The 72,089-nt window shown below is 39.5% G+C and overlaps 4 protein-coding genes across 4 annotated transcripts; 2 read left to right on the forward strand and 2 right to left on the reverse strand.

The window, feature by feature from the left end:
• Window positions 1-13,399: 13,399 nt before the first annotated feature.
• LOC104224056 (leucine-rich repeat extensin-like protein 3) lies at window positions 13,400-14,776 on the reverse strand. Its single transcript, XM_009775614.1, has one exon. The coding sequence runs from the start codon at window positions 14,774-14,776 to the stop codon at window positions 13,400-13,402; it is 1,377 nt and encodes a 458-aa protein (XP_009773916.1).
• An 8,244-nt stretch (window positions 14,777-23,020) lies between these two features.
• Window positions 23,021-26,848, forward strand: LOC104224013 (probable receptor-like protein kinase At1g80640). The gene is made up of 10 exons (XM_009775562.2): window positions 23,021-23,475; window positions 23,959-24,129; window positions 24,256-24,506; window positions 24,593-24,725; window positions 24,831-24,894; window positions 24,997-25,093; window positions 25,198-25,300; window positions 25,943-26,061; window positions 26,158-26,247; window positions 26,331-26,848. Exons 1-10 carry the CDS (start codon window positions 23,313-23,315, stop codon window positions 26,478-26,480), a joined length of 1,341 nt encoding a protein of 446 aa, XP_009773864.1. The 5' UTR covers window positions 23,021-23,312; the 3' UTR covers window positions 26,481-26,848.
• Window positions 26,849-32,770: 5,922 nt separating this feature from the next.
• On the forward strand, window positions 32,771-35,186 carry LOC104224027 (ribonuclease 3-like protein 1). The gene is made up of 3 exons (XM_009775588.2): window positions 32,771-33,307; window positions 34,542-34,647; window positions 34,766-35,186. The coding sequence occupies exons 1-3, from the start codon at window positions 33,094-33,096 to the stop codon at window positions 34,923-34,925; spliced, it is 480 nt and encodes a 159-aa protein (XP_009773890.1). The 5' UTR covers window positions 32,771-33,093; the 3' UTR covers window positions 34,926-35,186.
• A 598-nt stretch (window positions 35,187-35,784) lies between these two features.
• LOC104224039 (plasma membrane ATPase 4-like) lies at window positions 35,785-41,677 on the reverse strand. Its single transcript, XM_009775599.2, has 15 exons — window positions 41,278-41,677; window positions 40,241-40,360; window positions 40,045-40,143; window positions 39,784-39,921; window positions 39,376-39,690; window positions 38,820-39,146; window positions 38,605-38,724; window positions 38,283-38,405; window positions 38,102-38,206; window positions 37,701-38,010; window positions 37,102-37,616; window positions 36,784-36,957; window positions 36,515-36,697; window positions 36,256-36,434; window positions 35,785-36,165 (listed from the first exon to the last, which is right to left on the reverse strand). Exons 1-15 carry the CDS (start codon window positions 41,335-41,337, stop codon window positions 36,069-36,071), a joined length of 2,865 nt encoding a protein of 954 aa, XP_009773901.1. The 5' UTR covers window positions 41,338-41,677; the 3' UTR covers window positions 35,785-36,068.
• Window positions 41,678-72,089: the final 30,412 nt, after the last annotated feature.

Genomic DNA, 72,089 nt, shown 5'->3' on the forward strand with positions numbered 1-72,089 from the left:
CTGGCGAATAATTAACGAAATTTTCCTAGTGAAACTGGGGCAGAAAATTTCGTTCGTTTGTTTTCTCCCGCAGGTCTAACCTCGAGCCACATGGATCGAAATGACCCACGAGATGAGTCCCAGTTCGAAATCAACGAAGAAAAAGAAAAAAAAAGAGAGAAGATGTCCCGAGCTATCGGAGTAAATGGAAAGCAAATTGACTCCAACATTTGGTTAAGGTCCTGAACCCTGCCAATCGCGTCTCACTCAGTATCCCAGAGGTTAAACAAGTCGCCGCAACTCGCAAGCATCAAGATTCAGATCGGAGTCTACAAGCAGAATCAGCTAAGACCCAAGATCAAGTCGTAAAAGAATCATAGATAGGAATCTTGTAACTAGCAGTTGACATGCATATAAGTAGTTAGTTCAGTTTCCAATTTTCGTTTGGTTGTAATAAGGCGGTCAGTGACGCAGTAGTGACAACAGCAACAGCAGTAGCAGCAAGCATTGCAATCCCATGGTAGTCCCAGCTACCAAAACTTCTCGAACTACATTGACCTGATTCCTGTTTAGCCCAGGATATGTAGGAAATCTTTGAAGCAAGATTCGGTCAGATCTTTCAAAAACATGCTTCATACGGAGTGGTCCATAGGCAAAAATCGCTCATACACGCTCACTTTATCTTTGCACGAAAACTCTTCGTGTTTCCGAACAAAGAGGGGCAGCTGTGAGCACGTGATTTTTGTTTTGCGCGACAGTCGCTCCAAAAGAATAAAAATTGGTCCTGCTGTACAATTTTGGATTTCTGTACGGCACTTTGTTGATTTATTTGTGACTTTTGCCCGTTTTTATTTATTTATTTATTTAAAACAAAATACAAAATGTGTGGGTCATGCATAATCTGAACCATAACATGGTTTAAATAGAAAGGCATAAACAGGCATCTTTGTCCGTGATTTTGTTTTGTTTGATTTTACCTGTTTTGAAATATCTTTAGTGTGTGTGCAAATAATTGTATTGAGTGTGTATTTAATTTTAATTTGATTTTTGCTTAGTTTTGTTTTTAAAATAAATAAGAAAAGAAATAAAAATAAAAATAAAAAAGAGAAAAAGACCCTTTCTTCTTCCGGATTGGGCCAATTTATTAAAATTGGCCCAAAACAAACAACGTCCAAACCAGGCCTGCCCGGTCCAACACCAGCTGATACCCAGGGTGTCCAAACGACGTCGTATTGATCCAGGTTGATCTGGGCCGTTGATCTCAGATTGATCAACGGCCAAGATCACATTTCCCATACCCACGAACAGAACCCGACCCGTTTCCACCCGGACCAACCCAAACCCCTATTAGTTGAAACGACACTGTTTCCCCTAAACCCTTAGATCCAAGCCATCGATTTCGGTTGATCCAACGGTTGAGATCCGCCCACCCACTAACTATATAAGTCTCTAATCATACCCTACCCCCTATCCAATACCCCAGCCTCGTCGTCTTCACCAGAACCCCCAAACCCTAGAGCCGCCCATGTACTCTTCACCATGAAAATCGGCGGCACGGACGCCGGTGACCTCCACCTGAACACCATAGAACCCCCTCACCACCCTGAACATAGACCTGTTGACCGTTTAGTTCGAATCATCCTCTAGGTCCTCGAATCTTCATTTGAAGATTCGAGTCAAAACTCGATCTACACCGTTTAACCCCAGCTTCACACCAGACACTCCCCAGACCCCCCTCGTGACCAAACCATACTTGGTTTGGTCCGAATCTGATCAGGGAAGCATGAATCCCAGATCTGAGTTTTGGAACTGGTTGATTCCTCATCACTGGTCCGTGTCCGTCCGAGCCGAAGAGATTAAGGTCTAATGGACCTTAATCGAAGTGTTTCTCATCTGAGAAACACTTCGATTAAAGTCCATTCAGCCTTAAGAAAGGTCTGTCCGAGTCCGAGTTAAGGCTTTGATCTTTTGCGGTTTAAGGTGAGTTTCTTTCTTTTCTTAGTTGTTTTGGTTCATTTGATTGTTGTAAGGGTCTGTTCATGTTCTGTTTGTGTCCTTGACTTCTATCAACTGTGCCTTAACCACTTTGCCTGAACCTCTGTTGTTTGATTAAGCCCTTCCATTTGTCCTGATAATGTGTATGTAAGTGTTGTGCAAGTAGCTGATTTTCAAGTTTGGACTGACTAGTTGACTCCTCGAGTGCATTTCTGCTTAGTCAGTATAATTTGAACCATGTATCGATACTATTTAAATGTCTGATTTTTGGCTACGATTGTGTATGTTAATGCTAATATAGTCGAGCATGTGTCGTCAATTAGTTTCAACTGTCTGAACAAAATAAATCGATTTGCTTCTGTTGAACATTGCCTGAATCAATTAAGAACTATGTTCATTTACTTATAGTTGTTAATGTGATTTCAGAAACCTAATGTTTAGTCTGTAATAGTAATCTGAACTGGAGGGCATGTGCACAACATGGGCATAAAGGCCCTTTTGAATTAAATAGTTTGACAGCATGTGTTGTCAGACTACATCCTGCTGCCCATGTTTGCTTTTAGTTAATAAAATGGGAAAGATAAGTCTGCCAGGGAATGTTGATGGGGTTTAATACTTAATTAGCTAAAGTGAAACTGAAAATGGAAGGCACATGGGATGGGTATGGTGATATTCTAAACAGGCTGTTAAAAGGGGTAGTGTTAAGGCTTATAAATGGGGGGAGGACATCAGATAGACAGGGATATACACACGGACCCTAAGATTAGAGGAAAAAACACACACACATAATAGAGGGAGGCACACTGTGAGGAATATTTTTTGAAAGAAAGAGAGGGTGATACACATTGAGGGATATATACATACACACGACACACAAAAGAAACAGAACTCAGATTGAATATTTGAGAACTGAAAATTCTGAAGAAAAAAAAACCAGAAAAACTGGAAAAGATTTCTTCTTGATAACTCAAGCATATTTTCAAAGCTGAAGATTGACATTGGATTTTGAAAAGAAAGGAGACAGGGAGAGGGATATCACAAAAATCAGAAGCTGTTTTCTTCCTGTTGTTTGTTCGATTCCCAGTTTGTTTACCCTGTTTCAAATAAGTGCTGATTTCCTCTCAAGTATCAGCTAGGATTCTGCTGTTTGGTTCTCATTGGTTGTTTTCTTTTGGAGTTAGACTGTTTGAGTTCTGAGCCCACTCCCCTGCTTGTTGTTGTCATTTTGTTACCTCTTCCCGTTGGCTATAACTGCATCTTGCATTGGGATTTTGTTACCTGCTGTTACTGCTGCTGCACTCGTTGTCATTGTTACTTTGCTGACTGCCCTCTTCTTCAATTGTCAAATATTTCCAGGTACACAACCTCTGAAACCATGTACTGTTGAAAGTTTGAAGTTGAAGCAGAAATAAGGAAATTAACATCTGTTTATGTTATAATACTGGTGGTCAAAATAGGTTAAATGCTAGTTTAGCCTGTATTTGTTTAACTGCAAACTGCAAATATTCTGTATAAACTAACATACATTCTGTTTGAAATGAACTATTAGATAGCATTGTTTAATAGTAATGACAGTATGACATAGACAGTATGTTTGATTTAGTATACGTTCAGTTTAGTATAACATTCTGTTTAATTTAGTTATGGCAGTATAACATAGAGTCATGGCAAGCACCTGTATGTATTTTGTCCAGACCACTGAATTGACAAATCTATGGTACTAGGTCCGGGATAAATGTATCCCAAACCAACTCTCATGCAGTCACATCAAGAGTCTGGCTATGAATGTCAGCTCTCCTGTCAGATTATTTGTTCCGATATAGGTTTGATATCGGATCTCGGTATAGATTCCTTGTTTCGAAATAACGCGATGACTGTTGAGGAAAACTAATAGGCGTTTTGAGTTCAATTAGTAGTAATTTTCCTAATAAACAGCCAATTTCGTTTATCAAGTTCAAATGGGTTAGAGTTTAAAAAATAAAACTTGGAGGTCGTTAAATATAACTCAGTATATGTTGTTAGTTTGCCTGCAATCTCACTTAGCAAATTAATAAGCGTATTCACTCGATGAAGACAAAGCATGAGGTAACTTTCACCTCATAAACAATCAATCAGGTAATCAAACAAATTTAGGTTCGGCAGACATAATAAAGATCCAGTCTGTATTTGTTCAAACAAGTAAGTTCGGTATCATCTTTCTTTTTTAGAGACAAACGTAGTAGAAATGTAGTCACTGTAGGATACCCTTCTAAAATAATGAGACGAGCCTCGCCAAATAGAATGCAAATTGCGGGGCCCTCAATAAATAATCATAATAAATATTTAGAATTCAGGCTAGGCCGTTTAGTGGATCTCATGGCCTTCCCAAAAAATAATAACGCGTTAGACTCTTTAGGCGCGGCTTAATTAAATCATATTCTTAAATTCGGGTGCACATTGATGTGACCCAAATCCAAATCTCAACGAAGTCAAAATGTGTTGACGATCACGGGCGCATTGATTGTGACGTGGTTCGAGATGCATTTTCACGACGTTGCAATTCTATAAAAATAAGTGATAATGATAAAAGCGGTTTTAAGTTTAATAAAAGCACGTAAGTCATAACATGTATTTAAATCAGATATTTAGCCATTATAACAATTTAAGCGACCGTGCTAGAACCACGGGATTCGAGGGTGCCTAACACCTTCCCTCGGGTCAACAGAATTCCTTACTTAGAATTTCTGGTTCGCAGACTTCATTTGGAAAAGTCGAAAATTTCCTCGATTTGGGATTCAAGATAAACCGGTGACTTGGGACACCAAAAGCCAAACCTTTCCCAAGTGGAGACTCTGAATTAAATAAATAATCCCATTTCGAATATTGTCACTTAAATTGGAAAAACTCCACCCGCGCATTTTTTATCCTTCAGGGCGGGCGCGCAAAAAGGAGGTGTGACAGTATGCATGGTGTAATAAAAATTATAAATAAATAATCCCTAAGTAAGAAACTGGGGCAAGGGTTGCGCTTGTTGTAAACAAATATGATTTCGAAGGTTGTAATTTTGAACCCCAAATTTTATTTTTTTTTTGAGCCTTTTAATACCCTTTCTTTCTAGCCCTATCCAAAACCCACATTACGGTCCAAAGAAAGACATTCTGATCAGTTTTCAAAAGATGTCAAGTCATACAAATGAGAGTCTTACCGGTGAACATAACACTCTGTTTCACAGCAGAAAGGACTCTGTTCCACAGTAGAAAAGACTCTGTTCCCCAGCAGAAAGAGTCATACTGGAAACACTCCAAATCTCCAGCTGGAAAGTGATACAAATGAGAGTCTTATCGGTGAAAATCTTTACGGACACCATAAGGCGATGAAAGCTGAGAGAAAACCAAAATGAGAGAGGCTTGATAGTGAAAACCCTTCGGGCACTACAAGTCGAATAAGATTAAAAATCAGATGGGGAATCTCCAAGTGAAGTTTGAAAGACGATTGACGGCAGAGGATAGGCCACATGTGCATGTCATGATTATTAGAGTCGGTATCGGCGTTTGATATGCTTTTATTTATAGTTTCTTTTGTTAAAGAGTCATCTTTTTCCTTTGTCTTTTATTCGGCTCCCCTTTTGTTTATCTTTCTCCTTTCATGGAAAAGTTCCCCAGTAGAGTCTATTTGGTCAGAACCAGTGGAAAATGACTTCAAAATAGGCCATCAGCTTTCCAATTATGCAAGATGAGATCTGACTAGTACATCCAAGTGGTATAGTCAGTAAGGAACAAGCACAAGGCCAATGTCAAAAAAAAGATATCCCCAGCAAAAGGGAATTGACAAAAGGATTGACGAGTGTCAAGAGGGATACCCTTGCCAAAATCAAAGGTTATAAACCTCAAGGCTAAGGCCCGTGGACAAAGCAAGGAGAGCAGTGAGCATGATTTGGGAAATTCATACTAGACTAAAAGGGCAGGGAAATTACAGTTTCCGAGCTATGCCACAAAAGAAGAGGGATATCCCCAGCGGAAAGTGATTATCCCCAGCAAATAATATCATCCCCAACAAGTTGTGGAACGCAGAGCAAGGAAGGAAAAAGGGAAAAGCCATCCCAGTAGGAGTATCACAACCAACCACCGCGTTTAAACTAACAAATTTTGTTTGATTTGAAACAGGTAAAGGAAATGGCAATGATAACGGAAATGCATGCCACAAGAAAGATCATCAAACTGGGGCAGAAAATTTTCCTTCTATTTAGAAAATTTTCTGGAAGTCAGGTACCCATCCGGGGAAGAATAAAGATAACACCAGTCTCAAGGGAAGTGGTCTTTGAATCAGTGTTGCCCCCAACATAATAAGTTTCAATGGAGGAAGTTGTTCCCCAGCAGACAGAAAAAGCAGAAGGCCAGTATCATTCCCAACAGCCTTCAGAAGAGTGAAGCACTAGTTTTGAAGGAATCAGAATCCCCCAGCAGTGTTATCCTCGACAGCGTTATCCCCAGCTGATAACATTTTATCCCCCAACAGGTAAGTAAATAATTCCCCAACAGTGTTATCCCCAGCATTTTCGAGGAGTCCAACACAAGTTTGGTGAAAATCGGTATCCTCAGCGGTTCCTTTCGGGGAAAAGCAAAACGAGTCTTAAGGGAGGTAGTCTTCGAAGGAAGAAGCTAAAAAAAAAGGGGGGGGTGGAAGTAGTTTGCAGAGGAATGAAACATCCTACTTAAAAGGAAGTAGTTTTGGAAGGAGTAAGATAACATATTTACTCAGCAGAGTTATCCTCAGCAGTGTTATCCCCAGCAGGGTTACTCAGCGGTTCACAGTGTTATCCCCAGCGGATCATCGAGATGTAGAAGCATCCTCGACAAAGTTTTGACCAAGTTTCAAGAGGGTCGGACAACCCAGAGTGGGTAAGGAAGAAAAGGAAAATTCATCCCCAGCAAAATAATCCCCAGCAAGTTTTGAGGTAAGACATTTTCAAGTTTTGAGGATATTTTGGGTTCATCCGCCATCAAATAGGATATGTTGGGTTCATCCGCCATCAAATAGGATATGTTGGGTTCATCCGCCCTCGAATAGGATATTTCGGGTTCATCCGCCCTCGAATAGGATATGTCGGGTCCATCCGCCCTCGAATAGGATATGTCGGGTCCATCCGCCCTCGAATAGGATATGTCGGGTCCATCCGCCCTCGAATAGGATATGTCGGGTCCATCCGCCCTCGAATAGGATATGTCGGGTCCATCCGCCCTCGAATAGGATATGTCGGGTCCATCCGCCCTCGAATAGGATATGTCGGGTTCATCCGCCCTCGAATAGGATTTGTCGGGTCCATCCGCCCTCGAATAGGATATGTCGGGTCCATCCGCCCTCGAATAGGATATGTCGGGTCCATCCGACCTCGAATAGGATATGTCGGGTCCATCCGCCCTCGAATAGGATATGTCGGGTCCATCTGCCCTCGAATAGGATATGTCGGGTCCATCCGCCCTCGAATAGGATATGTCGGGTCCATCCGCCCTCGAATAGGACATGTCGGGTCCATCCGCCCTCGAATAGGATATGTCGGGTCCATCCGCCCTCGAATAGGATATGTCGGGTTCATCCGCCCTCGAATAGGATATGTCGGGTCCATCCGCCCTCGAATAGGATATGTCGGGTCCATCCGCCCTCGAATAGGATATGTCGGGTCCATCCGCCCTCGAATAGGATATGTCGGGTCCATCCGCCCTCGAATAGGATATGTCGGGTCCATCCGCCCTCGAATAGGATATGTCGGGTCCATCCGCCCTCGAATAGGATATGTCGGGTCCATCCGCCCTCGAATAGGATATGTCGGGTCCATCCGCCCTCGAATAGGATATGTCGGGTCCATCCGCCCTCGAATAGGATATGTCGGGTCCATCCGCCCTCGAATAGGATATGTCGGGTCCATCCGCCCTCGAATAGGATATGTCGGGTCCATCCGCCCTCGAATAGGATATGTCGGGTCCATCCGCCCTCGAATAGGATATGTCGGGTCCATCCGCCCTCGAATAGGATATGTCGGGTCCATCCGCCCTCGAATAGGATATGTCGGGTCCATCCGCCCTCGAATAGGATATGTCGGGTCCATCCGCCCTCGAATAGGATATGTCGGGTCCATCCGCCCTCGAATAGGATATGTCAAAGTTGCTGTTGAAGACAGGCACCCACCTGTATGATAAGAGGAATACTTTTCTGTTTTACATTTCATGTTCTAGGTCGCCCACCAGTATAATGCGGGAATACATTTCTGTCTTTTTATTTCTGTTCTAGGTCGCCCACCAGTATAATGCGGGAATACATTTTTGTTCTAGGTCGCCCACCAGTATAATGCGGGAATACATTTCTTGTTCTAGGTCGCCCACCAGTATAATGCGGGAATACATTTCTGTCTTTTCATTTCTGTTCTAGGTCGCCCACCAGTATAATGCGGGAATACATTTTTGTTCTAGGTCGCCCACCAGTATAATGCGGGAATACATTTCTGTTCTAGGTCGCCCACCAGTATAATGCGGGAATACATTTCTGTCTTTTCATTTCTGTTCTAGGTCGCCCACTAGTATAATGCGGGAATACATTTTTGTTCTAGGTCACCCACCAGTATAATGCGAGAATACATTTCTGTTCTAGGTCGCCCACCAGTATAATGCGGGAATACATTTCTGTCTTTTCATTTCTGTTCTAGGTCGCCCACCAGTATAATGCGGGAATACATTTTTGTTCTAGGTCGCCCACCAGTATAATGCGGGAATACATTTCATGTTCTAGGTCGCCCACCAGTATAATGCGGGAATACATTTCTGTCTTTTCATTTCTGTTCTAGGTCGCCCACCAGTATAATGCGGGAATACATTTCATGTTCTAGGTCGCCCACCAGTATAATGCGGGAATACATTTCGGTCTTTTCATTTCTGTTCTAGGTCGCCCACCAGTATAATGCGGGAATACATTTCTGTCTTTTCATTTCATGTTCTAGGTCGCCCACCATTATAATGCTGGAATACATTTCTGTGTTTTCATTTCATGTTCTAGGTCGCCCACCAGTATAATGCGGGCATACATTTCATATTTTTGCATTCAGGCGCCCACCTTTATAACGAGAGGAATACTTTTCAGTCTTATATTGCAGATCTTGAAATCAGCAACCCACCCCAGGCAGAAGGTAACAACAGGAATCCCCAGCAGGAAACAATAAAAATCCCCAGCACCGGGAAGCAGAAGGTTGCAACAAGAGGTCCCAGCACAAACTCAAGTGCATGTGTCAAAAGGAAGAAAAGACGCATTTTGAAAGAAGTGGCATATGAACATTAAATCATGCCCAGCATAACAAATCTGATGAATAGAGTTGTATCCCAGGGGAACCGCCGAAAAGCTTAATGAAGAAAGCCATGTCCCCAGCGGACCGAACAAAATGATAAAAACTGGTATTCAGAAAAGAAAAAGGCCAGAAGTCTCGGAAGAAAAGCACCGGAAGAAATGCAAGCAGACAAGAAAGCAAGGCAACAAGAACAAGTTGCAGTCTAGCCTAGCTTCTTGTTTCCTTTTAAGCACGGTGTAACAAGGAGATCGGTAAGCAGTGGTAATAGCATGCAACAACAGTAACATTGCAGTCCCATGGTAGTCCCAGCTACCAAAACTTCCCGAACTACATTAACTTGATTCCCCTTTAGCCAGGGATATGTAGGAAACCTTTGAAGCAAAGGTTCGGTTAAATCTTTTTTCAAAAATGCTTCACACGGAGTACTCGGATGGGCAAAAATCGCTCACTTTATCTTTGCACGAAAACCCTTCGTGTCTTCGGGCAAAGAGAGGCAGCTGTAAGCACGTGATTTTTGCCCCATGAGAGAATTTCTCCCAAAAAATCCAAAATAAAATAATTTTCCTTTACGTGCAATTTTAGAATTTTTGTGACATTTTTGATAATTATTTGTATTTCTGTCTGTGCGTGTTTATTGGTTAAATTAATAAAAAAATTACAAAAATATGTCGCATTTGTATTTAGTATTTATTTAATCATAAAAATAATGTACGTTGCATTTTTAGCATTTAACGTCTAAATTGTGTGATTTTTATAGTTAATTGCTATTTAAATGTGCGATAATTGTTATTTGGACAGATTTTTGAAGTTATAACAGATTTTGAATCAGGGCAGTAACAGTAGTTTTAGGGGTAATACGGGAATTAACCAATTGCAGATTATTTAATTATGGTGGGGGACAAGATGTAATGATAAAAGCAAAAAGGAAAAGGTGGATAATGATGTCTTCTTTTCAAAAAGTGGGAACAAGGGGACCCACTTTGACTACTTTTCAAAAAGAGGGAACATGGGGGCCCACTTTGACTACTTTTCAAAAAGAGGGAACACGGAGGGCCCACGTTGACTACTTTTAGTAAAAGTGTGGGTAATAATAAAAGTTAAAGGGGAAAGAGGTAAAAGAGGGTCTTGCTTTGTATATAAGGGAGGATAAGGGGATTGAATTTGGGGAGAGATTTGGAAGAAAGAGGGGGAAAAGATTATTAGGAGGAGGATTATTTTCTAGAGAGATTTTTGGGGAGAATATTTTTGAGAGTAATACATTCTGAAAATCTGAAGAAGTGTGGTAGAGTTTTGAAAAGAGAAAGACAATTTGAACTTTCACTTAAATAATTTTCGTTTGCCTTTCCTCGAGTGTTATTCAAAATAAGTAAACTACTGCATCTTGTATCCGTCTCTCTTCTGCTTTGACTGCGATTACACTTTGGTATTGCTGATTTTTCAATCCGTTACTGGGTTATTCTACTGGTCATTACTGGTTTTGCGGTGTTGCTGAATCTGCTGTTGCTGTGGTATTATTGCTGCTGACTCCTACTTCTTTTCTTCTTGTACTGCCATTTCCAGGTACACATTTGTACACTCTCGGCTTGAAGCGAAATGAAATATTAATCAGGCTTCGTTCCTGTTGAATCCCTCCCGTTTAGATTTGTGTTTGAATATAGTTTTCCTTTCTTGGTATAAAAATGTAGTCGATTTATTAATGAGTAATGGGGTTGCATATGTATAATTTCTTAATCTAATAATGTTAGTTTAAATTAATCAAATACTAGTTAATTTGTTTTGATATTATGATGTGTCAATCTCATGTTCTAGTATTATTGAATAATAGAATATAGAATGAAAGCAGTTTTTTTTCCTTGTACAAACTCGATCGCAATTTTCCATTCGCATTAGCCGTAAACTAATAACTAATAAGTTATGTTTTTCAGCATGTAATTAATTGAGAAATTTTCTTTTATTTTTAGAGACAAACTTAATAGAAGAAATGTAGTCACTGTAGGTTTATCCTTAAAAATAAAAATGAGACGAGCCTCGCCAAATAAATCACACATCGTTGGGCCCTCAATAAATACATAACCATTGACTAGACTTTGGATTTGGCCGTTTAATGAACCTTCACGGTCTCTTCCTAAAATAACAATACGTTAGTCTCTTTAGGACGCGCCTTGATAAATCTTACCTTCTTAAACTCGGGTGCACATTTATGTGACCCAAATCCAAATCTCAATGGAGTCGAAATGTGTTTCTAATCACGGGTACATTGATTGTGACGTGGTTCGAGATGCGTGTCCATGACGTTGCAAATTCCTTTTAAAAATAAGAATGAGATGAGTCTCGCCGAATAAAAATACAAAATTGCGGGGCCCTCAGTAAATATTTACTTTAAAATTGCTTAGACTTCGGGATGGACCGTTTAGCAAAATTCACGGCCCTACCCAAAGTAAATGATACGCTAGTCTCTTTAGGCGCGCCTTTAATAATTTAATTTTCTTAAACGCGGGTGCACATTTATGTGACCCAAATCCAAATCTCAACAGAGTGGAAATATGCCAACAACCACGGGTGCATTGATGTGACGTGGTTCGAGATGTGTTTCCACGATGTTGCAATTCTTGATACAAATAACAGTAAATGATAAAAGCGGTTAAAAGATAAAATTTACACATAGGTTCATATTTGTATAAAATCAGATAATCAAGCCGAATATAACAGTTGAGCGACCGTGCTAGAACCACGGAACTCGGGAATGCCTAACACCTTCTCCCGGGTTAACAGAATTCCTTATCTGGATTTCTGGTGCGCAGACTGTAATATGGAGTCATTGTTTTCCTCGATTCGGGATTAAACTGGTGACTTGGGACACCCTAAAATCTCCCAAGTGGCGACTCTGAAATAAACAAACAAATCCCGTTTCGATTGTCCTTTAATTGGAAAAGCTCCTTGTACCCTCGCGGGGGGGCGGAAAAAGGAGGTGTGACACTCATACTACTCTTTTGTGCATTTTTTTTGTATAGATCCAGGTAATTGATCGTTAGTGGTTGTACGGATCGTTGCGGTGGAGACTCAAAGTAAACTTGTTGCAGCGTTTGCAGGCCTCAGAGTCACCTTCAATTGTACTTATTTCCATATGTTCCCTTGTTTCGGAACAGTGATGTATTTATTTTGTATAACTACTCCTAGAAAAGCTTATGACTTGTACTACCGATTTTGGGAATTGTAATTTATTCAGAGTAATTTAATTTAAAGTTAGTAAATATCCATGTTATTGCAGAAAATATTAGGCTTACCTAGTTTAGACGACTCCTTTAGAGGGATTTTGGGCCGTGACACTTAATCTCCCTAACTTGAGGAACCCCCAATTTGAGGCTTTAAAAATGTAAAAGTTAGACTCTTATATGGTTTTTATCCATATTTGACCCGTTTTTAAAAAGTCCATTATCCAACCTATTTTCTAGCAAATAATATGGGTGATTAACTGATTTCTTTTAACCATTTTGTCACCCCTAGGTGTGAGTTCAATTCTTAGTGTTTTTCTTTTTTTTTTTGTTTCCCTTTCCCGTTCCCACAAATTAATTGCAAGAATCTGCGGACATAATTTCTTTCCACTTGGATGATAATGGTCTCAAAATCAATCTCATGGAATTTCTCCTGATTTTTCTTACCTGAGCTTTGCTGTACAAATATTTTTGATTCTCTACTCTAGGGTCTAGGCCTAGGTTCGCATTAGGGGCCTTCTTATTTCTGCTCTGAATTCGGCAATTAATGCGATTAACCGTATATTTCTTAAGCTAAACTTTGTTCTTTACTTAAATTTAAACTAAATTGACCAGAATTTGTCATTTGTAAAGTGAAACGAACACGTAGATTCTTAATGGGGAAAAACAAAAAGAACATGTAGATTATTAAGATAATTGTCCAGCCGATGACTTGAAAGATCATGTTATCAATTAATGAGCAATCATAAAATAAAGCAATCCTTCACAGTAGCATAAGAGATTATAAGCAGGTAATTTACTACAATCGGTGAAGGAAATGAAACAATAACGAAAAACCATGCAGCTTCAATTATGGGGCAGCATCCATCACCTTTAACATTGAGTTCATAATTAGACTTAGCTATCAGGTGGATGGTGGCGAGTCCGGCTGAGGCGGAAGCTCAAATGGCGGAATAACCGCAACTGGCGGCGCTTCGGCTGGTTGGACTGGTGGTGCTGATATGAAGGGTTGTGGTAACATTGAACTTTCTGGTACATCAGGAACCAATGGTGGTGCCATGAAATTTTCTGGTGGTTGATCAGGAACCACCGGCGACGGCAGAAATGTTTCCGGCGGTTGATCAGGTATTACCGGTGATGGAAGAATACTGTTTGGTGGTTGATCAGGAATCACTGGTGATGGCAGAAAACTGTTTGGTGGTTGATCAGGAATCAACGGTGACGGCAGAAAATTGTCTGGTGGTTGATCAGGTATCACTGGCGGCTCGTCTGATGGCGGAAAGATGGGGACAAGTGGTGTAGCTGGAGGCAAATTTTGTTCCGGCGGCGGAAGAGTAAAGAATGGAGGTGGTGAAAATATGGGGACAAGTGGTGTAGCTGGGGGAAAATCTTGTTCTGGTGGAGAAAATATGGGGACAAGTGGAGTTTGCGGTGGAAAATCTGGTTGTTGAGGTGGTGGGAGGGGAATATTGGGTACTAAAGGTGGAGGAGAAAATAACGGAAAAGCTGGAGTGTCTGCGTTAGGAGGGGATAACCATGGGAAGACAGGTTCCTCCGGTGGAGGTGGCGAAGCAACTAGTGGTGGAGGAAATATTATGAAGGGAGGAGATTCTGGAGGAGGTGGAGATGGAACTAAAGGTGGTGGTGGAATTGGCGGCGGGGAAGAAGGTGGTGGTGGAGATGGAACTAACGGAGGAGGTGGTGAAACTGGAGGGGAGGCTGGTGGTGGTGAAGCTGGAGGAGAGGCTGATGGTGGTGATGGCGGAGGAGAAGAGACTACTGGTGGTGGTGATGGTGTTACAGCCGGTGGAGGAGAGGAGACAACTGGCGGAGGTGATGGCGTTACAAGCGGCGGAGGTGAAGGTGTTACAAGCGGCGGAGGTGATGGTGTTACTGTTGGAGGTGAAGGGACGAGTGGTGGCGGCGACGGGATAAGTGGTGGTGGTATAACTTGTGGCGGAGGACGGAGGGGCGGAGTACGGAGGCGAGGTGAAGGAGAAGGCCGGGTGGGTGGCTGAAATGGGTTGTTTGGAGAATTACGAGGGAAAGGCCATTGACCACAATTTCCAAAGAGGTATGAATATAAAGGATCGCAACCCTGTGAAGATGAAGACCCTGATCTTCTTCCGCCACTGCTTCTTCTTCTACTGCTTCCTACAGCTCTACTTCTCCTTTGGCTTCTTCTCTTCTCTTCATCATTCCTAGTTCTTGCTTCCACTAATAGAGTTGAAGTGATCAAGAGCAGGGCTAACAAAATTAGAGTGACAATGTTTATTTTCATCTGGATGTGTTCTTACTGTTCTTTGAATAGTTTAATACGTGTCCTTCATTCTCTGTACAAAGTACAAAATATCATACAGGTTTATATATAAACAGGTTTGTAGACCTTATTCAAGAAATCGAATGTGTTAGTGGCACATAGACTGATCATAGACTGCTTAAATGCGCCCCATGCAACAACTAAGCAATAGTGAGTTAATGCATGCAACCATGTCACAAGTATCGATAAGATGGTGATTTCTATCCACCAAAGGTGAATTGGCCTATTAAGGTTAAGGACATGTTATAATTAAAGATTGCGTTACACTTTAGTATCAGTTCATTGTTTAACGTACTGCAAATTGAGATTTGGAGGGAGGAATGAACATGCAGACTGTAAAAGAGTTGGCAGAAAAGGCGGCAATTGAATGTTAGAATTGTCTTGTTTTATGTGCCACCTTCCAGCAAAGAGCTGATCAAGACCATATTGGTTTTGGATGCCAATCTCAATCTTCCCGCATCACATTTACTTCTCATGCAGGCCATGGCAGAGTAGAAGGATAAAGTATACCTTACGACAGTTGAAAATAAGGATACAGCGGCATCCTTATTTTGGGTTGTTAATTTCTCTACTTTGTGCGTTGGGCAGCCTAGGCCTGTGGATCTGCCCATGTAAAGCCCAACCAATTGGATTGGCAAAAACCAGAAATTGAAACTTCAAGGTGCTAGCTATTTTTGCTCTCCAATTAGTCCTTAATGGCAGGTGGCGGAGCCAAAATTTTCATTAAGGGGCATCAAAATATAAATAATTAGATACATCGAAAACTCAAGAAAAGTCAACGTATTGTAAATATACATAAAATAACAAATTTTATCTAGCAGTATAGTGTAATTTTTCAGTGAAGGAGTGTCGCTTGACACCCCTTCGTTCAATGTGGCTCCGCCACTGTTAATGGGCTTTCTTTTGAAAACATTGTGTCTTGTTTCTCATGAAAAGGAAGTCCTTCTATTGTCATCAAGATAAGCTTCTAACTTGTGTAACTGTAATGAATGTATTCTTGTTTCTCTGGTTTGTCACAGTTGGAGCGAGTAAACACCTTAGACTTCTATTTTTCCGTTGATTTTCGTTTAGAAGGACCATATATAATCCCATATCTCCTGTAAGGATAGGGAAGTACAGGAAAAAAATAATGTAGTTGTTATTGTCTGATGGGACAAACACTAAAAGCTTAATTGAACTGGTAAAGATGAGATACTTTACCAATTGCTAAAGACAAACGTCAAATAGAGCAGATACGATGCATTTATATATAATTCAATCTTTCATTTACTGAGTTTTAACAACATTTTTTGTTTTGTTACTGTCGGATATTAATTATTGTATGAAAATGATTCATATGCACTATGTGTAAAAGTTAGAGTGTCCATAACAAACACTTCAGCGTGCATTGTCAAGAAATGACTGTATGGTTGTTAGGGCCTGACTCTTTGTCATCGGGCGTGGCACGGCTGTGGTAAGGATTTGGGCGTGATGGCCTTGTCATTTGGCTTATGTGCGGGCAAAACGATCATGCGGATGACGGACAAGACATTGTCATTGAGGGCTGTTGTAGGCAAGTATTGGCCAAGGCCTTGGGACAGGCAAGGCGCGCTTGGCAAAGGCTTGACAAAGCTGCATGGGCAATGTTAGGGCGGCATGGCACGACATGCGCGCCAAAGTCAGTGGCACGGCACTTTGGGTTGTGGCAGTTAAGTGCGGGCTAAGCTAAGACAAGACGGAAATGCAGGTTGATGGAAAAGGCTTTCAATAGCTAAGGCAAAGCTATGTGAAGGAAAATACAAGCAATGGCACGAGAGAAATGAAGGTTGACATGGGCAAGGCAGAAACTCGGCCAAGGCAGTGTGCGGGCGGCAGCAACGTCGGGCATGTGCGGCAAAATCATAGGCAGCGGATGGCGGGCAAGGCATTGGCGCAGAGCAATGTCAAAATGAGCCAAGGCTGGGCGCAATGCCAGCCTTGGGCGTGAATCAACTGGCCAAGTGAAGATGGCACATGGAATGCACATGAAAAGTAGTTGGCGGTTACCTTGTCATAACCCTTTTGTCCCATGATCTGATTATGCTTGTATCATGACCCCATTTCGTGTATATTGTGTCCTAAGTAGTTGGGGATGTCAACTACATGTTAGGAACAGATTTGTCTTAGCCCGACAAGTGGCAAACGCTGTAGACGACAAGTGTCATGTGCTGTCAAGTCTAAGGGCTGTCTATATTCTGTAAATAGGGCCTTTGTGACTTAGGCAGAGGGGTGTGGGTAATTTCGTGTGAAATTACAAGTGGGAAACAAGAGTGGTACGTGAGGGTTTCAAGTGTTTCAAAAGGGGACTAAGGCTAGGCTTGGGCAGGTCTTAGTGTTGGCCTAGAACGACTTGTGTACTTTGTCAAAAGTGGGCTGTGAACGGACTGTGTTCATAGCAAAGTGAGGGGTCCTTTGTATATTTTCCATATTAATGCAAAGGTTGGGATTTTTCCCGTATATGCTTGTGTTCTTATTGAATTGCTGCCAAAATTTCATTTAAGCCAAACTTGCTGAAAATTGGCTAAGTGTTTGGGGAAGGCTGAGTCAAGTGTGCAATTTGACTGCCACGCGGGTGTGAGTTTTGACTGACCAAAAACGCCCCCGTGACAACTGGTATCAGAGCCAGGCAAGTTCGTGGCAGTGGCAAGACGATCGGTGGCAGATTTCGTTGGGCTATTTAAGAACATGGCTGGTGGCACAAATGCAGAACTGCGTCAAAGGATAGAGCAGTTGGAAGCACTCGTTGGGCAGGCTCTCGAAGTAAATGACGATTCTTCTGTTCTTGCGAGAATGGCACGGTTAGAGGCAGATTATGCAGCGAGACATGAGACAACGCTGGCAGAAATGGCCTTGGTACGCCAAGAGAAGGAAGAACTGCGTGAGGAAGTGGTTCAGCTTCGAAGGGAATTGCAAACTGTTGTCCCTAGAAGTGATGAATGCACAAAATTGAGGATTCCGGAGCCAAAGGCATATGGGGGTGCAAGAAGTGCCAAAGAACTGGAAATTTCTTGTGGGATATGGAGCAGTATTTCCAGGCTGCCCGTATGCAGGATGATGAAAAGGTGACGATCACACCAATGTATTTAACGGATGATGCAAAAGTGTGGTGGCGTACATGAATGGCAGAGGTGGAAAGTGTTGGACTGCCCAAGATCGAAACTTGGGAGATGCTGAAGAAGGAATTAAAATCCCAATTCTTTCCAACTAACTCGTCATGGGTTGCACGAGATGGACTGTATCGCTTGAAACAAAGTGGCACGGTGGCGGAGTATGTCAAGGAATTTTCATCCTTGATGTTGAATGTAAGTAATATGGCTGAGGAAGATAAGCTGCATTACTTCATGAGTGGATTGAAGGGCTGGGCGCAATTGGAGTTGAGAAGGCAGAATGTCCAAAGCCTCTCTACTGCCATTGCTGCGGCAGATGCATTGGCCGACCTAAACATAGGTGATGACCCTGCTGAAACTTCGCATTCACAGGCTGGCGGGAAGAAAGAAAACGCTAAGGAATGGAAGAAAAGTGGGAAGGGCCAAGCTGCCGAAGATGAGGGATTTGCTAAGAATGTGAGACAAGAGATTCACAACGGCAAAGAAAGGAGCGGCAAGTTCAAAGGTTGTTTTACTTGTGGGGGACCGCACTTTAAGAAGGACTGTCTGGTGCAGGCTAGAGTGAATGTTATGCTGGCTGCAGAAAAATAGGAACAAGTGGCGGAGACGAATGCCATTGTGGCAGATGGGAATGGAGCATCAGGGGCGGTGTATGTCAACAACCCCTTGGGGCTGCTTCATTAAGATGGCTCGACGAGGACGTCGATTTCAAAGGGTGCGGGTGGTTTGTTAGGGCCTGACTCTTTGTCATCGGGCGTGGCACGGCTGTGGCAAGGATTTGGCCGTGATGGCCTTGTCATTTGGCCTATGTGCGGGCAAAACGATCATGTGGATAACGGACAAGACATTGTCATTGAGGGCTGTTGTAGGCAAGTATTGGCCAAGGCCTTGGGACAGGCAAGGCGCGCTTGGCAAAGGCTTGACAAAGCTGCGTGGGCAATGTTAGGGCGGCATGGCACGACATGCGCGCCAAAGTCAGTGGCACGACACTTTGGGTTGTGGCAGTTAAGTGCGGGCTAAGCTAAGACAAGACGGAAATGCAGGTTGATGGAAAAGGCTTTCAATAGATAAGGCAAAGCTATGTGAAGGAAAATACAAGCAATGGCACGAGAGAAATGAAGGTTGACATGGGCAAGGCAAAAACTCGGCCAAGGCAGTGTGCGGGCGGCAGTGACGTCGGGCATGTGCGGCAAAATCATAGGTCGCGGATTGCGGGCAAGGCATTGGCGCGGAACAATGTCAAGATGAGCCAAGGCTGGGCACAATGCCAGCCTTGGGCGTGAATCAACTGGCCAAGTGAAGATGGCACATGCAATGCACATGAAAAGTAGTTGGCGGTTACCTTGTCATAACCCTTTTGTCCCATGATCTGATTATGCTTGTATCATGACCCCATTTCGTGTATATTGTGTCCTAAGTAGTTGGGGATGTCAACTACATGTTAGGAACAGATTTGTCTTAGCCCGACAAGTGGCAAACGTTGTAGATGACAAGTGTCATGTGCTGTCAAGTCTAAGGGCTGCCTATATTCTATAAATAGGGCCTTTGTGACTTAGGCAGATGGGTATGGGTAATTTCGTGTGAAATTACAAGTGGGAAACAAGAGTGAAACGTGAGGGTTTCAAGTGTTTCAAAAGGGGACTAAGGCTAGGCTTGGGCAGGTCTTAGTGTTGGCCTAGAACGACTGTCTTTAGATGGCCCCAACTTGGAATCCACAAATAAAGGCCCAACATACCCAACTTCATGGGTGTGCCAGAGAAAATTTGTACCAGGTAACCAAGCAAATGGAAAAGTTGGAGTTGTATAATGTGCATGTGGTCAGAGGTTATTATAGCTACGGGTTCAATTGAACTCATAACTTTTAAAGTGGGTCAAAAATTTATGTGTAAAAAATTGCTAATATTGTAAGAAATAGCGAATATGAACCCATAACTTTGAGAATATGATGACTTCAATATTAAAAATCTTAATCTTTAATCGGCAGGAGATTAGATGTTAAAAGTTCAGAAATGCGGTGTGTGTCTGAATTCTTTTCTTTATAATTTTCTTTGAATTTTGAATTCATTTTGGAAATTATGAAATTTCTAGAATCGAAGCTTAAGAATAAAAAATGCATTGACTCATAAAGTTTTTGCAGTTCAAGCAAACCAAGGTAGTAAACTGACAAAATAACTGATACGCGCGTGGGAGCAAAACCACACACAACGAGCAATCGAGCATGCGTCCCCCCACCCCTGTTCGTTCTGTTTTATTTTATTAAGCTTTTTATTTTATTTTTTCTGATTTTCGTACCTTTTTTTCCCTTTCAACAGAAGGTGAAAGTCTCCTGTAGTCCAGCAGTTATTACTGTTACAAATTTGCCATGCGATAATTACTAGTATTTACTACTACGATTATTGGATAAACACTACATAAATGATTCGTCAATTATTGCTAAGTTAAGAGGTCTATTATTGCATGTAAACGGTTTGAAAGAAAGCGACTGAAGTGATCTTCATTACCAACAACAATAAATAAAACGAGCGATTGCTAGAGCTTAACTGATGAAAAGATTTTATATTGTTAGTCTACTTAAAATTCAATTACAAGTAATTGCTTGTACCATGCATGGATTTGTAAACCTATTACAATATGCTAAATTATATCGATAGTCAGGGGCAAAGCTAGAAACTTCTCCAAGAACGTTTAAATTTGAAAAAAATAAAAAAAGATTCTCGATAAAGAATGTTTAATATATATTATACACCTTTAAAACTTAATATTTTATTTATATATTACAGTATAAAATGAATGATGGTCAATTGACCATATGATTACCTAATTACTAGACCAGAAACTATACCTAATTATCTGTAGTTTGTTTAAGTGATACGCAGCGCATATTCAAAGTTGCCAGCAATCAGCAGCTGTTGCTATTGTGGATTATGAAGGGATTCTTGTCGTCTTTCTTCAAATTGCACTAACTAGTAGCTAGAAATTAAAATAATGCATTTTTTTTCCTCTTAGTCTTGTTGTTCGTGGAGAAATCATTCATGTGAAACATTTCCCAAAGTCCATAATGAACTTGAAAAAAATTAATAAAATAAAAATTTATTTGACTTTGGGAAAATAAGTTAATTCAGTCAATAATCATGTAGGGTGGTTGTTTGGTAAATCTTACTGTCAAACGAACGTAATCTTATATTCCCTCCGGTCCAAAATAAGTGATTTTTGTGGTTGTTTTAACACATATTAAGAAATTTACTTTTTAACATTAATTAGCAATGAAATTGATCATATTAACCTTTACTATCTCTTCACATAAACACTCCTAACACATACTCCAACATTAATTACTCTAAGGGTAATGTAGGAAAAATAATAATTAATTCATTCTTAAAATCTGGAAAAATCACTTATTTTGAACTACAAGAAAAAAGCCAAAAAATCACTTATTTTGGACCGGAGGGAGTACTATATTAACAGTAATAGTACTAATGTAGGTAGTCAACGCAAATCATATTGATAACTAGTGTTAGGGGTAGGGTTGTACATAGGTCGGGTTGGTTCGGATTTTACAATTATCAAACTAAACCAATTGTGTCAGGTTATTAAATCTAAAGACCAAACCAAACCAATAAAACTCGAATTTTTCACTCTCGGGTTTTCGGGTTATTCGGATTTTTTCAAAACTTTTTTTCCGGTAAAATCTTTGTAAAACAAAACATATAAATTGTGCTCAAAATATTTCTTTAGTCATAGTAAGATACAACTATATAAAGTATTTTTCAAGAAAATAATACAAAATATGAGATGTGTCATGGCATTATCCTAAAATATTCAACAATAAAGACAATAAAATTATGTAATATAAATATTGCTAATTAAAAAGCCATAATAAAAATAAACATAATCTAAAAGTACTAAGTCATGCTAAAATAAGTAGACTAATAAGGGAGTATTAATTACATGATTAAACGCTAAAGAAAAAATAAAAATAGGTTATGCATTTTTATCTAAATTATTGTAAAACAAAAAATAGATATTCAATACATTCTCGTTCGTAGTATTGAATTGAATGTCTTTGTTAGCATTAGTATTGGTTTGATTTTGGTTGGGACTTTTGTTAGCACTATTTAATTTACTAATGTTAAAGGCTATAAAACTTATTGAAACATTCAAAAGTTCTAAGTCCAACCTTGAAATAATATCTCAAAAGATAAAATTATGAAATCTTTTAAGAAATATTTATAAATTACATCACAATAAGTGTATTTATATTATATATATATATATATATATATATATATATATATATATATATATATATATATATATATATATATATATATATGTAATGTCGGGTTGGTTTGGTTTCGGTTTGACTTTTTTTAGTTAAAACCAAACCAAACCAATTAAGGTCGGATTTTTTTCCAACACCAAACCATAGTCGGGTTTTTAGGGATATGCACATAAGGGTAAAATAGTAAAAACAAATTGAATTTTTTCTTGATTACCTAACTGGACACATATTTTGAACCAAAATGAAAAAGGAAACTGATCACTTATTGTGAACCGGAGGGAGTATTATGAAACGGAGGGGTAATTTATTACTAGTAGTCATGATTCATGAAGGGCGAGATGGTAATTTCAAATATAGAAATATATTTAAGAAGTTAATAGAAAAATAATGTCAAATAAAATCATGAGGGCAGTAATAATTTCCTAAGGGGTCGTTTGGTTGGAAAGATATTATCTCGGATTAATTATCGCGGGATTAGTTATTGCACATTTTCATAGGGATAAAAAAAATATTACAATTCCGAAATAATTAATTTCGTGATTAATTATACCACAATTTTCTCTTAATCAAACATGAAATAAATTATTCTAAAATTTAATTTATGATTAATTATTGTTTGTCGCTCGTCCATACGAGCCCCAACATTACAACCAAATCCCAACAGCAGAGTCCCTAGTATTAAAGTGTGTCAAAGGCCACTATCACAATCTCCAATATACAGCTACGTGAATTTCTTAACTCTGTGAAAAAAGGATTTTCAACTTTTGATAACTGCCACGAGATTGTTGTGTCTCTCTTCAGTTCCCCCCACCTTCCTTTTTAGCTTTTCCAGGTTACAAAAAGAAGCTCCCTTTTCCTTTTCCTTTTCCTTTTCCTTTTCCTGACATAGTCTTTTGTCCCTTTCTTGCATTTTATTGGCAAAAAGAAGCACAATTCAGATACCCATTAAGCACATCTGCGCTTTCCACATTTCAATTTTCAAAACTCCCATGGAGGAACAAAAAGTTTGAATCTTTCCTAAATCATTGGTTAAAAATCAACAGAGTCTTCTTTATCAGTTTTGTATGACATTTTGAAGAAAGAAAAGGAGATGAAGATTTTCATCCTGCTTATACCCATTTGGGTTTTCACTACTCCATTGTTGTCAGCTCCAGTGGATGTAACTCCCCAGCCTCCAATTACAGACCCAGTTCTTCCTACTGAGAAAGGACCCATTTTTCAAGTTCCTTCTGATAAAGATGCTCCTTCTCCTGGTAAAAATTCAACAATGCCTAATCACCATCTGGTTTTTTTAGTTTGTAACTTATGAATCTTGGGAATTGGATTGCAATTATACCGCACCCCTTTATTCGTCTATAGCATAAAATTTGTAGTCTGAAACTCTGAATGTGCAATTAGTTAAATTATATTCAAATTAGATAGGAACTTGCAATTTTGATACTTAGATTTGTTACTCTGCTCTTCACTTTTTTTAAATAATTTGCAGTGTATTATTGCTTTTTATAATTTTCATTATCCTTTGATACCAGACATAATGATGCTCAAGACAAATATAATTGAAAAAACCCACATTTTCTTCTTTATAGGGGTGGGGGGGGGGGGAGGGTTTTAGGAATTCGCAATCGAATGGGGCAAATCTTCATTTGCTTCATTACAATAAGTTTCTCTTTTTGTAGTTTTAGTTTTCAATCAAAGCTCAAGCTCATTGAGTATCTCTGTCTTATTTTTCAAATCAGGAGTTGCAGAGCTGAAAGTAGTACACCACCAGGATTTAAATAAGAAAATTTTGATTTCACTTATTGTTGCATCAACCCTCCTTGCTGGAATTCTGCTGTTGTCAACTTGCTTTTGGATTTACAGACTAAAAATGCGGAAGAAATCCGCTGAAAAAGGCAGTCAGAAAGCAGGTAACTTTGTTATCAAGAAGTCACTGCTATGGAAGGATAATTTGAGTTCCTATTACTTACTTATAGTCGTGCATTTTCTGTATCCTAGCTTCCACATTGTTTTATTTGTCCAATTTTATAATGTAGAGTCTGCAAAGGGACTTTCTTGGGGTCCAATAATGGCCAAGTTCCCTTCTTTGAGATCTGTGGGAAGAAAAGGACTAGTTGCTGTGATCGAATACCAGTCATTAGTAGCTGCAACCAACAATTTCCAGGAACAGAATGCTCTAGGAGAAGGTAGATTAGGATGTGTGTATAAAGCTCAATTCAACAATGACATCCAAGCAGCTGTTAAAAAGTTTCGTGGTGGCGAACAGGATGCTGAAAAAGAATTTGAGGTAGTCTGATAGAATTTGACCCGAAATGTTGTTCCGTAATGGTTGTAATTATTTGGTGCTAAAAGTCATGTCTGATTGAATTTCAGAATGAGGTGGACTTGTTGAGTAAATTTCAGCATCAAAATATTATTTCGCTTCTTGGGTACTGCATTCATGCCGATGCACAATTTCTGGTGTATGAAATGATGCAGAATGGATCTTTGGAATTCCAGTTGCATGGTAAAAACTACTATTATTTACTTTCTGATATAAAGTACAAAAGAATATCAATATGATATCTGAATTGTTATTAGATTACCATAATTGAGTTGTCCTCTTGACCAGGACCTCCTCGTGGATCAGCTTTGAATTGGCATCTTCGCATGAAAATTGCATTGGATGTGGCTAGGTATTTAATGTTATGATTTATTAGTGCTAATTTTTTCGTTTTTGCCCTCAGTTCTGCGTTTTTGGAAGTTAATACTATAATTACGCTGTTGACATTGACCAGGGGACTAGAATACCTCCATGAGCGCTGTAACCCCCCTGTAATCCATAGAGATCTCAAATCGTCTAATGTTCTATTGGATTCCAACTTCAATGCAAAGGTAAACCACTAGCAATATAGTCACATAAATCTCAATTGCTTCTCCATTAGCAAACTTTTCATGTGGTCTGTTTTGTCTGAGTCGATCTGTTTTCACTTGATCAGCTTTCTGATTTTGGCCTAGCTATAGCTGGATGGAACTTAAACAAGAGCACCGTAAAGCTTTCGGGAACTCTGGGATATGTGGCTCCAGAGTACCTCTTAGATGGTATGTTAGTTCCCTACTTTCTCACAATTAGCTAAATGAAGATGGTACAGATGTTTATTGTTCGAATGTGCCTCATCACGTAAACAGTCCAAATCTTATGATTCTGTCTTCTTTTTGTGTCATAGAAGTGTCTCCCAAGAATTATATTCACTTCGCTCCTCTCAGATTAGAAAAGAATGCTCCCTCCTAGAATTCATATATCCACGTACAAAAGCATATCCAAAGAAGCACCATCATCATTGAGCTCTTGCCCTCAGTTTAGATTTTGAAGTATGGAACTCCTAGCAGACAGATGTAATTGCTACATCTACATATTTGATTTATCAACAATTAGATTGTGCGAAGAGATTAGGCTTCTCTTCTTTTGTTCACGAACTTCTCGTTTCTTTTCAAGTATGATGACTATTCTGCTTTGACTCCCTCTTGATGCACCATTTTGTCTTCAATGTTGTTTCTTTGTCACAAGATATATCTAAGATTGATATTTAAATGTTAATGTCCGAAAGAATTATCTTGATTAGCTTATTTCAAAAGCAGAATTCAGATCTGTGCTATTATTGCTTGTTCTTCCTGTAGGAAATAACATCCTAAACAGAAGTCTGAAAATCGAACATTCTTTCCCATTTGATTGCTGCATTTCAGGGAAATTAACTGATAAGAGTGATGTCTATGCTTTCGGCATTATACTTCTGGAGCTTTTAATGGGGAGAAGACCAGTGGAGAAACTAGCAGGAGCTCAGTGCCAATCTATCGTCACATGGGTATTTATGCAATTACTGCTCATACTTGAGTGTTTGCTCCTTATCTCTTCATGACTTCCTGGAATACTGATGTTTCAGTAATTCCATGACAAGCAGGCAATGCCACAGCTTACTGACAGGTCAAAGCTCCCAAATATTGTTGATCCTGTCATCAGAAACGGAATGGACCTCAAGCACTTGTATCAAGTCTGTGCACCTACCTCTTTTGTCAAATTATTACTTTCATTTTACTGCTTTAACTTACAGAATCAAAACGGATGATTTGATAGGTTGCTGCTGTAGCCGTGCTATGTGTACAACCAGAACCAAGTTACCGACCACTGATAACAGATGTCCTGCACTCCTTCATTCCCCTTGTACCAATTGAGCTTGGTGGGTCCTTGAGAGTTGTGGATTCTGCACTATCTATTAACGCATAACAAAATGAGTTGCTTCATTCAAAGTTTGCTTCGGCCTACTCTTGGTGTTACTTGTGTTCCTACGGAAACTGGTAACTGAATGAACAACTTGACCTTTCCTCTTCTTTTGTTCTATCCTGAGTTTGTTAATTGGCTAATGCAATTTTTGCTATGAATTTAGAGTAGGACAACTTACCAAAAGAAAATTTATGCTGTGTGTATATAATTGTAAATTTGAGGTAGCAAAATCTCTGATCTCACTTCAAGTTTCCTCAGGTTTTTGTCCTTTCATGGTTGTTTTCTGTATTAGAGGAATTGATGTGCTGCTATTGTAAAGAATGACTTATGATTCCAGTATTTGTGCATACAAAAGTTTGCTGTTCTCCTTATTTCTTGTCTGTGAATACCTGTTATGATTAGCTGGCCTTTTTCTCCTACCTCTTGCTGGCAGACGGTCAAAGCCTGCCTTTATCCCACCTAGTTGGGTTTCACGTGCTGACTTTTCTGCATATCCTGGCAGATAGGATAAAAATGTTGCCTCTCACTAAAGCAATTGACTTTTTATTTTGGCTTTATCTTACAGTTTCTTTTTGGCCATTTTCTACACCCAAAAAAAGAATTGAAGTGTCTTAAGTCATGAATGCCCACCATGTGTAGTATGGCCTACAATTTTTGTGGATCTGGGACCTCAAAAACTATTGCATGTGCCCATGCTAAAAATGATACATTGCCATCCTTTTTCAAGGAAGGATCCTTTCTCATCAGCCGGTTGTTAGATTGCATTGGATCTTAAATAACTCTTGGAGCCTAATTTATTAAGAGACTTTATCTATAGTATAAGTAATCTCTGGAAGTACAACTAGAAATTAGTTCTCATGGAGTTATTACCTAGGTTTAGTATCAGGTAGCTAGTTGGCAACTGACATACTTTGGCAACTCTTTATTTTTATTTTTGATTCTTTTTTTTGGCTTTGATAACTTTTATCGTCGTTGGCATATTCTTTTCCTTTTCTTTTTGTCTTTGTTGGGTGGGGTTGAGGGAGATCATCGTCGTGCAATATAACTACATGGATCACTACGTTAAATCCTAATATGGTGGGCCTGAGGGCTGCTGTTCTTCTTCTCTATTGTTGGTCCACATTAGTTTAGAATAGTAAGGTTTCAACCCCATGTTTGGTGAAATGGAAATTGGCATTCTGAAAGATGGGGAAAATAATATCCAGTTCATTGTCTTAGATAGTCACGTGATACAACTTTGGACGTATCTTTTAGTGAAATAGCATTCACCTTCAGAAAGACAAAAGGATATATAACGCTGTTTTTTACTAGTTGAAGATTTTCTTTCAGGAAAACTAGTGTCAATAACATGTTTTCTTGAAGTTTCCAGTCACAGCAACTGGCTTCCATCGGTATATCAGCTGTGTTTTATTCATAGCTGATATGGACTACCCAAAAAAGACGATGTAATATGATGGGCTACCCAACTGCAGTTATTTCTGTTGGATTTTGCATTTGTTACTGTTTATATTTGATTTACCAGAATAATAAGTAGTTTAGTCAAAGGAGGAGTCTTTCTTTAAATTTAAATTTAATTGGATAAGTTGGTTGAGATAGTTTAGGTTTTTGAATTTGAATATTTATTCTTCTGATTTTCTGCAGATTCTGTTCTTAAATTGGCTATTTAAAGCCTTGTTATGCTTAATAAAGTTATTGAGAGACATTTTCCAATCAATACTTTTAATCTTTTTGCTGCTCCATCTTTTAAAAAACCAACAATTTCTTTTGTCAATATCTATACTTCCGAATGAATTTTCCGTTTAAAGAACGGTTAAACTAAATTCCTAATTGCTTGACGACAGACGAAGGAATTTATTGTTTACATGCAAGATTCCTTTCTTAGTAACCAGATATCATTGTCACGGCAATATCTAAGGATGTCTACATTAAACGCAATAGTACTATAAAACTTTGTCCTGTTTCATTAACCATCCCACTTTAACCCTTAATTCTGCCGATTCTACTCTGATCTCTAGCACCCAAAAAGAGAAGGTAAAGATAACAAAAGCAACAATAAAGGAGAATTAGGGGTATATATATGCTTAGAAAATCATGGCCTTCTCGAACTGGATATGCAGTCGCAATACTAAAAATATGTTTGTGAAGATTGTACATCCAGGAGGACACGTAGAACTGCACGACAGGCCAATTCTTGCAGCTGAGATAATCAATAGAAATCCCAAGAGTTGGGTTTGCCATCCCAGCGTTTTCCAACAGCCGTGGGCTATTTTACCACCCGAAACCACCCTCATGCCTGGCCAGAAATTCTATGTTGTGCCTATAAAAACCATTAAAAGACTTCAATCCCTCGCCATGAAATCTTCTCCGGCTCTTATTCATAAACTTCAGAAACAATCAAGTCTTAAGGAAAACAAAACAGAAAAACAGGAAGGCAATTTTTCTAACTGCTGGTTATTCCAAAGAAATTCACCCAAAAATTCTGAGGTACCTTATTCTTCCCTGAGACAAGAAGAAAACAGAGAAGTGCAATCCCAGGGTGATAATTGCTTTACGTGTTTGTTAACAGGGATCAGGATTAATAAATCCGGTAGCGGGGAAAATGTGATGAGTAATACTGAAACAAGATCATCAAACAGTAGCTTGGGATCCTCTGAAACCAATTTTCTCAATAGAAATCAAAGAACTAATGTGGATTGCAATGAAACATCAACGGGAGTTTCACCCACCAGACTTTCCTCTTTTGATCAGTGGCATCCCAGTTTAGAAAGCATCTCAGAAGAGTGACAATGTTTTTTGCAAATGCAAAAAATTTATCAAGCGTGATTATTTTTACATGTTTGCTAATGTGTCTGTATATACAACAACAACAACCCAGTATAATCCCACTTAGTGGGGTCTGGGGAGGGTAGTGTGTACGCAGACCTTACCCCTACCCTAGGGTAGAGAGACTGTTTCCAAATAGACCCCCGACATCCTTCCCTCCAAGAACTTCCCACCTTGCTCTTGGGGAGACTCGAACTCACAACCTCTCGGTTGGAAGTGGGGGTTGCTTACCATCAAAGCAACCTCTTGTGTGTCTGTATATGTCTTTGTTAATTTCTATGAATGTAAACAAAACAAACAAACAACAACAAACACAGTAAATTTCTACAAGTAAGGTATAGTGTTAGCAAGCCTTACTCCTATATTAGAAGAGGCAAAGAGGCTATTAATGTTAGGACCGGAAAAAAATCAGGTGTCATGCGGAAGCCAGTAAAGCAAATCTTGAATGACGATTAATCAGATAACAAAAGAGAAATATATCAAAAGAGACGCGTTCAATTGGCATACGTCCACGACGGAGATGAGTAATCCACTATATAAAAGAGAATACAAAATACTGAGAGAACAACCTCACAAAGAGGTAAACACAAGTGACATACTAACACTTGTCCCGAAAAATTCTTCCACTAAACAAAATTCTCAAACCCCTTATGGCTACAATGTAGAAATTGTCGAATAAGAAGGAAAGATCCTTAATTTATAGAAATCCAAGCATTTCCTGTTGGGTTATTAAGCTTAATATAGCTTAAAATAGGGTGAATGGAAAATGGAGGGAAAATAAAATATTTGAGTTTCATTTGAGATTCCCTCCTTGATGAAGGGACATTGTCCCATATTGGAAGAGGAAGAGGTTTTTAATGAGTATATAAGCAATTGCTCTTCTTCTAGCTCTTAAAGAGTTGAGAAGAAGGCAAGCCTCGCGTCGCCGCCGTCGTCGCTCGGCTTCGGCTTCGAGTTTCATTTGAGATCCCCTCCTTGATGAAGGGACATTGTCCCATATTGGAAGAGGGAGAGGTTTTAATGGGTATATAAGCAGCTGCTCTTCTTCTAGCTCTTAAAGAGTTGAGAAGAAGGCAAGCCTCGCGTCGTCGCTCGCTCGGCTTCCGCTTCCGCTTCGGATTCGGTCAATTGATTGTTTAATTTTTTGGACCAAATTTATTTGTTAATAGTAAATATTAACAGAAATGTTATTAAATATCCTTTTTAATAACAGAATATTAATATTAAATCCAACAATATTAATATTAAATCCAATTCCGTTATTAGTTTTCCGTTTTTCAGTTTTGTAACTGAAAATTAACCTCCATCTTCAGTTCTCCCGGTTTATTGTTGAGTAAATAACCATTTATGTTATGACATTTATGCTATGACTGTTTTGCATAAACAACCATTCTGAAGAGTTGCACCTCTTCAGTTTTCAGCCCAACATTGGCTATAAATACATGTCCATTCTCTCAGAATTTTCATACTATTTTCTAAGTTCTTCTCCTTTCTTCTGCATTGTTTATCTTCAAAGAAAACAACAGTAAGTGTGATTTGCTACCGAACTTTGTGTTCGTTGAAACATTAGGGTTTGCAGTACCGCTACACTAGTATATAATTCATTCTATCTTGGGAGGAAATAATTTATAATCTTGGGTACTAAGAGAGGATTAAATTCCTTAAGGAAACACTGTGAATTCAGTGGGTTCAGATTAACTTTTGTTTATTTACATTTTTTGTTTATATTTTATTCTGTTTTTTCCAAAATTAGTTTACAAATACAGATTGATAACATTTCCCTCCAAGAAAATGGACTAGCCAAATTTGGGAGATTTATAATTTTCTTCTAGGGGCGGCCCAACGAGTTTTGTGGCCTAAAGCCAAATTTTATAAGGGGCCTTAATTTTTTAAATCTATTTTTCTAGCTTTTTTTTTCAGATGCAAAATTATTAATAAGTTTTTATAATTATTTTCTCCTAATAAGTCTTTCTCAATTGACAATATAACTAATCCATTTAACCTCTTTTGAGATATTGTTGAACTTTGGTAAGATTTTATCAATTTTAATTTTTGAAAACTTCTTTCCACTGAAGCAATGGTAACATGAGTTATTAACATTATTCCATAAGCAATATAGGCATTTGAAAAAGAATCAAATCTTTTTATTTGATTGAGTGTATCAATTAAACTACTATTTTCTAATTGTACTATTTTCCTTAATACTTTTAATTCAAAAAAATAAATCTAAACCATCAATATAAAATTGATTATTATGCTTTAAGGAACATTCAAGATTAAAGATAATATTTTTTTTTCAAATTTCCATCATCTAGTGATCTTAGTTTTTACCACTAAATGGAAAACCAAAAATATTTTCATATGCTTCGAATTGTTCAAATATATTTTGAAGTGAAAAAGTAGCCTTGTATACTATATAAAAGTAATCAATGGTTAACGTAGGAGACATCTCTATTTTTTCCCCGGGGAATCCCATTGCTTAACTTTCAATTTGCCAATGACCATCAAATGAAATGTGAATAACCCGTCCTCTAAAGGACTTATCGAAAGATCTGGAGATTTCATTATCAACATCCTCATCAAATTGTTACTTCATATATATCACATGTTTCATACGAAATTCGAGTTCGATATTTATTTCAAGTGCAATTTTCTTTACAAAAATCATAGCAGTTGCAAATCCTTCTTCTCTATATTTGTTAAAGAAAGAAATCAAACTTTTTCACTTCACAGATTGTTTTTAAACATATACATAATCTATTAGGTGTAACAAAAAATGAGGCTTCCATAAATATGGGGCCTAAAGCAGTTGCTTTATAGAAGGATCGCCCCTGTTTCCTTCCAAGAGAAAAAAACTCAATTATAATAAATATGTTATTATTTCTTTCAAAAAATAAAAAAAATAAATATGATAGGAAAATGAGTACAAACGCCTCATAGTTAATTCCCATGAATGCAATTCTCACAAAGAATTTGAAAAAGAATTTTCTTAGCTTAAACATAGAGTATGAGACAAATTTGACAAGGAAATCATATCTCATCTTTTAACCGAAAGCTGCGGCTAGAAATTAATGGACGTCATAAATGCAAGACGAGCCTAACTTTAATTGATTAGTTAATTTTAGCTTTCTACCTTCTATTCAGTTAAACTACCAAATTTGTGCAACTGTTCAATAAATAAGATCCTAAATAGTTGCACACTTATTAAAGAACAAGTCCAAAGACTGTGACACGATAGCACCCAATCCAAAAATATAGTATAAGAATAATAGCCCGTTTGACAAAGCCGTAAAAATCAGCTTATTTTGAAAAATGTTTTTTTTCAAGAGTGACTCAAAAATATTTTTAGTGAGAAATAGTTTGTGTTTGGCTAATTAATTTGAAAAACACTTCTGAGCAGTAATTAGTATTTGGCCAAGCTTTAAAAAATTGCTTCTAAAGTATATTTTTATCAAAAGTATTTTTGGGGAGAAACTACTTTTTTGTGCTTCTCAAAAACTGCTTCTGATTCTCCTCAAAGCATTTTTTTTTCTTTCAGAAGCTTGGCCAAACACCTCAAATTAAGGCCAAAAGTGCTTTTGGCAAAAAAAAGAAAAAACACTTTTGGCCAAAAATAAGCTTGCAAACAGGCTATAAAACATCTTAACCAAACTCTTCCTCCTCCATACGCCACCGCTAATACTGTCATCAGCCCTCAATACAATTATAACTCTATATTTGTGTTGCATATTGAACTGGTAGTAATTGATGAATTGGAGTTTATCAAAAGATTTGGATTGGATGTTTCTGGAACATGACGGAATATGAGAAAGCTCAAAGAGTTCTTCAGCGGCTTCGAGGAGGATACACAACGGATATGGTAGAAAAGAAAGTCGCTAAGAGAGGAGAAGATGATTCAGACTCTGCTTTTCCAGTTGTCCGTAGCAGTGAAACAGTACCCGACCCGAATATGTTTCGCCCGCTTCGCTTTGATGGGGCTGCCATGGATGGGAACTCCAAAGGCAAAGGTAAGAACTCTTCATTTATTATTAATTTATTATTAATGGGGCTATTAGTTTATGTTAATGTGTTTGATTAGACAGTTTAAATATTTGATTAGGCACAAAATTTATAAAAATAAAAATATTTTTTTAAAAAAATTTGTGGTTGAAAACCTATGTCATTTATTAAGTAATAAAATGAGAATATTAAAGTTTATATTTTGTAAAATATAAAAGGATAATGTTATTTTGGGGACAAACAAAAAAAATAAGCGTGACCCATAAAATTGGAGAGAAAAGTTTCACTTACCTCTTCTTAAACCAATTATTTAATTAGTACGTTATTAATTAAAACTATAAGTTTTATAGAAAATAATAAAATGAATTTTAATTTTTTCCAATGTCAGATAATTTGAATCAAAATCAATCTATTCACTAGATGCTTTAAAATTGTGAAGTCAATGATATTTGTAACTCAACAAAAATCATTCTCCCATTCAAAAGGTTATCTTATTCAGAAGTTGATGTTGTCTATTCTATTCCCGTTACTTGTCAATGAGAGACAGAACATTCGAAATTAACAAGCAATATTATGAAATGAACTCTCAAATTTTCATCACAGTAATAAGTTATTGCAAAATCTCAAAGCATAAACGGAAACTTAAATATATTATAATCTTAAGCGAGACAATTGGTTGTTATAAGTAAGTGCAAAAAGTATATTTGATTTTTTCTAATAGCGCCTATTATCACGTCCTTAATCTTGAACTAAGTTTATGTGCGGCACTTGACAACTTGCTCACGATCCTGTTTTGCCAAGTCAGCCTAAAATACTATACTCAAGACTGCTAAGGGAGTATTAGATAAGAAAGACAAGAGAAATTTGCCAAATGAAGCTTTTTATTATAGAGAATTTGATTGTTTTGCTTGATGAGTTACAAATGAATATCCCCTTTATATACTAGTCCCCTAGGAGCTAGTGAGTAAATAAAAATTATTACACAGGTCCTTTATTATTTACAAGTCATTTCTCTAAAATTTTCTATATAACTGGAATCTTCTAAGGACTTTCCTAGCTATTTTCTAGGGTTCTAAAGTCTTTCATGAGAATCTTTCATATTTCTCTAGAACCTTCACACATGTGCTAGTCTATTTCATATGTAAGCTTTTCATATGGCAAAAATATATACCAAGTGATACCTACGTGGCATGATAATGTGGCGGGCCATGACACCATGCTTTTGCGTGATAACTCTTGAAGGTCAGGGCTCAGCAAAATCACATTTGTACGAGATTTGTGCAGTAAATCATTGGAAAGCGCCATTATTTGAATGTTGCAACGAGGAAGGTCCAGATCACCTGAAGTTGTATGTTCATTCCATTTCCAATTCAAAAGCAAATTCCTAGTATAGTACTCTGTTATTGTCAGCACATTTATAGATTTTAAACGTATAACGAGTAGTGAGAAGGAGAAGCTAAATGCAGGTTCACTTTCAAGGTATATGTGGAAATAAGAGGACCACGTACAACAACTATAGAGTGTATGGGAAATCCACATTCAAAGAAGAAAGCAGCAGCAGAAAATGCAGCTGAAGGAGCGTTGTGGTTTCTAAACAAAGCTGGTTATAGGTTGAAGAAGTACTAAATTAACTTCGTTTTTTTAAAGGGTTAGTGAATTGTGATTCCAGTAAACAGAATGTAAACTTAATAATAAAAAAAAAAAAGGTGGGGGTGGGGGTGGGGGGTGGGGGTTTAAACAGACTTAGTTTACTGTAAGCTTGTCCATTGCAAAATTTACTTCATTGATGCAATTGCTCAAATCAAGAAATAATCTTAAGTTAAGTAACTTAAGTGCATTTGATGTATAAAGATAGTGTCATAATTTAGCTGCCAATTATATTGTGCACTTCAACTTTTTGACAGAAACTCTCTTTCATTATCGATATTTGATCAGTTATGAGCAATCACTTAGAAAAGGAACCATCTTAGGCCTTTTTTGTCCATAAACAAAGGTATTTTTTTCAATTTTTTTTTTAAATGTGGTTGTCGATGAAATTTTGTAATTTTTTAGAAATTTTTCGAAAATGTGTTTTTCAAAAACCAAGAAGTGGTACAGCAAACTTTTTTCAAGTAAAATGCATGTTGAAATATAATTTCAAATTACAAAAATTATTTTTCAACTTATCTCCAAATACTACATTTTTAAAAAATTACAATTTTCATGTCCAAATGCCTACTTAGTTTCTTCGTTGACTTTCGTTCATTATTGAGACTAGGATAGTTCAAGATGATCCTCATGTTAAAATTGCTCTTTGAACCATGCACTTAAAGTAATGTAGGATGGAGTTGCAACCTTACAACCACTGAGCTACTACTCAAATCCTGGTTAAAATCTAGTTCAAGTCACCCATGTTTGTTTTTATTTAAAAAAATAAAAATAAAAAAATTGAAAGGATGAGGAAAATAGATTATATTCTTAGGATGCTAAAACAAAGACACTAAACTTGAATGCTGCAATTTGTAAGTCAGACTAAATAACCATTTAAAAAGTCAAAACTAGTAGAATAATACAACTACAAGCTAAAAGCAAAACTGTCTAGCTCTCTTACGAGACCTCTGTGCATTCCAACCTTCTTTGCTATATTATTCCTACTATCGCATATCAACATCACTATCTTAGGAAATCAACAACAAAAGGAAGGGAAAGAGGGAACCTAGAAACAGTTCTCTAATCCTTATTTCTAACTCTTTATTTCAACTAGTAGAACTTCCCCCACTGACTTCTGTGCTAAACCGTGTAATGTTGCTGAATTGTCTCAATGTCAAGTCCCTTGAGCTTCACCACTGATTCCACATGCCCCTTTAGAGTATGAAGCTCTCTTAGCCTATTAACAAATGCAAAACAATCGAATAAGAAACTGTTGGAACTTAGAAAATCAATACAAACACTATGCAATTGAAAATGATCTATGTACCTGGCAACTTCAGCACGCCTCTTGGCCTGTTCGGCTATTTCAGACAATTCCTTATAGCTTTTGTTGTCGAACACCTGGGAACTATCAGGAGCTTGAAGTCCATGCAATGTGCGTTGAGCCAACGCCCATTGTGCCTCTCTTTCTCCCCTACCATAATCCTTCTTGCTTGTGAAAGCAACCTGCACCGGTGTGAATAGCAGGAGAGTGTCATAACATGTTAGGTGATAAATAATTTGACATGAATGTTGATGTGAAGTACCTTGTTCTCCATCATATTATTCCAGGCCCTGCCACTCAAAGTGTATCGGATGGCGAATTTTAAAATATCCAGAGGTATGTAGAAAATAATACTGTAAAGCCAAATAACACCAGCCCAACCCCAACCAATACCACGAATCCTAGCAAAACCCCAGTTTGCATATACTGCAATTATGGTGGCAACCTGAAAATAATAATCATTAGAGGTGAAGGAAACTACAAGTATAAGATAATTGGTGTTCTCAACTGGAATCTAACCAATCAACTTACCAGTTGTGCTATAGCAAAAGCAGCTAGCAGAAGGAGACCAGGACGTTCTACATAAGACCAACTCCTTGACCTAGTTACAAATATGAGTGCCTGACTGACGATGCTGACCTGAAGATATAGTGCTGAATTGAGCTCATGTACATTGTCTCTAATCGATCTTACACCAAACTTGTCCTGCAAATACAGCGCCAAGTTGAAGGATGAGATGGGTATAATAAATATCTAGTGGATCAACAAGCAACATGAGATAAAGGTCAAGCAATAAGAATGGGGGAGCAATTCTATTATATACTGAAGAAATGTTCACAATTTACTTACACTGAAGAAATTTGACTGGTGAGCAGCCCAAAAGAAGATAACAGTCATAACGGCTAGGTAAGTGCCAAGAACTATGCCAGTGGCAAAAATTTCTCTCAGTTTCCATGAGTCAGGCATGGGTGACGGCTTCACCTTGTCTTTAGATATGGTCATGATAGTTCCGTCATTGAGAATGGCAATGATAAGAACCATGAAAGGTGAGAAATCGAACTTCCATATTAGTGCAATGAGCATGAAGCCTAGCACGATTCGGATGGTTATAGAAACAGCATAAATGGTATAATTCTTCATCCTCTGAAATATGGCTCGGCTGGTCAATACAGCACTCACTATCACACTTAGTCCGGGCTCCGTGAGAACTATGTCAGATGCACTACGGGCAGCATCAGTAGCATCAGCTACAGCTATGCCTATATCTGCTTTTTTCAAAGCAGGGGCATCATTCACACCATCTCCAGTCATACCACAAATGTGCTTTCTTTCTTGGAGCTTCTTCACAATCTCATATTTGTGCTCTGCACAGTTGTTATTAAAATCAGGGAGGGCAGGTTACTAACAGTAAAAGATATTTGGGGAAAACAAAGGATGGAGAAAGTTACCTGGAAAGACACCAGCAAAGCCATCAGCCATTTCAATGAGCTCATCGACAGGGAGGTTAGCAGTATTTTCATCCTTGTGCTGCCCCAAGAGGGAAGAAGAAGGATACATGTTTGTTCCCATACCAAGCCTCCGACCAGTCTCCTTGGCGATGGCAAGCTGATCACCAGTTATCATTTTGACATTGACGCCAAGGACAAGAGCGCGCCTAATTGTCTCTGCACTATCATGCCTTGGAGGGTCAAAAAGAGGCAAGAGTCCTACAAAGAGCCAAGGCCCTCCTGGACTTTCCTTTGTCCTCTCTGGTACTGTCTGTATTTACAAAGAACAAAACACTGGCTTTAGTGTGATGCGCAAAAAAAAAAAAAGACAATACTAAAGACTTTGCTTTGTTAAATTTCACCTGTTGAGCCACTGCAAGAGAGCGAAGACCACGATCAGCAAACTTGTCAATGACGGAGTGAACTCTCCTCTTTACATCCTCGCTTAGGCCACAAATCTCAATGATCTGGTAAAATAAATCAAATGTTCAAGCTTACCAACTCAGTTATAAGACAGAGAGAGAAGTGTCAAGTATAGCTTACCTGTTCAGGTGCACCTTTGCTAACCCTATGCCAATTGCCATTGGCGTCTATGTAAGTAATAGCTGTGCGCTTGTCTACAGGGTTGAAAGGCAGGAAGTGCACTTCTTGGATCCCAGCTCTAGCCTAGAGAGCACAAATAAATCTAAAATTCAGGTACAAGTAAGTTGATGAACTTCTCTAATGATCAAAGCTGCTAATAATGCATATCAGAAGTGCATGGATAAATTTGCCTAAAGCACGCAATACACGTGAAATTAAGTGAAAGTATGTTCCACAACCAATTATGAGCAAGTTAGAATTTGATACTACTTTTAATTACTACCTCTTTGGCATCTGCCAACATTCCTACAATGCAAGCATCAATAGCATCCTGGTTTTCCACCCTTGAAGCTCTGGCCCCAAGAAGAATAACTGTATCTTGGTCAATATCCTTTGCGAAAACCTGTACCACCCCTCCCCAACAAGACAATCTAGTTAGCTCACTTTTGGGCTTATTGCTTCAAACACTATACTAGAACGGCGTGTTAATTCACCAACCTCAACTAAGTTTTTGTCTACTTCAAGCTTGTTCAATGTAAGAGTTCCTGTCTTGTCACTACATAGTACATCCATTCCAGCCATCTCTTCTATAGCAGTCATCCTCTTGGTGATGGCACCTTGTTGCGACAACTTGTGGGATCCAATTGCCATAGTAACTGATAATACAGTAGGCATAGCTATTGGAATTCCTCCAATGAGAAGAACAAGCAGATTATCAATTCCATCTCTGTACTTTCTGTGCTGAATTGGGTACATCACCAATATCTCTATGACAATTCCAACCAGAATGGAACATATGCAGAAGTTTCCTATTGCTGTCAAAACCTGTCAAAATCAACTAAATCAGTTGGAAAACAAAAAAATGCCGAAAATCTTATACAGTTCTAAATTCTAATATGCTTTCAAACCATCATCAAATATAAAAAATATTTGGAAATAATTTTAGAATCAGTGCAAGAAATTTTGCTGGTCAACTTACTGAAAACATGGTTTGTTAACGTGAAATTCAACTTTTCGATCAGAATTCAGTACAGAGAAACATGTCAAATTTTACCTTCTGGAAGTGGCCAACATTATTGGTACTATCAACAAGGTGAGCAGCTTTTCCGAAAAAGGTACTGATTCCAGTGGCAATGACAACAGCCTCAATTTCACCTTGTTTACAGGTGGAACCAGAGAATACTCCTTCGCCTGGGTTCTTAGTCACGGGTAATGACTCACCCGTGAGAGCAGATTGATCAATTTTGAGCGGATCACCATCAAGTAGACGAGCATCTGCTGGTATGATATCCCCCAACTTAATACTTATCACATCCCCGGGTACTAGCATTGCTGCATCCATCTCTTTCCAGCTACCATCTCTCAATACCTTTTGAAGAAGAAGACAGAAAATTCACTTCACAATGAATCTAATTGTAGTTTATTTTTTAAATAACTTTTTACCTTTGTTATCAGAATTTACCTTCGTCTTGGGAGCAAGGCCTGCCATCAGTGCTGCTGCAGCATTGCCCGCATTGTTTTCTTCAATGAAGCTGACAGTGGAGTTGATGACAAGCAAGACAACAATACCAAGGAAATCTTGCCAATCTGGAGGCCTATTCTGCATTTGATCATCGCAAAACAATAAAGCTCATTGATAGAAACAGATAAAAAAAACAGTACTATTATTAGATGTGTGTACAAACTGAGGAGTGTGTGTTACTGTTTTCGACAGAGAACTAACCTGTCCATTTGCCAATGCAATGGCAATGACAGCAGCAACTTCCATGACCCATGACAAGGGGTTCCACATGAAACCGAAGAATTTTAAGATCTTGTTCTCCTGTTTTATATATGAGGATTCAAACAATTAGGTGTCCCTATTCTAATCAACATAGAGCAGAAGAGGAAACAAAAAGCAGTAAGATAATAAAGTTTGCCTTTTTCTCCTCAAGTTTGTTTTGGCCAAAGACAGCAAGCCTTCTCTCTGCCTCATCAGATGCCAATCCCCCCTTGGAACTTATCAATATCCTAAATACATCATCCACTGGTATTCTTTCCTGTATACCAAAAAAATTGTGAAGTTTAGGAGCATAAAAAGCTTTAGATTTCATAATGTAGATCAAACTTCTCTTTTATCTGATCGTATGACTGCCTCAGATCACCATTATCAGCTAAGCTTATAAATCATAAGTACCATTCGATTGACAAAAGTTACTTAGAAACGTGAATTAAACAGCCTTATTCAGTTGACATATTGGAGGAAAATCAAAGAAATATGGACAAAGTCTGTAACCTGGTCGAAATACATGTTAGAAACTTCTCCCGGTAACAAGATCGATTCATAATTAGTACATACAACTACATAATCAGAGTTGGATGCAACGTTGCAAAACCGAGTTCATCTGAATCCAATACTTTCGACGCCGAATTATGTGTAAAAATCAGAGGCAGATCTAGTGTAAAGGTTACAGGTTTATGTGAACCCAATAACTTTTTGTACTAAAAAATTCATTAAATGTTGAAATATACTTAGCTCGAAACCCAGCCTGTTTGTACGGTTATTATTGTATATTAGTTCGACATCATTGTGGAAACCCATAAATAAACGTAAAATTCTGGATCCGCCTGCGATAAAGATCCACTAAAAATTACAATAAATACTCCATAATGTTGAACCCGTGATTGAAAATACAATGGTTTCAATACTAAAAATCTTAAAAGTTGAACACATAGAATTTATATCCTGAATTCACCTCTCAACGTAATACATACAAGCATGTGCAGCGGAGCATTACAGAAGAGATCAAAGTTGATTTTCACATTTCGTCACGCAAAACACAATCATACAATCAAAGTTATCTCCAGAAAAGCAAGAATATAAAAACCAAAATTCAAGAGGATGAAACTATATGAATATAATTAATATCGTGCATGTAATATTATCGTGCATGTAAGAACAGAGATAGGGCCGTACGAGATCGACGTTCTCCTTCTTGATATCATCCAAGCTGACGGTTCCCTTCTGATCCGCCATTGTTACTCTCTATCACACACACACACTGTAAGCTACCACTAACACACACACAGACACACAGAGAGTCTCTATTCAGGAAATGTCCCTCTTGAAATCATTATATCGCAGCCAATTTATGATTCTTGTTCAACTTTAACCGATTGATAGAAGTTTGTGCTCGTGAGACTTGCTCTCCTTATATATTACGTTTTCTAGCTTGTGCCAAAATCCAAATATGTAACTCTGATTCTTAAAATATTGCGGATTTTTAGATTAGATTGAGGTTTGAATTAAAGTGGTACTTGAACTATTATAGTATTAGGAGTCCATTCGTAACATTATTCAACTTTTTCTCTTTTACTTAAGAGTAGTCCATACTTATTAGGTTACGGAAATGTTGATTGAGTAAAAGATATAAACCAGATTAAAGTAGTAAATTACTCCCAGCCAAGTATTCTAAACCAATTAAAATTAGCGGTAATACTAATTTCTTTCTCTTTTGGTCTCTCTCTCTATTCCTGACCGTTCCGTTTGCTAAGGCACTTCTACACTCAACTTTTAACTCATTTTTATTTACTAGTTATTTTTTTATTTTATTTTTTTCAGTTTTCAGGTTCGAATAGAATAAGTACACATATCTACCGAACCCTCTGTAGAAAAGAACCCTTCTCTATGTGTAGCGTAACGAACCCTGCTCTAAAACAAAATAAACACCCCCGTCTTTCCTAATTTGTCTATTTAGTTATTCACAGGAAATGTAATTAGCATTTGTTCTGTTTTATTTTTATATGATAATTCGTATTTGATTGAAAAATATTATGAAAAAATATTATTAAATTTTTTTACTGTCCTAAAAAAAGAGGAACTATATAAATTAGAATGAACAAAACAATTTTTTCTGAGGGGACCCGTGAATTGTTTTTCCCGGGATCTTTACACAAATAGTCAGTCATATTCATTATTTGCTTTTTTAACCCATGTACATAGTTTATATATTGATTGTACATAATTATACACATATAATACATAAATTATGCATATATTATATCTCCACTAGCTATTGTTAGTTTAAACAGCTGGCTGAGCAATTATTTGTGTTAATTTTGCAAAAGTAAAGTAGTTTAAAAGAGATTAAATTGAGAGCCTTGGGTTGAACCATTCGGTGTATAGAGTGGACTTGCAACTACTGACTGCAACTTCAATTAATCCTACCTAATTAGTGCACTAATTAACAGGACCGTTCTAGGTTTTCTCCGGTAGATATGTGTTTAATATCCTGACTTACACGTTTCGATTGAATATTCATAATTGGTTGACGCAAGATCTGATATTATTTTGATTTTTAGGCGTGACATTTTTGCTTCTTTAGTTTAAGTGGACTATTAGCCAAAAAAATAAAAATAAGTGGACTTATAGTCATTAGAGACTGCGGAAAATGCGAACTGAATATAACTTGGCCCAAGGTTTTGGTGGTACTAAAGTCCAGCATCTTATGATTCGGGGGATTTGCATCAATACTCGCATTTTGGGCCATGTTTTAATTTGTGCTCGCTTTGCAAAAATAATTGTAAGCGTACCTACTTTTTCGCGTAACTTCAGCATACGGGGCTGGAGTAACAAAGGCAATCACGCAAAACTTCAGCATTCTAGTAGACGGGCCTGAAGTAGCAAAGGCAGTGCTGAAGTTTTTTAACCTGGATAAGATGCTGAAGTTATTTAGTTCATTTGTAAAAACTTCATCACTAAAATAGCTGAAGTTTTTTGTCCTGGATTCATTAGTTTTGTCATAAAGCTTTTTCAAAAACTGACAGATAATGCTGAAGTTATTTAGTTCATTTGTAAAAACTTCAGCACTAAATAAGCTGAATTTTGTCCTGAATAAGCTTTTTCAAAAACTTTAGCAGAAGATGCTAAAGTTATTTAGTTCATTTGTAAAAACTTCAGCACTATATAAGCTGAAGTTGAATCCATAAGACCATAAGCAAAAACTTGAATCCAGCAAAAACTTTATAAAAGTAATTGTAGTGAATAGTATTTTGTTTGTTGTGCCGTAAAAGGAATCTGGCCACGAAGTTCAACTTTTGGTCACTACGAAAATAGAAAAGTATTTAATTATCGAATTGTAGTTCATTTTAAATCTTATGTTACAACCAGTGCAATATTATGGCAAGTGCTCTTTGGTGTATGAGTTGCAGTTTAAGCAAATGATGGATTTTTTTTTTATAGTTTTCATCATTTGCAGATTAAGGCAAACTCTTCAGGCTTATCTTTAGGCAGGATTGGTGTAAGTTGTTGACTGCAGCTTATGCATATCACTAAGCTGGGTTTTTTGAAAGAGAATGTAATCGGATTCCGTCGATGTTGAGTCTTTGAAGAAGAATAAGAAAACGAAGGAGGAGAAGGAGGAGGAGAAAGGGGCTGAAGTTGTTTAAAAACTGGGTACAAGTTAAAAATTTTTAAAAAATGGGTATAGGTTAAATGGGGACGACCAAATAGGGCGCGCCCGAGCAATTTTTATTTATGATTCGGTATCCCAGGTCCAACAAGAGATTAAAAGGTTGAGGGAAAATTGAAGGCAATTTTGCATTTAAGATGGACAATAATTGATTTAAGGAGAGAAACTAGCTAAGGATTCCAATCAGCTAATAAAAATATTTATGTTAGTAGGATAAGAATTTATGTTAGTACGATACCTAGAGTGCAACTTCAGCATCGAGCCGACGGAAGCGGGATCGGGCGCGAGGCTTGACTCTCAGGTCATACCCAAGAGGGGCAATTTCAAGTACCTTGGGTCAGTTATACAGGGAAATATGGAGATCATCGTATAAGGGTGGGGTGGATGAAGTGGAGGTTAACGTCTAGAGTCCTGTGTGACAAGAAAGTGTCACCGTTACTCAAAGATAAGTTTTATAGAGCGGTGGTTAGATCTGCCATGTTGTATGAGGCTGAGTGTTGGCCGGTTAAAAACTCACATATCCAGAAGAGAAAAGTAGCAGAGATGAGGATGTGCGGGCACACTAAGATGGATAAGATTAGGAATGAAGATATTTGGGAGAAGGTAGGCGTGACCCCTATGGATGACAAGTTACGGGAAGCAAGGCTTAGATGGTTCGGGCACGTTCAGAGGAGAAGCCCTAATGCCCTGGTGAGGAGGTGTAAGCGACTGGCTTTGGTGGGTACGAGGAGATGCATAGGGCGGTCTAAAAAGTATTAGGGAGAGGTGATCAGGTAGGACATGGCGCAACTTCAGATTTTCGAGGACATGACCCTAGAAAGGAAGTTGTGGAGGTCGAGCATTAAAGTTGTAGGTTAAGAGGTAGCTGTGCATATTTCTACGGTGCTCCAGAGTGAGGCCAGTCTGTTAGGATTTAGTTTTAGACTGCTAGTGGTTAGTTTTAAGTTCTCTCTACTCTTTCATTCCTCTTAGTGAAGGGTTTTATCTTCGGGTTATTATTGTCATTTTCATCTATTTTCTGGTTCTTAGGATGTTGTTATTTTTTCTATAGTTTTTATTAATGGTACTGATATATTTCTTCTTTTCGTCTTCTTGAGCCAAGAGTCTTTCGGAAATAGCCTCTCTATCCCTTGGGGTAGGGGTAAGGTCTGCGTACACACTATCCTCCCCAGACCCCAGTAGTAGAATTTTACTGGGTCGTTGTTATTGTTGTTATTGTCTCTTTTGAATTTGTTTGCGGGAATGATTCCCCAGCTCTTAATATGTCACATTTCTTGTTTTTCTCGTGCCTCTTTGACATGGCAACTTAACATCCATTGCAAGATATATTTCTCTTATTCATCAGTGTAAACATTAAGTACGAGTAAGTTTTAACTTGTTTATCTCTCCATGTCATGTCGGTTTGATACATTGCAAAGGCATAAACATGGTGTCGAAATAGGTATCACATGACTTGAGGGGCCTCTTTGTAAATAATAGAAGATTAGTGGTTAGTAGAGTTAGTTATTTTGTTATAAGGATAGTTAGGAGATATTATTATCAGTTAGTATAACGATCCAACCGGTCATTTTAAGAATTTAAGCTATGTTCGGCAGTGTAAGGTCTTGAATAGCTTCATATTTTGTGTATCGACTTGCGTGCATAGTTGAATTCAGTTACCAGATGATTCGGAGTCGAATTGGAAGAATGAATTTAGTTTTGGAAGCTTAAGCGGTGAAAATTTAATCGGAATTTGACTTTTATGTAAACGGCTCTGGAATAGGTTTTGGATGATTTCAATAGTTTCGTATGGTGATTTGAGACTTAGGCATGCGTGCGTCCGGATTCAGATTTGGATTTGGAGTTCTGTAGGGTAATTTGAGGCATTTCGGCAAAAGTTGGAAAAATTGAAGTTTGAAAATGTAGAAGTGTGACCCATAGTTGACTTTTGTGATATCGGGGTTTGAGTGCGATTTCAAGAGTTGAAACAGCTCCGTTTTGTCATTTGGGACTTGTCTGCAAAATTTGGCGTCATTCCGGATTGGTTTGATAGGTTTCGGAGCGAGCTTTCGAAGTTGGAAGATTTGGAAGTTCATAGTTCGATTCATGGCGCGATTTGCATTTTCGGCATTGTATTATGTGATTTAAGACCTCGAGCGAGCCCGTGTTAGGTTACAAAACTTGTTTGTGTGTTTAGAGGGGATCCCGGGGGCCTCAGGTGTGTTTCAGGTAGGCTAGAGGTCATTTTTCCTTATTTTTGAACTGTTGTTTCTATCTTCTGGTATCCTTCTTCGCAATCGCGAAGTTACCTCGTGTTCGTGAAGGTCTGCCTTTCCCCTTCTTCGCGTTCGCAGCCCCTCCTTCGCATTCGCGTAGTAGAAATTAGGAGCTGGGGGCTGGTGGCTATTTCTTCTTCGCATTCGCATCATTCTTCCCGTGTTCGCGAAGCTTCTGTTTCTTACTCTTCGCGTTCGCGTCCTTCCACTCGCGTTCATGAAGGGTCTTTCTTGGTAGCCTCAACTTTCTTCTCCGCGAACGCGACCTTTTCTTCGCTTTCGCGATGCATAAGGACCTGGACATAATATAAGATCTTCAAATCGAGGGTTATACTATTTTTATCATATCTTGACTTGTAGAGATCGGTTTTGGGCGATTCTTTGTGGGTTTTTCAAGCAAATCAATTGGGTAAGTGTTCTTCACCTAGAATTAATATATCCCATAATTTTATCTTTATTTTTATCTTTTAATTTGTGTTTTGAGTTGAGGAAAATGGTGGTTTTTGAAGAAAATTTTCAAAATTAAAGATCATGATTTGAGGGACGAAAATGTATCGGAATTTGATAATTTTTATATGGTTGAACTCGTATAGGAATGGGTGTTCGGGTTTTGTGAAATTTGTCGGGTTCCAAGGTGCGGACCCGAGGGTCAACTTTTGGACCGATTTTTAGATTTTGATAAAGACTGAGTCTTTATGATCTGGAATAGTTTCTTATGAGTTTTATTTGTGCTTTGAAGTTATTTTGGTTAGATTTGAGCCGTCCGGAGGTCTTTTCACCCGAGAAGTTCATTTTATAGTATCGGTCTGTCTTATTTGAGGTAAGTATCTTGCCTAACCTTATGGGGGGGAGGGGATTTCCCCTTAGGATTTGAGTCTTCTATGTTGATTGTAGTTCATATACGCGAGGTGACGAGCGCGTGCTCGAACTTATTTGTAGAAAATTAGCCTTTCAGGGTTCTTAGGTGTCACGCCCCAAAAACCGAGGGGCACGATCGGCGCTCGACCGGGTAGCCCCCAGCCAATCGAACCTGGGTGCCTTTCTTATTCCACGTGATACCCTGCGTTTCCATTACCCATTAACCAAGTGAAATAGCCATTTATAAATTTAAACACATTCTTACGAGATTTACATGACATACATAGTTACTTAGCATGGTTTACAAGTTATACTGCCCAAAATACATAAGTACATAACCCACATTTCCTGTCTACGGAACCTCTAGAGATACAGAAGAGTGTTACAATACTTGCCGGTAACAAGGCTCCGGCTATACCTTACGCAAATACCAAAATAAAATTTTCAGGAGGATAAGCGGCATGAGCCACGCAGGGCCCCGAGAGGAAAGAGGCTCACCAATTCAATTGACGGGAGGTGAAGGAGTGCTACTGTCGGTGGGCTGTAGTACTTGTTATGGAACCACCTACAATCATAACACGAATGTAGCGCCCCTAGCAAAAGGAACGTCAGTACATTTGAATTGTACTGGTATGTATGAACAAACTTTACCCCAAGTAAAATCAATAAATACATAGATAACAAACAGTAATAGAATCAACAATCAAATGCACATGAAAGGAACAACCAAAGCCAAACAAGTTTCACAATCTCTCCTTTTCCCTTTTCAACATTATTTCATCACATCAACGATTTCACAACTTTCACATATTTTCATTTCAATAGTGATTTCTATCACTTTTCCACCCTTATTACCTCGGCCACCCTTATCACCACAACCCACACCTTATTACTTCGTATTGCAGCGCGCAACCCGATCCCACCGGACAATCATATTTCACACAACAACAACAATTCACAAAGAGTGTTCATAAATATCAATACCAATTCCAACATATACAATAACCCGTACACAATTCAAGCCACAACAATAATTGCCCACACCATGTCACGTATGATGTTGCCACTGTTGTTTTAATTGTATCAATTACGATTTCTTTCCATCGTTTGTTCCACAGCTCTTACCACGTAACACATTCATACCCACACGCACTTGTGTTATTGCCATTTTACTCACACCATTATAACGGAAAACTTAACCAACAACGTTCAAGGCACATTAATCACAAGAATTTCACAAATAGTCCACATAAGTAACACATACCAATTACTCGTACACCAACAAGGTGACTTTACAAAGATTAAAGTTAGCCATACATACCTGGAGTCGAATTCCCTTTTTAACTTCTACTTTCAATTCACCAACAACCTAGTACCGTCAATCTAGTTCAAAAGTTAACACATATAACTTAGAATTGAAGTTCACAAACTCAACCCGAACTTACTTAGGTTATCAAACCCTCTTTTGCAAATCTTTACTTCTACCCAATTCCTCTTACTAGATTCTAGGTTTTCAAGAATTAAAGGACATGCATGTGTATTTCAACTTCCATTTTCAAGAATTAACTCATGAGAATCCCCCTTTTTATTTAAATCTGAAAACAAATGAAGAAGGGTTGGGGATTTTACTTGCAAGAACGGAGATGAAGACAATTACTTGAAATTTCCCAGCCTGGATGACTTTGAAAAATCAAATTGATGGAGATAAGACTTTCTCTCTCAAGAATTCTCTCTTCCCTCTCTCTAGTTTTGTTCAGAAAATAGGTTAAAATGAGGGGTTCGGGTGTTTTATTGAAGAAGGGGTCGGGTTTAAAATTTAAAAAAATAGGAGCCCGAGTTAGGTATGCGATCGTAGGATGAAAATGCGGTTCGTAGAATGGACCACAAAAGTGCTCCCAAAATATGAACACACTGCCTGGGTATGCGGAAGAAATGCGGTCCGCATACTCGTTCTGTTGTTGCATAATGCACCGCAGAACTACCCCTCACAAAAATCCCAAGGGAAATATGCGATGACTATGCGGTCCGCATATCGGTTATGTGATCGCATATCGGATCGCATATTTAACCTCCAATTCGACCAACACACTGACTTACTTTGCGGCGATTATGCGGTCCGCATACCTGATATGCAACCGCATTCTCGACCGCAGAATCACATTTTCTGGAAAATAGTATTTCTTGACTTTTTATAGCATAGATCAGTACAAAAGGTCCGAGCTACCATGTTTTGAGTACAAGTTTTCACGGGGCCTTACATCTTCCCCCACTTAAAATCATTCGTCCTCGAATGAGGATTTCAGAAATCGGTTGGTTTTGAAAACATGATATGCAAATTCCCAATTTTTGAATTTTTTTTTGCCAGAGTTCCCTTTGTAATTAGACTTATCTACCTGTCAGAGAGCCCCCAAAACATTATTTCCAAGCACCATTACGCTATCCCTACAACTGGTATACAATTCATTACCTCAACACCTGCACATAATTTGGCCACTTCAATGAGTTCCATACAGTTCAACCACTCCAATACACTATACGTATTCCAATTAATCATTACCAATCTACACTGCCTTTAATCATTCACTTATCACATGAGTTCTTACAAAACTTTCATTTACCAAAAAGGGGCTTGCGCATGACTCAATTAATCACAACACATACAATTCTTGCACAACTTGAGGAGTTACAATAGTAAAGCATTTAGGAAAAAATATGGGGTGTCTTTGCACCAGATTGAACACAACATCAATTTACTTAGAGACAAGAGTTCGCACGATCACTACTAGACTTGTTCAAATAGATGGGGATATTTTTCTTTCATTTCACTTTCCGCTTCCCACGTGACTTCCTCGACTTGTTGACTTTGCCATAGCACTTTAACTGAAGCAACTTCCTTGTTTCTCAATTTGCGGACTTGCCTATCAAGAATAGCGACCGGAATTTCTTCATATGATAACTCTTCATTGACCTCGATAGCCTCGATTGGCACGATGGTGGATGGGTCTCCAACCACTTTTTTTAACATAGACACATGGAACACCGGGTGCACTAATGACATTTCAAGGGGCAATTCCAGTCTATAGGCCACCTGTCCTATCTTTTGAGTGACCCGATACGGCCCGACATATCTAGGACTCAACTTCCCTTTCTTCCCAAATCGCATGACTCCCTTCATAGGAGATACCCTCAAGAACACCTAATCATCTACTTGGAATTCCAATTTTCTTTGACGAATGTCCGCATAAGATTTCTGGCGACTCTGAGCAGCTTTCAGCCTTTCCTGAATGATTTTAACTTTTTCCATAGCATGGTGCATGAGATCTGGCCCTAACAATTCTGCTTCACCCACTTCGAACCATCCAATCGGAGACCTACATCTCCTCCCGTACAATGCCTCAAATGGGACCATCTGAATGCTAACATGAAAGCTGTTATTGTAAGCAAATTCTATAAGTGGCAAGTGATCATCCCAATTACCTTTGAAATATAAGACACAAGCCCGTAACATATCTTCAAGCGTCTGAATAGTCCGCTCCGCTTGACCATCAGTCTACGGATGGAAAGCCGTGCTGAGATTCACCTGAGTACCCAAACCTTGCTGAAATTTCTTCCAAAAATAAGCTGTGAACTGGGCCCCTCGATCTGAGACAATAGAGAGTGGAGTGCCATGAAGTCTTACTATTTCCTTGATATACAATTGAGCATATTTTTAGCAGTATCCGTGGACTTGACTAGCAAGAAGTGAGCTGATTTGGTGATTCGATCCACTATTACCCAAATTGAGTCGAACTTGCGCTGAGTGCGAGGTAACCCTACCACGAAATCCATGTTGATCATCTCCCATTTCCATATTGGTATTTCCATAAGCTGAGTTAACCCACCGGCCCGCTGGTGCTCAGCTTTTACTTACTGACAATTCGGACATTTAGATACAAAGTTCGCCACACCCCTCTTCATACCATTCTACCAATAAATTTCCTTGAGATCACGGTACATTTTTGTAGAACCTGGGTGCACAGAATACCTGGAATTATGAGCCTTCGCCATTACCCTCCCCGAAGATTATCCACATCTGGAACACATAGCCTACCTTGACATCGTAATACACCATCCTCACCACCGAGTGAAAATGTCGAAGTCTTGTTATTCAAAACTGCCTCTTTTATCTATGCTAATGCTGGATCAATGAGCTGCTTTTCCTTGACTTTCGCTACCAGTGACGATTCTGCTCCATTACACACCATAACCTTCCCCTCGTCTGAGGTCGAAATACAAACCCCCAGACTGGCCAATTGATAAACCTCCCGATCCAAAGGCCTCTGATCCGCTCCCAAATGAGCCAAACTACCCATGGACTTCCGACTGAAAGCGTCGGCCACCACATTCGCCTTCCCTGGATGGTATAAAATATCCATATCATAATCCTTGATCAATTCTAACCACCGCCGCTGCCTTAAATTCAACTCCTTCTGCTTGAACAAATATAGGAGACTCTTGTGTTCCGAGAATACATCCACATGGACCCCATAAAGATAATGCCGCCATATTTTCAAGGCAAATACAACTGCCGCAAGCTCCAAATCATGCTTCAGATAATTCTTCTCGTGATTCTTGAGTTTCCTTGAAGCATACGCTATAACCTTCCCATGTTGCATCAATACACACCCCAAACCGACCCTGGAGGCATTGCAATAAACCACAAATCCTTCCGTGCCTTTCGGCAAGGTCAATATCGGCGCCGAGGTCAATCTCGACTTCAATTCCTGAAAACTTTTCTCACAAGCGTCGGACCATTGGAACTTAACTGCTTTCTGCGTCAACTTAGTCAAAGGGGAGGCGAGGGTAGAGAATCCCTCCATAAACCTCCGATAATACCCCGCTAAACCCAAGAAGCTACAGATATCCGTCGGGGTCGTAGTTCTAGGCCAATCTTTTACTACTGCAATCTTCTGGGGATCCACCTGAATCCCTTCACTGGAAACAACATGGCCCAGAAAGGTAATGGACTCCAACCAAAATTCATATTTTGAAAATTTAGCATACAACTGGTGCTGATAAAGGGTCTGCAGAACTGCCCTGAGATGATCGGCATGATCCTCCCGATTCCGCGAATAGACAAGGATGTCATCAATGAAAACAATCATAAAAGAGTCTAGAAATGGCTTGAAGACCCGATTCATAAGATCTATGAAAGCTACCGGGGCGTTGGTTAGCCCAAAAGACATGACCAAGAATTCAAAGTGAATATAGCGAGTTCTGAAAGCGGTCTTAGGAATATCCTATTCTCTGATCTTCAATTGGTGATACCCGGACCGTAGATCAATTTTGGAAAAGAACCTCGCACCTTGCAATTGGTCGAACAAATCATCTATCCGAGGCAAAGGATATTTATTCTTGATGGTGACCTTGTTAAGCTGCCGATAATCAATACACATCCGGAGCAACCCATCCTTCTTTCTGACAAAAAGGACCGGGGCACCCCACGGTGACACACTTGTCCGTATGAACCCCTTTTCTAATAAATCCTTCAGCTGTTCCTTTAACTCCCTCAACTTCGCTGGCGCTATTCTATATGGTGGAATAGATATCGGCCGCGTATCTGGCAATACATCAATCCCAAAATCAATCTCCCTATCTGGCGGGATCCCTGGAAGCTCGTCCGGAAACACTTCAAGAAACTCATTCACGACTGGCACAGACTCGGATACAGACACTTCTGAAGTGGTGTCCGCCACCCGGACCAAATGGTAGATACACCCCTTCCTAATCATCTTCGAAGCCTTAAGGTAGGAAATAAACCTACCTTTCGGCACCACACCATTTCCCTTCCACTCAATAACCGGCTCATTAGGGAACTCAAGCCTCATGACTCTCGTTCGGCAGTCAAGTTTAGCAAAGCACGAATAAAGCCAGTCCATTCCCATAATCACATCAAAATCCACCATTTCAAGCTCAATAAGATCGGTCGTGGTAGCACGACCACATACCATGACAACACAATTCCTATAAACTCGCATGGCTGTAATAGAATCACCAATCGAAATCGATACAAAGAATGGCTCATGAAGTTGTTCGGGTTCTACCCCAAAACTTGAAGCAATGAATGGGGTGACATAAGACAAAGAGGACCCCGGATCAATAAGAGCATAACAATCAATGGTCTGAACAGACAAGATACATGTAGCAACATCTGGGGATACCTCTGCACTCTGGCGACCACTCAAGGTGTAAAACCAGTTGTGTACACCTCTACCACGAGCTCCACCCCTAACTACACCGCGCCCTACTGGGGCTGGAGGACGCACAGATAATGTGGCAGCTGAAGAACCGGATGACTGAGCAAATCCCTACCCATGCCCTGACTGGGCGCACGGCAGTCCCGCTGGATATGACTTCTCACCCCGCATCTATAACACACCGAAATATCCAAATAACAAGTTTTGGAATGGAACCTCCCACACTTGGGGCATGAAGCCTTCCCCTGCTGCTGTGATATCCCTCCTAGACGACCGGAATGATGGGGTCTCCTACTGTCTGAACCTGATCTCAAGTGACTACTCTGCTGATAACTATGCACAGATGGCGGTGTGCTTGCTGAGGACTGGGCATATGACTGGGATGGCCCTGATGGTCCTCTCCCCGGAACTGGTCTCCCTGAGTGACCCGCTGATCGGGCCCTGCTGCTACTCTTCCTTTCTGCCCATATTTTCAACTTCCTAGCCTCTGTGGCCTGAGCGAACCCCACAATCTTCCCATAATTCATATCTGAGTGTAAGGCCGCTGTAGCAGCCTCATTCCCTACCAAAGGACTAAGACCTTGAACGAATCGCCAAACTCGAGCATCCATAGTCGACACTAACTGAGGAGCATACTTGGACAACCTTACAAACTCCATGTGGTACTCCCAAACACTCATACTGCCCCACTTGAGGACCTCAAACTATGTGGCACGGGCCGCCATTGTCTCGGCAGGCAAGAAGTGGTCCATGAATGCATCTACAAACTAATCCCATCTAGCCAGAGGTCTTCCCTCCCCATGGGAATCCTCCCACATCTCGAACCACGAATACGCTGCTCCCATCAACCTGTATGAAGCCAGCTCAACCCCTTCCGTCTCTGTAGCCTTCATCACTCTAAGGGTCTTATACATTTCATCAAGGAAATCCTGTGGATCGGCCTCTGGGTCTGTGCCCATGAACTCTGGAGGGGCCAACCACAGAAACTGGTTGACTCTGGAGCTGGCGGAATCTCCCTGTCCGTTGGGGGGCCCAGGGGCATCATGAGATTTCTGGGCCTGAGTAGCCACTAACTGGGTCAACATATGGATGGCTCCTCTAAGGTCCCCATCAGAAACCTCGGGACCGGACTCTAGAATTGCATCAAGATCAGGAATATCAGCGGGAGGGATGGTAGCACCCTCTACCGCAGTTGGAACAGGAATACTTGGATCTGGAATAGATGGGCCAGGCAGATTCAAGACCGGGGAGTCACTCTCACCCACGGCATCAGGTACATGATTCACAGCCACACTTGGGGTGGCATTGGCCCCGAGGCCGAGTCTAGCTCTCTTCTTAGGTGCCATTACTGAAAATTTGGAACAGAGCACGAGTTAGATGTAAATACTTCCACTTTTCACTTCACCGCACGATATAGAGTAACAAAGAAGAAGGAAATTTCCTAAATACCCATGTAGCCTCCAACTTATAGATGTGGTCGACAATACACTGATAAGAAGGACTCTACTAGACACGGCTCCGAGACATCCTAGAACACTTTAAAACCTTAGGCTCTGATACCAAGTTTGTCACGCCCCAAAATCCGAGGGGCACGACCGGCGCTCGACCGGGTAGCCCCCAGCCAAGTGGACCTGGGTGCCTTTCCTATTCCACGTGATACCCTACGTTTCCATTACCCATTAACCAAGTGAAATAGCCATTTATAAATTTAAACACATTTTTACGAGATTTACATGACATACATAGTTACTTAGCGTGGTTTACAAGTTATACTGCCCAAAATACATAAGTACATAACCCACATTTCCTGTCTACGGAGCCTCTAGAGATACAGAAGAGTGTTACAATACTTGCCGATAACAAGGCTCCGGCTATACCTTACGCAAATACCAAAATAAAATTTTCAGGAGGATAAGCGGCATGAGCCACGCAGGGCCCCGAGAGGAAAGGGGCTCACCAATTCAGCTGATGGGAGGTGAAGGAGTGCTACTGTCGGTGGGCTAGAGTACCTATTATGGAACCACCTACAAGTATAACACGAATGTAGCGCCCCTGGCAAAAGGGACGTCAGTACATTTGAATTGTATTGGTATGTATGAACAAACTTTACCCCAAGTAAAATCAAGAAATACATAGATAACAAACAGTAATAGAATCAACAATCAAATGCACATGAAAGGAACAACCAAAGCCAAACAAGTTTCACAATCTCTCATTTTCCCTTTTCAACATTATTTCATCACATCAACGATTTCAGAACTTTCATATATTTTCATTTCAATAGTGATTTCGATCACTTTTCCACCCTTATTACCTCGGCCACCCTTATCACCACAACCCACACCTTATTACTTCGTGTTGTGGCGTGCAATCCGATCCCACCGGACAATCATATTTCACACAACAACAACAACAACAACAACAATTCACAAAGAGTGTTCATAAACATCAATACCAATTCCAACATATACAATAACCCGTACACAATTCAAGTCACAATGATAATTGCCCACAACAAGTCACGTATAATATTGCCACTGTTGTTTCAATTGTATCAATTACGATTTCTTTCCATCGTTTGTTCCACAGCTCTTACCAAGTAACACATTCATACCCACACGCACTTGTGTTATTGCCATTTTACTCACACCACTATAATGGAAAACTTAACCAACAACGTTCAAGGCACATTAATCACAAGAATTTCACAAATAGTCCACATAAGTAACACATACCAATTACTCGTACACCAACAATGTGACTTTACAAAGGTTAAAGTTAGCCATATATACCTGGAGTCGAATTCCCTTTTTAACTTCTACTTTCAATTCACCAACAGCCTAGTACCGTCAATCTAGTTCACAAGTTAACTCATATAACTTAGAATTGATGTTCACAAACTCAACCCGAACTTACTTAGGTTATCAACCCCTATTTTGCAAATCTTTACTTCTACCCAATTCCTCTTACTAGATTCTAGGTTTTAAAGGACATGCATGTGTATTTCAACTTCAATTTTCAAGAATTAACGCATGAGAATCCCCATTTTTATTTAAATCTGAAAACAAATAAAGAAGGGTTGGGGATTTTACCTGCAAGAACGGAGATGAAGACAATTACTTGAAATTTCCCGGCCTGGATGACTTTGAAAAATCAAATTGATGGAGATAAGACTTTCTCTCTCAAGAATTCTCTCTTCCCTCTCTCTAGTTTTGTTCAGAAAATAGGTTAAAATGAGGGGTTCGGGTGTTTTATTGAAGAAGGGGTCGGGTTTAAAAATTAGAAAAATAGGAGCCCGAGTTAGGTATGCGATCACAGAGTGAAAATGCGGTCCGCAGAATGAACCGCAAAAGTGCTCCCAAAATCTGAACACATTGCCTGGTATGCGGCAGAAATGCGGTCCGCATACTCGTTCTGCAGTCGCATAATGCACCGTAGAACTACCCCTCACAAAAATCCCAAGGGAAATATGTGGCGACTATGCGGTCCGCATATCGGTTATGCGATCGCATATCGGATCGCATATTTAACCTCCAATTTGACCAACACACTGACTCACTTTGCGGTGATTATGCGGTCCGCATACCTGATATGCGACCGCATTCTCGACCGCAGAATCACATTTTCTAGAAAATAGTATTTCTTGACTTTTTATAGCATAGATCAGTATAAAAGGTCCGAGCTACCATGTTTTGAGTACGAGTTTTTACGGGGCCTTACATTAGGTCCTTATACTCATTATGTATGAAGTTGTTCTTGATATGACTGAGTTCCTATTTACTAGTTTCACCTCTACATGATTAAATTAGAATTAATTGCTTTAGGATTCACTTTTAATGCCTATTTGACTCTTATTTGACTTAACTGAAGATTTTACCTCTTCTATTGTCATGCTATCTTTTCATAACTTCTTATCTTTATTTGAAATTAGCAATCATCTCATCCTATAATTATTTAGTCTTAGTTGAGGTTATGGCTATCTTTCTGCTACTTATTCTTAATTGAATTGTTGAATATCATCGTAATTGCTCAACCTTAAAAGAAGTTTAGATATCTTATATTTTAGTTGACTTGTCATTATTTGGAACTATTTGACTCGTGTTAGCCTCCTTGTTATTGAACTACATATTGTGGGATCGTTGTTACATATTATTTTCTCCCTTGTTGAGTTGTTCTTATTACGCCTAGTATTCTTTATTATGGTTATTCCTTGTGAGCCAGTTTTACCGTCTCCTTGTGATCGAAAGTACTTGAGTTGATTTACTTTTCGTGTTCTTATATTTATTATCATTGTTGTTGTTGTACTTGTTGTTGTGATGCACGAGGTTTCTATCGTGTGGTTGTTGTTATGGGGTTGCACGAGATTTCTGGCGTGGTGTTGTTACTTTTGATATTTGCACATGCGGTATGAAAAGGCGGGATATATATATATATGCGCATATGGTGAGACAAGGTAGGAACATTATAATGCACGTGTGGCAAGACAAGGCGGGCACTTACTATATTATTATAACACATGTGGCGAGACAAGGTGGGTTATGTCAGGGATTGATTTTGTGATGATTTGTGATTGCCTGGAGGCATTCTTGTTGTTTATTTTTGTGTAACGGTACACTTATCTGTGTGAGTTTTATCTTGTGAAAGTTGTGAGGAAACATTCTACATGTTGTCCGTTCTTTTCCTTCTGTTTACTAGCTGGTATGAATCATGTTAGCACACTTGCACAAGCATACATGTAATTAAACATCCTTATCGAATAAGAGGTCTTCTTGATATTGTTGAGTATATCTGCACACCCTAGTTTACTTGCCATATATGTAAGAGTGAATCTATTTGGCACATGAGTTGTCAGCATGATTATAGGGTGTGCTGAGGGCACAGGATGCCAAGTGTTAGGGTTCAGGTATTGAGACCCGTGAGTTGTAATGTGTCCTAGGGTTCTATACTTCGTAGAGTTTGTTGACTAGACCTGATGTAAAAACTATCGTAGTTGCTGAGTTATTACTTGTCCTTGCTGTTTCTATGATTTCGGATCTGGGTTGTGTTTTCGTGCACTCTTCTGTGTCATTATTTTGGTGTTCCGCTGACACTTGTTGTGCGTTCCTTATTTAAATTACTATATTGTTAGCCGTATCGCATAGTCTTTATGTAGATATCATATTCTGTTGTTCCTATACTTATACTTGTTCAGTTTATTAGACCAGTGGGTGTCTTCACTATTCCTCGTCACTACTCCACCGAGGGTAGTCTTGATACTTACTAGGCACTGCTGTGGCATGCTCATTCTACGCTTCTGTATATTTTTGTACAGATCTAGCTATTGGATCACTAATCACAGTGCGGACCGTTGCCGAGGAGACTCAAGGTAAACCTGTTGTTGTGTTCGCAGGCTTCAGAGTCACCTTTCTATTTTTTTATTCATACTGTTTTACTTATTTCCAAACAGTTGTATTTAGAAGTTGTAGTAAACTCTATAGAGCTTATGACTTGTACTACCTGTTTTTGGAAATTGTAAATTTTATAAAGATTTCTATATCGAGACTGTTAGATTTTCTTTATTATTATTGTTATTCAGTGAATGTTAGGCTTACCTAGTCTCTAAGACTAGGTGCCATCACGATACCCAACGGAGGGGAAATTAGGTTGTGACAAGTTAGTATCAGAGCTCTAGGTTCATAGGTGCTACGAGTCATAAGCGAGTTTAGTAGAGTCTTGCGGATCGGTACGGTTACGTCTATACTTATCTTCGAGAGGCTACGGAACTATTAGGACAATCTCACTTTTTTCATTCCTATTGTGCGAGCTTATTGATCTTGGAGTTTGAACTTTTATCATTCTATTCTCTCACAGATGGTGAGGACACGAGCTGCAGTTATCGATGACGCTGCTTTTGGAGCAGGTGTCGCTAGAGGTAGAGGCAGAGGCCAACCAGAAGCACGTGCCACAGCTAGGGCACCTACCAGAGCAGCAGTTGAGGAGCTGCTAGTAGTTCTAATTGGGGGGCAGGTACCGGAGGCACCTGTTGTTACACCCGACTTCAGGAGACCTTAGCGCAGTTCCTAAGCATGCGAGGTACATTGGCTCAGGCGGGGTTGATTCTGGTTGCACCAACTACTTCACAGAATGGGGGAGGGACTCAGACTCCCGTCGCCCACACTCTAAAGTGGCGAGTTCACGTTGGTCAGGTTCCAAGTGTCATGGTGACACAACCTGTGGTTCTAGTTCAGCACATGGTCAGGGCAACAACATCTGAGGAAGAGCAGGTTAGACTTGTAAGGTTCAAGAAATACGACCCTCCTACATTCAGTGGTTTGGCTTCAGAGAGTGCACAAGGTTTTCTGGAGGAGTGCCATCGCATTCTCTACACTATGGGTATTGTTGAGACGAGTGAGGTTGCTTTTACTATGTTCTAGCTTAAGGGAGCAGCTTATCAGTGGTGGGGGGCATATAAGTTGGGTAGCCCGGCCGAGTCAGATTCACTCACATGGGTTAAGTTTTCAGAGATGTTCTTGAAAGAGTTTGTACCTTAGTCTATTCGGGATATATGGCGCGCGAAGTTTGAGCATCTGCATCAAGGCACTATAACAATATCAGAGTATGCCGTCAGATTCAGTAATTTGGCCAGACATGCACCTTCCTTGGTCACTACAGATAAATAGCGAGTCTGTAGATTTATTGAGGGGCTCAAGCATGATATTCGGTTCAGCATAGCTCGGGAGTTGGTGTTAGATGTTATATTTCAGCAAGTGGTAGGAATCGCTCACCAGTTAGAGGGCATGTGGGGCCGGGAGCAAGAGGCCAGGAGAGAGAGAGAGAGCAGGCGAGACCAGGAGAGAGAGGGCAGACGATATTAGGAGAGAGGGTATAGGTAGGCGAGGAGGCCTCGTAGGCCGGAGAGATCTACTAGTCCTTATTTTGGAGGCATGCGCAACATGGTAGAGGTTTTGTGGGCCAGTCCATTCAGTTTGCACTTCAGGCTTTGCATAGTGATTCAGGTGCTCATGGGTCTCAGAGTACCCGTACCGCACAGTTCCTACAGCCACGTCAGTAGCGAGGTTGCTTTGAGTGTGGAGATACTAGCCATATGGTGAGAGATTGTCTAGACTTTGAGCGAATGTGTCACAGCAGGGTATTCAGGCGAATAGAGGACGCCCAAGAGAGGGAGGCCCGACCCGTTGATGTGTTTCATATGGTAGGCTTGAGGTCATTGCACGAGATGATGCCATCAAGTATGCCTTCGATTTGTTATAGAGGATCACCATCCGTATTTCATTATAGTTCTATTTATCGGGGTGAGTTATCCTATTTGTTGCTACACCTATGGGTGAGTTCATGACTTAGTATTCTGTTTACATGTTTGCCATGTTGGGAGATTCTATGAGTGGTAGCCCATTTCTATCATTTGTTCTTATTCATTATTTATAGTTACGAGAACTAGTAGTAAATTCTTGTTGTCCGTTACAGTAGGCTTGATGTGATTCCTGAGTATATTGGTTACGAGTTGTGATTTTTATGCTTCACTGGTGTGTGAGCCAGTACGTGTTGTAATTTTGTTGACGGGATTGATCTAGCGGAAGGTTCCAGTTGGTTTGATGTATATCCTACTTGTGATTCAGAGTTGAGGGTAGGACCCTCGTGATTTCATGTGATTTGATATGTTCGAATGGGATTGTGTACCGTAGTGGAAGTTATATCAGGATGAGATCCTTGTGATTTGTCCATATGCTTTAATTCTTTCCTTGTTATATTGTTTTGTAGCCAAAAAGAGGAGGAGCTCAAGGTCCTCCAGGCTGACTTGGCCAAAGCTCGAAAAAATCAGGTCGAGCAAGACAAGCAGGTAACCGTGATTTTAATAGAGTATGGTCTTCTTGGCCTTACTGCGGAGGCTAACACTTCGATGTCTCAATTGCAGCAAAAGTTGAAGATGATTAGGCAGCTTCGGGGCGAGGTCGATCAGGTTAAGGCTGATTATCACCGATGGAAAGGGAATATGGATCAGCTCGTTGTTGATAAAGAAGATGCTCTAGCCCAACTAGCCTCGGATGAGACTCAACTCCGAGGTATTAAAGTGAAGAATCTGGCCCAGGCCAAGAAAATCGAGGAGCTAGAGGCAAAACTAGCTAAAGTCGGGGTCGTGGTTATAGAAGCAAAGGCTGAAGTTGAGAAGACGAAGGTCGTGGCTAATAAGGCCATCATCGTATACTTAAGGGACACCGAGGCTGTTCAAACGGAGCTAAGGGAGGACTCTGACTGGGAAAATGGAGTAATGGTTTGGCCAAGTGCCAAGCCCGAAGGGAGACTCTCGAAGAAATACACGCTCGAGGGTTCGACCTCACTGAAGAAATAGCCCAAGCAAAGGCGCTAGAAACCGATGCCAGATTTCTCGTTTCTTCTGATGATGATGATGTTGTTAGTGGTTCGGAGGGCGGGGGATATGAGGAAGGAGTTCCCGAGGAGGAAGAGGTTTCCGAAGATACAGCTCCCGAGGATGCAGTTCCTAAGGATGTGGCTCCCGAGGATGTGGCCCAAAAATAGATTAGGTTCTTTTTTGTTTCTTTGTTTTTGTGTAAGGGCCCCTCGTGGGTGTTGTAAATATCTTTTGTAAATATCTTTATTTGCTTTATCTCCAATTTATATTGAATTCCGCATTGTCTTTATTTTGTGAATTTTTTTTGATAACTTCAATGATCAAGTGAACATTGGCTCCGACTCTGAATATAACAACCCTTAGGTTTCTTAGTGATCGATTGGCGATCTTCGAACTTATAATAGAATACCTCTTATGGTTTTTGTTAATCCTCGAGTTGAGCTTAAGTCGATTTGATGCGAGCTCGGGATGATATGACTTTTGAGTCCGGGTTGAGTGAGAGTAAGATCTCAAACCCCGCATGTTTCAGCCCTTAGGCTCTTTTATACTGGCCATTAGGCTCTTTTAGGTCGTCCCTTAGGCTATTTAATTTGGGCCACTTCGGCCTCTAAGACGGCTATAATTTTTTCCACTTTTCAGCTAAAAGACTTAGTTAAATTTTTTTTATGCCTTAGCATATATTTTTTGTACATATTAGGTTTTTTAAAGGTTCGATCGATCAGAACCTCATTTGTAATCCGTTTGTGTTACGATAATTGAATACCTCTTAAGGCTTTTTTCGAATGCTGATTTTATTGAAGCCTTTAAATTATTCGAGGGCTGATTTTATCGAAGCCCTTTTTGGTTTTGCCAAGGGTAGGCTAGTTTAACCGGTTATTCAAAGTATTTGAAGGCCTTTAACTTATGGCGGAAGTCAGACGTCTGCGAGCTGCATTATTTCGACCATAGCCTTTTTATATGACCGTAACCTTAATATGGCCGTAGCCTTTAATATGACCATAGCCTTCGGCTATGTCTCTTGGACTTGTTTCCCGATAACCCTTCAAACTTTTTCAAAAGATTAGTCCTCGAGTATGATGGCCTTGGCGTTTATGTCGAGGGGATGCCTCTTTGAGGTCTTATGAATTCGAGTTCAGATGACTCGAATGCATTGACTGTCAATGACAGTCCCCGAGTATTTGAGCTGTTTTGGCCCTTGAGCTGTTTCTTACAAGATCACAAGTATGATGTTCATATAGTAGCAAATTGCTTTGAGACACAAAGTGTTTTTTGATATAGAAAGAATGCTTCTTTGAATAATTTGATACATGCGTACATGTTTTGCCGTCGAAACTCGACTATTCTATATGGACACGGTTCATCTGACTGTTTGGTCCATTACAAAGTTTTCCTATCGAGGCCCTCTTTGGGCTGAAGTACTTTCCTCAAAAATATAATCTCCGAGGATGATGCCCCCCAGTATTCGAGGTTAATTGAAAAGAAGCCTTGGATACTGTTGAGTTCTCCTTAGGTAGCACATAGTTGTTGCCTCAATAAAAACCTCAGCGGTAAACCCATTTGGAACAAAATCTGATTTAAGGGAAAAATGTGCAATGCATGCTTTAAAACCCAAAGTCTTCATGTAGAAAGGTACCTTCTGCATTGATCGAACACCTGCAATGAGTTAGCTTTAGATTTAAATGAAAAAGGATAAGGTCATACCTTAGAAGTAATATCGTTTGAGTAATGATACATTCAAATTGTTTGATAATTGCTCGCCTTCCATCATGCCAAGTTTGTAAGATTATTTGCCGACAACTCTGATAATTCAGTACGGTCCTTCCCAATTCGGGCCTAGTTTCCCTTCATTCGGGTCTCGGGTATTGAGGGTGACTTTTCGTAGAACTAAGTCCCCGATTCCGAAGTGTCGAAGGTTGGTCCTTCTATTATAGTATCTCTCGACTCTTTGCTTTGGTGCAGCCATCCGAACAAGTGTTGCTTCTATTTTTTCATCCAATAGCTCGAGGCTAGTATTCATAGCCTCGTGATTTGACTCCTCTGATGCATGTCAAAACCTGGCGCTGGGTTCTTCGACTTCGACCGGATTAAGGCCTCAGAGCCGTATACTAAAGAGAACGGAGTAGCCCCCATGCTGGACTTCGATGTCGTTCGATAAGCCCAAAGGATCTCGGGCAGGACTTCTCTCTATTTTCTTTTTGCATTGTCCAACCTTTTCTTTAGGTTTTGAATGATAGTTTTATTTGTTGACTCGGCATGTCCGTTTCCGATTGGATGATATGGTGTTGATAAAATCCTTTTTATTTTGTGCACTTCAAGGAACTCCGTAACCTTGTTGCTAATGAATTGCTTGCCATTGTCGCACATGATTTTGGCGCATATCCCAAATCGACACACGATGTGGTCCCAAATGAAATCGATAATTTTTTTTCTCTGACCTTCTCGAAGGCCTGTGCTTCCACCCATTTAGAAAAGTAGTCAATCATAAACAATAAATTTAGCTTTATCTGGTGCTGTTGGTAGAGGGTCGACTATGTCCATTCCCCATTTCATGAAAGGCCACGGGGACAGGACTGAGTGTAGTTGCTCTCCGGGCTGGTGAATCATTAGTGTAAACCTGTGACATTTATCACATTTTTTAACAAACTCCTTGGTATCTTTTTTCATGATATCCCAGTAATACCCTACTCTAATAATTTTGCGGACCAAAGACTCGGCGCCAGAGTGATTCCCACAAGTACCTTCATAGATTTCTCTTAGAACATAATCGGTGTCCCCCGTCCCTAAACATACCGCTAATGGTCCATTTAACGTCCTCCTATACAATGTCCCATGTTTATCTAGTGTGAATCTAGCAGCCTTGGTTCGTAGGGCCCTCGATTCTTTGTGGTCCGATGGGAGTTTTCCATTTTTCAAATAATCGATATACTTATTCCTCCAATCCCAAGTCAAACTTGTAGAATTTATCTCGGCATGATCCTCTTCAATCATAGACTTCGATAATTGGACGACAGCCCCCGGGACGATATCATCTTCTTCAACTGATGACCCCAAATTAGCAAGTGCATCAGCCTCACTATTTTGTTCTCGAGGCATATGATCTAGAGTCCACTCCTTGAAGTGGTGCAAAGTTAACTACAGCTTATCCAAGTACCGCTGTATCCTATCCTCTCGATCTTCAAAGCTCTTATTTACTTTATTAACCACCAACAGTAAATCACACTTAGCTTCAATGATTTCTGCCCCCAAGCTTTTAGCTAGCTCGAGACCTGCAATCATGGCCTCATACTCGCCCTCTTTATTAGTCAACCTAGAAGTTTTGAGAGATTGTCTAACATTACTACCTGTTGGTGGCTTCAAAACAATGCCAAGCCCGGACCATTTCTCATTCGAGGCACCATCCGTAAAAAGGGTCCATACCCCTGATGATGTACCCAATTTTAGCATAAGTTCCTTTTCCACTTCGGGTACGAGGTTCAGTGTAAAATTGGCTACGAAGTCGGCCAAGATTTGAGACTTGATGGTCATTCAGGGTTGATATTCGATATCGTACCCGCCGAGTTCGACTGTATTTGGCCAATCGGCCTGATAGTTTGGGCTTATGCAAAACATTTGGAGAGGATAAGTAGTTAATACACATATCGGGTGAAACTAAGAATATGGTTTCAATTTTCTAGATGCGCTTATAATGCAAGTACTAATTTTTCTAAGTGAGGGTATCCAGTTTCAGCATCTCCTAGAGTTCGACTTACATAATAAATAGGGAATTGCGTACCTTGCTCTTCTCGGACTAGAACTCCACTTACCGCTATCTCGGACACCGCCAAAAATAAGCAAAGCTTTTCATCTACCTCCGGGGTGTGAATCAAAGGTGAGCTTGACAAATATCGCTTCAATTCCTCCAAGGTTTGCTGGCATTCCGGGGTCCATGCGAAATCCTTTTTCTTTTTGACCAAGAAAAAGAATCTATGACTTCGATTTGATGACCTCGAAATGAATTGATCCAAGGTGGCTATTCATCCTATTAGACTTTGCACGGCTTTAACACTATCCATGATGGTGATATCTTCGATGGCCTTGATCTTATCGGGGTTGATCTCGATTTCCTGATTAGATACCATGAAGCCGAGGAACTTTCTTGAGCTGACTTCGAAAGCACAATTTCTTGGGTTAAGCTTCATGTTGTACTTCCTCAAGATTTTGAATGTTTCCTACAAATGAGTTAAATGGTACTCTACGCGCATGGACTTAACCAACATATCATCAATGTAAACTTTCATCGATTTGCCTATCTATTCCTCGAACATCTTTTTAACTAGGAGTTTATATGTAGCTCCAACATTTTTTAGCCTTAAGGGCATTACATTGTAACAATATGTTCCAAACTTAGTGATAAATGAGTTCTTCTCCTGGTCCTTCGGGTTCATTTGAATTTGATTATACCCGGATTAGGCGTCGAGAAAGGTTAGGATCTCATGGCCGGCCCTGGCATCGATCATGTGATCGGTGTCAGGCAATGGAAAAGAGTTTTTTGGGCATGCCTTGTTTAAATCTTTATAATCTACACACATTCTAAGTTTGTTTCCCTTCTTAGGAGCTACGACCACATTAGCTAACCACTCGGGATATTTTACTTCCCGAATAAACCCTATTTTAAGAAGTTTGGTTCCCTTATCCTTTATGAATGCATGCTTCACCTCGGACTAGGGCCTTCTTTTTTGCTTTACCGGTTTGAACCTGGGGTCGATGCTTAGTTGGTGTGTTGTTATTTCCGGTGGGATCCTTGTCATATCTAAATGGGACAAAGCAAAACAATTCATATTATCGATAAGAAATTGAATGAGATTTTTCCTGAGCTCGGAGGTTAACCCCATTCCCAAGTATACCTTTTTCTCGGGCATGTACTCGATCAGTATAACATGTTCCAATTCCTCGACCGTTGATTTGATCGCGTCCGACTCTTCGGGAACGACGAAGGTTCGAGGAGTAAGGAAATCCTCTTCTTCTTCTTCTTCGATTACCTGTTCCTCTAGCTCGATCGGGACTGGGATTAGTGATTGTTATTTGGCCGCTTGCTTATTTTTGGTGCTCAATTTTTTCGAGGTCAAGCACTGGTGCCAGAGTCACCTCCTTGACTGCAAACATATCATTTGCAGCGTATTATTCTCCGTAAACCATTTTCACTCCATCCACTGTTGGGAATTTCATCATTTGATGAAGGGTCAAAGGTACGACCCTCATGTTGTGGATCCATAGCTTCCCGAAAAGTGCATTATACCTCATGTCGCCTTCGATGACATGGAATTTCGTATCTTGGATGGTTCCGGCCACGTTCACTGGTAGGATTATCTCCCTCTTCGTTGTTTCGCTTGCCATATTGAAGCCATTTAGGACTCGGGATGCAGGTACAATTTGATCTTGTAGGCCAAGCTGCTCTACGACCCTCGATCTGATTATGTTTGCTGAGCTACCTGGATCCACTAGAACACGTTTAACTTGAATTTTATTCAACAAAATAGAAATTACCAGGGCGTCATTGTATGGATGAGATATGCCTTCCGCTTCCTCGTCATAGAATGATAGGACGCCCTCGAGCACATAGCTTCGAGTCTGTTTTTCTCTGGTGATCGACACCTTGGTGCTTTTGAATATAAGCCATTGTGGAACATCGACACCGCCAATGATTATATGGATTACATGCTGTGGTTCTTCCTGCTCATTTTTCTGTTTGCATCTCTTTCCTTGAAAAGGTTCTTAGGTCGATTCTGAGAAATTTTTGAAGATGACCCTCGTTGAACAACCGAGCCACTTCCTCCTTTAGCTGCCTGCAGTCTTTGGTTCTATGGCCATGTGTGCCATGATACTTACACATCAAGTTTGGATTCCTTTGAGAAGGATCGGTTTGTATAGGCCTGGCCACCTGGTGTCTTTGATTCTTCCAATAGCTGACACAATCCCCGATGCATCTACACTGAAATTATACTCTGAAAATCGAGGTGCTTCCGCGGGGTCAGTATGTTTATTGAACCCATTCTTCCTCATGAGTGCCCGAGAGCTTTGACCTCGACCATTTCTTCGATCATTATGCCCCGAGCCATTGTTTCTTCGATCTACATACGGCTAATACCGTTCTTTGTTTGATCTTGATTCCTTGTATATATCCCTCGGGGGCATATCTGCCAATCTATTAGGATAAACTGAACCCAAGAAGGCACCCAACTGGTTGTCCTCGACCCTGATCTTCGATTGGTAACGATTACGCACTTCTGACCACGTCACAGCTTGATACTCAATAAGATTTTACTTTAATTGTCGAGATGCGATTGAACTCTACTCGTTCAAACCCTACATAAAAGCCTACACTGCCCAGTCATTTGAGATAGGTGGTAATTCCATTCGCTCCATTTGAAACCGGGATATGAACTCCCTTAACATCTCATCGTTCATCTACCTTATCTTAAAAATGTTTGATTTCCTCGTTGCCACCTTTATGGACTTGACATGTGCTTTTACGAAGGCATCTGCTAATATAGCAAACGAATAAATAGAGTTCAGGGGCAAGTTGTGATACCATATTATGGCTCCCTTAGACAAGGTTTCCCAGAACTTTTTCAACAATACTGATTTGATCTCATCATCATTCAAGTCATTTCCTTTAATCCCGCAAGTATACGAGGTAATATGTTCATTGTGATCGATTGTTCCGTTGTATTTAGGTATATCGAGCATACAAAACTTCTTGGGGATAGGCATCGGAGCTGCACTTGGGGGAAATAACTTTTGTATGAATTTTTTGGCGTCCAATCCTTTCAAGACCGGGGGTGCCCCCGGTATTTGATCAACACAGGAATTATAAGTCTCCACCCTTTTGTCATTATCCTCTATCTTCTTCTCCCTGGACTCGATCCTCTTGGTGAGTTCCTCGAGCATCCTCATAATTGTGGGGTCAGTCCTCGAGCCATTCCCGTTTGATCTCTCCAGCGCCGGCTCAGTATGTCAAGTGTTTTCTGGTTCGACTATACTTGGAGTTTTATTCTGACTTTGAAGTTGAGCGATGGCAATCTGTTGAGCTTGTATCATCTCAAATATTACTTGGAGGTTGATTCCTCCATCTCCTACCCCCTGTGTTCTTTGGCCACCAGATCTGACTTCCCTTCGTACACTTACTCCAGGGTCTGCGCCTAGATCTGCATTCAAAGCAATGTATGAACTAACATCTACTAGTTCCATATTTGGCACTTCCCCAGGGTTTATCGGTAGTACATCAACCCCTGGAGCAATTATGTTGTCATTTTTTCCGTGGAACCCAAGACCATCATCACCGTGTACGGGTGCATTCTGTGAGTTTGACATGTTTTATCCTGAAATCAAAGAATCTTTGACAAGAACAAGTGTAAAAATAACATGTGTTATCAGAATCAGTATCAAAATTAATACTATTATCTTTAGCCCCATGGTGGCGCCAAACTGTTTACCTCGAAAATATGAGTAACAATTAAATTTGATTTGTGGTTTTAAAGATATGTTATTTAGTTCAATATTAATTAATAATCAAGAAGTATAGCAAATAAATGAAAGAAATGAGTAAATCAAACCAGTGTTGCTAGGCAGTATCGACCTCGAGCCAAAGTGACCTCGAGATGGACCAAGAACAATAAAGCAAGAATAATAAAGCTAAGGGACAATTCTGATGAACAATAAGCGAAAAAGTAAGAGAGTATATTCTTTGCCAATGATTATATGATGTTTACAAATGATTGGGGTCCCCTTTATATAATAGGGGAACCCTAAATAAGGTACATTTATATTTACAGAAGGAATCTTATTGGGACAGCTGTATAACCGCCTAGTACGGACTTGTACTAATTCGTACAATCTATTTCGTAATTTACGCCATGATCTTGGGGACATGGCGGGAATCATGTCCTTCTGTAACTAACTCATAACGGCATTGTCTCGGATTCGGTCGTACTTGGCTCCGATGTTCCTCGAGCACTTAGGTCTTTGAGCTTCTTATTCTAACTTCGAGCCTGAGCTTAGTCTATATCGAACTTTTGTCCTCGATGCGACCTCTTGAGCCTACAAAATCGGAGGCATATGATTTTAACCATATACAGAAAATAAAAAGAACTGAAAGTACACGCATTGAAGCGATCAAAAGAAACAAACCCTTTAGAAGAACATGGTGTCTGCAAAGGAGAAAAATAGGCGAAGCAGTTGTTGGTTTTTTTTATGTATTTAATTAATATATTAAATACTTAAAAGAGGGTGAATTTTTGAGTGAAATTTTAAGTTTTCCCCTTGGTAAATGGACATTGTCCTATATTGGAAGAGGAAGAGATTTTTATGGGTATATAAGTAATTGCTCTTCTTCTAGCTCTTAAAGAGTTGAGAAGAAAGCAAGCCTCGCGCTGTCGCCGTCGTCGCTCGCTCGCTCGGCTTGGCTTTGGCTTCGGATTCGGATTTGGATTTGGTCAAATGATCGATTGATTGATTAACTTTTTGGACCAAATTTATTTGTTAATAGTAAAATATTAACAGAAATGTTATTAAATATTTATTTTAATAACAGAATATTAATATTAAAATAAATATTAATATTAAATACTCCAATCCGTATTTTCTGTTTGATAACAGAAAATTAACTACCCTCTTATATTTTCCCTCTTTATTTTCCCTCTTCATTGGTGAGTAAATAGCCATTTATGTAATTGCATTTATGATGTGGCCGTTTTACAGAAACAGCCATTCTGAAGAGTTGCACCTCTTCAGATTTCAATCCAACTTTGGCTATAAATACAAGGCTATTCTACTCAGAATTTCCATACGATTTCCTGAGTTTCTCCTCCTTCTTCTGCATAGCTTAAACATCAAACAAAGCAACAGTAAGTGTGATTTGCTACCGAACTTTGTGTTCACTGAAACACTGGGGTTTGAAGTACCACTACACCAGTGTGTAATTCGTTCTATCCTGGGAGGAAATAATCCATAACCTTGGGTACTAGGAGGGGATTAAATTCCTTAAGGAAACACTGTTAATTCAGTGGGCTCGAATTGGTTTTCTGTTATTTCGTAGTTCATTCATGTTTATGTTCATTTCTGTTTATGTTCATTTATATTTCCAGAATTATTTTACAAATACAGTATTCTAGCAAGCTTAAGGAATTTAACTATTTTCTGTATTTGTACTCACTGTTTTTGGAGAGTAAAACCTTTGTGGTTTTGTACTCTGTTGGAGTTTAAAATCTACGTGATTTTAACGTTTGTGTCATTCTTTTACAGAAATGGCTAATAATAACGGAAACCAAGTTGTTCCGATGGTGACTGCCAATACCTCAACGAGCCGAACAACACTGGCAGTATTGGCACCGACGGAGAAACCCAGAAAATTTTCCGGGATTGATTTCAAACGCTGGCAGCAAAAGATGTTCTTCTATTTGACTACTCGAAGTCTCCAGAAGTTCATCAAGAAAGATGTTCGTGTGCTGTCCGATGAAACTCCAGAAACTGAACGCTTTCTCGTGATTGAGGCGTGGAAGCATTCAAATTTTTTGTGCAAGAATTATATTCTAAGCGGGCTGGAGGATGCTTTGTATAATGTCTACAGTGGCGTGGAAACGTCAAAAGAACTGTGGATTGCGCTTGAAATGAAATACAAAACCGAAAATGCCGAGTTGAAAAAGTTTGTTGCTGCAAAGTTTTTGGACTACAAAAAGGTAGATAGAAAGTCTGTTATTACTCAAGTCCAAGAATTGCAAGTGATTATTCACGATCTCCTTGCTGAAGGTATAAATCAAATTACTATTGATGTTGAAAGTAGTAATCTTAGTATTTTTACTAACAGAAATTTCATTAAAGGTCTTGTCATCAATGAAGCATTCCAAGTAGCAACGATGATTGGGAAGTTGCCTCCTTTGTGGAAGGACTTCAAAAACTACTTGAAACACAAACGCAAGGAGATGTCCCTTGAAGATCTCACTGTTCGGTTGAGAATCGAAGGGGACAACAAAGCTGCTGAAAAGAGAGGCCGTGGAAACTCAATAATAATGGGAGCAAATATTGTTGGAGAGAACAAAAAGAGGAAGAAGGCTTCTGGACCGAAATACAACCCAAGCAAGAAGCGGTTCAGTGGAAACTGCTACAACTGTGGAAAAACTAGACACAAATCTACGGAGTGTCGTGCTTCAAAGAAAGACAAGAAGAAGGGTCAAGCAAACATGGTTGAAAAGCATGATGATGTTGATGACTTATGTGCCATGCTTTCCGAATGCAACTTGATGGGCAATCCTAAAGAGTGGTGGATTGATTCTGGAGCCACTTGCCATGTTTTTGGTGTTAAAGAAGCTTTTGCTACTTATGCTCCTGTTGGACCCGATGAGACGATTTCTATGGGAAATGCTGCAAAGGCCAAGATTGAAGGATGTGGGAAGATATTTCTCAAAATGACTTCCGGCAAAGTGGTGACTTTGAACAACGTCCTTCATGTTCCCGAGATTAGGAAGAATTTAGTCTTTACTGGACTTCTGGTTAAGAATGGTTTTAAATATGTTTTTGTTTTCGATAAGGTTGTAATAAATAAGAATGAAATGTTTATAGGAAAATGT

Source organism: Nicotiana sylvestris, chromosome 3 (genome assembly GCF_000393655.2).
Source record: "Nicotiana sylvestris chromosome 3, ASM39365v2, whole genome shotgun sequence".
NCBI lineage: Eukaryota > Viridiplantae > Streptophyta > Magnoliopsida > Solanales > Solanaceae > Nicotiana > Nicotiana sylvestris.

Bases quoted from the DNA above. Each gene is read 5' to 3' on its own strand.
- LOC104224039 (XM_009775599.2), bottom strand. From the start codon at position 41,337: ATGGCGGATCAGAAGGGAACCGTCAGCTTGGATGATATCAAGAAGGAG. The intron at 38,207-38,282 runs GTAAGCTATACT...TTATTTTACCAG, and splicing joins GCAAAGGTGCACCTGAACAG to ATCATTGAGATTTGTGGCCT. The intron at 36,958-37,101 runs GTAAGTAAATTG...CTGTATTTGCAG, and splicing joins ACCAGTCAAATTTCTTCAGT to GACAAGTTTGGTGTAAGATC.
- LOC104224056 (XM_009775614.1), bottom strand. From the start codon at position 14,776: ATGAAAATAAACATTGTCACTCTAATTTTGTTAGCCCTGCTCTTGATC.
- LOC104224027 (XM_009775588.2), top strand. From the start codon at position 33,094: ATGACGGAATATGAGAAAGCTCAAAGAGTTCTTCAGCGGCTTCGAGGA. The intron at 33,308-34,541 runs GTAAGAACTCTT...TAACTCTTGAAG, and splicing joins TGGGAACTCCAAAGGCAAAG to GTCAGGGCTCAGCAAAATCA. The intron at 34,648-34,765 runs GTATGTTCATTC...AGCTAAATGCAG, and splicing joins GGTCCAGATCACCTGAAGTT to GTTCACTTTCAAGGTATATG.
- LOC104224013 (XM_009775562.2), top strand. From the start codon at position 23,313: ATGAAGATTTTCATCCTGCTTATACCCATTTGGGTTTTCACTACTCCA. The intron at 25,301-25,942 runs GTATGTTAGTTC...GCTGCATTTCAG, and splicing joins TCCAGAGTACCTCTTAGATG to GGAAATTAACTGATAAGAGT. The intron at 26,248-26,330 runs GTCTGTGCACCT...ATGATTTGATAG, and splicing joins ACCTCAAGCACTTGTATCAA to GTTGCTGCTGTAGCCGTGCT.